The sequence below is a fragment of the Pituophis catenifer genome, unplaced genomic scaffold, assembly GCF_029215685.1.
Source record: "Pituophis catenifer annectens isolate HBS135680 unplaced genomic scaffold, rPitCat1.0.hap2 SCAF_7, whole genome shotgun sequence".
Classification (NCBI taxonomy): Eukaryota; Metazoa; Chordata; class Lepidosauria; order Squamata; family Colubridae; genus Pituophis; species Pituophis catenifer.
Window position 1 is genome coordinate 61,831,954 of NW_027256887.1, and position 65,985 is coordinate 61,897,938.

Sequence of the window (65,985 nt, forward strand, 5' to 3'; positions counted from 1 at the left end):
CTGTGCCATGCTTGTGGCCACTTTTGTTATTAGGAGAGTTTGATGGGGTGGGGGTTGAGAAAGAAGATTAGTTTTGCAAATAAAAGGAAAAAAAGAAAAAAGGAAAAGTTCTTTTTTTTAAAAAAAAGAGAAGATTTTTACAGACAGAAGAGGATAGAGATTTAAAAATATTAAATGCAGTAATTGCACATATGTAGTGATATTAGCTGGTCCTTAAAGAAAAGAGTATTTTTACAATTATGAGTGGTAGAGGATGGCATTCAGATAATTTAAATTGAAAAGGAAGAGCAAAGAATGTAAGAAGAGATGCAGCTTCCAAACTGAGGGAGCAAATCCTTATCTTAAAAAAAATTCTTCCTTCTGTTACCCTTAACTTGAAGGAGTAGGGAGAGTGCCTCCTTCCATAGTTATGAAGCCAGAATTTAGCCTTGTTCTGTTTGTCAGGCGGGACTATGTGGCATTTTATTATTAACTTGTTCATGCAAGTTATCAGTTGTACTTCATGATGATCTGCTGAATTGAATGGGACATGTTGCTGCTTTGTGGTTTTCAGTAAGATCTGGGATCTCTGACAAGCAAGACGTATGTGTGTTTGGTAGCTGTGAAGGAAACATACCCTTATAATCTGGCAAAACGTTCAGTGATAAAGTCAGTTCATTGATACTGAAGTTGGTATACCAGAAATTCTTTTTCTAATCAAATCCACGTTACATCTTTCGTACTTGTATAACCAATATTTTTACAAGTGGGTAATAGCTTTCCTACATTAAGAGATATGATCAGGGCCTTCTTGAAGAAAGCAAAAACTAAAGCAATTTTCCCCACATTGGCACAGTCCAAATGCGCTAGAATTGCAACTTCCAAAATTCCCCATCATTCAGTAGTTACAGTGTGTAAGAAAGTTGGAGAACCACAACATGGGAAAAACTGCACTAAACTAATTCTGATGGCTTGGCCCATGGTGATTATTTTCATCCTGAGACATAAGGAAAATGAGATGAAAAAAAGCAAGGATAGCCTTGCAAATCAAATATACTGTTAAAATATTTAAGGAAGATATATAATGAAAGGGCAATATGATGCATGTAATTCACAATTGTCCAAGGTGGTAATTGTGTATTTATTTTATCCATAAAAATCACCTATGAAGTGCTGATTGTATAAGCTGAGTGTGAACAAATGCTAAGAAAGAATTCACACAACCCAATGACAGTGTAACAGTAATGCCTATATTAGATTTCCTATTACAGTTCTTGTAATCTAAATGTGTGAATACCATGTTAGTCATATGGGCAAATACAGATCAGATCATTGATGTGGAAATTATAGGGCAGGCATTGGACAAGAATGGGGAAAGATAGCTATTCTAGTGTAGTGCTATAGTATTTGTTATAATTTTGATGTTTTTGCTTGCATGGAAATTTGCATTTTTGTTTTGACTCTTAATTTTTAATGTCTCATAACCTGCAACAAGGGTTAATGGAAAATTGAAATCTACTTAAGAAATATTAGATGTATTCCTAAGGAAACATACTACTGCTCCCTAATGTATCCAGATTTGTGCCTATATTTTACAGATAACTATTTTTCATCTATTCACTCTTAGAAAAGCTTTCTCAGCTATTTTTTATTAGTTGAACTATGATATCTTTGCTCACTGAGATTACTATTTCACTCCATACTAATCAAACTTTCTTATACCCTCTGGACTGATAAGACTACACTCTTAACACTGAGAAGGCTTGTAATTCAACCTATTTGGAGACCTTAAGAGTAGAGAAGGGAATGCTTCTAACAGCTATACAGCACATAGAACTTTCTGTGTCTCCTTAAAGTAGCTGTATTCTTTCTCAGTATTATGTGGCAGCTCCCAGGATCTTGGGAAAAGACACAACTACTGTAAGATGTTGCAGACAGATATTGTATTCATACTCCTGAGTGTTCCCAGATACCTTCCAGAGAGAAATCCAACCACAGCCTTAGGTTGTTGGTTGACTTGATACATAAAATGAACTGTGAAAGATTAAAGTATGGCAACAATAAGCCACTCTTCAGGTTCTGTGGACCCTTCTCAAGGGGATAATTTCTTTTATTGCTCAATAACTCAGTTCTGCCCATTTGAAGATTATCTCTCTGTATATATTATTGTGATTGGTTGTTTTTAATTGATTTTTAAAATAATGTTACCTGCCCAGAGCTGCTGCTTATGAGATGGGTGGCTATATAAATTATCTGAGATAAATTACAGAAGAATAATCCCTTTATTTTAATTTCTATTTAACAGGGATGGAGTACTGAGTTGAGTGTCAGTGTAACATTTGTGTTTCTTTTTCTGTTTAGAATAAATTTGATTTCTTTGCTGCATTTCCTGCTGTCCATCTTCTATAAAGCCTAGATTTGGGTAATTGATATGGAGGGAAAAACAAGATAGTGAAGAGAGTTCACAAATTGCCCCTGTTGGGGAATTAAGTTTATGAAGTAAATGGGAAAATGTTGGGATCCAACATTTGTAGGATTCCTGTTGGGTAATGAGTAAAGTAATGTAATAGATTTGGAATGTATTTCTAGTTGGTCAGGTTCCACTACCATTGTGTCTCTGTTCGCACTCCTTGCTTCTTGCCCCAAGGCCTTGCACTGTTTTGCCTGGTGCATTCATGTTCCAGTGTTGCTTGCTTTGCTGTTTTTGTGACTGTCTGCTGATAGTGCAAAGCTGGGATATTTTCAGTATAAGTATATGTACTATGTATATATAAATAAATAATCCTCCATTTAACCCACCACCATGCTTTGTGATAACAAAGACAGCTTGGGCCAGTAGTATGACCATAATTTTGAGAACTAGGAATACCTAGTTGTGGTCTAAAAGAATGCTGTGATTTATAAGCTGTTTAGTTTTATTTTCGAGATCTCCTTTTTCTCTAGCTGAAATTGGTTCTAAGAGGAAGAGGAGAAACTTGCTGTTCTCAGTGCTTATAAACACTTCTGAATATTTATACTCCCCTTTAATATTTCCCTAATTAAATATTAGCTTTCACTTAACTTACACATTGAGAATCCTAAAGAGATGAAGTTTGGGATTGGAAAATTCTCCTTCCCCACATGACTTTTTTTCAGCTTTATACAACCTCTAATCCAGTCGTGAAATCCGAACTTGTTTGCTACCGGTTCACTGGCCGTGCATGCGTGCTGCACGCAAAGCATGCACTACACGCGCGCATGTGCAGTTTGCATGCACAATATACACCAAAAGGAGGCTTGGGAAGGTAAGTAGAACAGCTGGGGGGGAATCAGCTGTGGTGCACGATCTTGGGAACCATTTTATTAACTTTTTAAAAGCATTTTTTACTACCTATTCGCCCGAACCGGTAGTAAAAAAATGCGTTTAAAAAGTAAAAAAAAAAAGATTCCAACAATCGCGCGGCTCCAGCTGTGATCTTGGGAACCTTTTTTTTTTTTACCTTTTAAAAACATTTTTTAACTACCGGTTCCGGTGAATAGGTAGTAAAAAAATGCTTTATAAAAGTTAAAAAAAAGGCTCGGATGATCACAGCTGTGCTGTGCGATCGTCCGAGCCTTTTTAAAAAAATTTTATAGCATTTTTTACTATATTTGCCCAAACCGGTATTAAAAAAATGCTTAAAAAGTAAAAAAATATATATATAAAAAGTTCTGACGATCAGTTGAGCAACGCGCGATCGTCAGGTTTTTTTTTTTTTTTTTTTTTTTTTTTTTTTTTTACTTTTTAAGCATTTTTAACTACCGGTCCTGGAGAACCAGTAGTAAAAAAATGCTTAAAAAGTAAAAAATGGTTTAAAAGTTTTTTAAAAAGTTCTGACGATGTGTGTCGCTCAGTTGATCGTCGGAACTTTTTTTTTTTTTTACATTTTTTTTACTACCGGTTCGGTGAACCGGCCTGAACCGGTAGCATTTCACCCCTGCTGTAATCTGACCTATGCATGATCTGTTTTTTATTGGCTTAAAGATTATTTATCAGTGTTACTTCTGAATGATTAAATGACGTGAAAAACATGAAACTGCCTTACACTGTATTGTTAGCTGTTTATTCAGTCTGGCTGAGTACTGATTATACTTATGGGCATGACCTCTGTGAGACAGAGAGATTTCAATAGGTGATTCCTGAGATTGAACTCAAGCTTCCATTCCAGCAAAATATGTTGCTATTAAGCTACATGCTTCCCAATATAATTTTTATATCCCCTTGCTTATACCAAGTCCTGAATATTTTTTTTACTACCCTGTTTCCCCCAAAGTAAAACATCCCCTGATAATAAGCCCAATTGGGCTTTTGAGCACATGGCAATAAGGCCAAGCACTTATTTCAGGATTCAAAAAAATATAAGACAGGGTCTTATTTTGGGGGAAACACAGTATATACTTTGAGGGAACTTCTAAAACTCAAGGGCAGATGAAGTTATCCTGCATCTATGTATCTAGACTTGACATTCACATAGAATCAGAACCTTCCCCAAGTTTGGAATTCTGCAATTGGTAAATTGTGCAATTGATACTCAATATCTAAAAAATTTGGATTATTTAAAATCCTTTTTAAATGATTGCTAACTAAGCAAAACTTGATGGAAAAAATGTCAAAATTACAGAATTAGCTAATTTTGCTCCTGCAAAATTTGCAGAATTAGCTAATTAGCAGAATTCTGAGTAATGATAGCATATTTTCAGTGTCATGTATTATTTTTAGAGAGGGTGCACAAGGTTTCAGATTCGAAATATTTTAAGTATGAAACAATTCTGACCATTCCAGAGGTATTTTGAAATCAGTGTGAGCTCTTTGATACTCAAGTTTTATTCCTTGAATTTGAAATAGTTTCTGGAATAGTTCAGGTAATCCATTTTAAACTTGAAACAACTGTTGTGAATTGAGTGTTTCAAGCTCCTGTTCATTATAAATATGTGCAATTGTTTTTAATTTGTATAACTTAGAATCCTGCAAACTCTAGATTACTTTTTTGTGAAATTTCATTTGCATACATACCTATAAGTGTTCTATGGATGCATATGTACACATGCACGCACATAAGATCATTGAAATGCATAAGACTTAGTTAAGGAAAAAATTGCTGAACAATACCAATGCAATCTCAGTTACTGTATATTATGAAAATGTAATAGTTATGGTATTAGGAAAACTAAATTCCTCTAGGGATTGACAGATGTAATTTACAGCATCTTCACTATCAGTCCTGCAGAGAGTTGTAGTCCAACAACATCTGAAAAGCCATTTTTTCCTACAGTTAGTAATAGCAATTGTTCATATGAGTACAAAAATTCTCCAGTGCTCAGATAAATCCTTTGGGGTTTACCTGGTTGCATTCTTTTTTATTCAGTAGAGTAGATAATTTTTTCCCTATATGTGAATTTTTCTAAATATCACAGTTAAAATGTTGACAAGGAAGAAGCATGCCCCAGAGATGTCTGGTTCCTGAATCTCATAATTTCCTAATGAGTGGCCCTTATCTGGCACTTGCCTCATAAGGGCTGCAGAGAACATCTGATCAGGCATCACATTCTTTGCTTGTGAAGATGGAAGACAGCTGCAGTGCAGTTTTACTTACAGTACTTACCAGAAAGAGTACTTTAGGAGAAAGAGACCACATCTAGTATTATATGAATAGGCAAGAAAGAGAAGTAGGAGAAAACCAAGGAGTATAGAGTTTTTAAAATGAATTTTATCTTTGCAGTGGACAGTAAATTATTGTTAGAGGTGAAGCTGCTTGGGAGATTATTGTAAATGTTTCCTTTGATTAAATTCATTCAGATCATTTAGAACCATGAAAAACCTGGTTCCTGGTTTATATAGCACTTAAAAATATTGTAAGCACATAATTTAAACTCTGCATTATCATATTGGCAAACTTTTTGTGCCATGTTAAAGGATCCCCCCTTTATCTAAAAATGCTTCCCACATCCCCAGATTGTGTCTGTCAAATAATGAATTATTCCTATTTATAGGAATGACTTGTAGCAGCGAATATTTATTATTCAGAAGACAACAGAGAGCCTGTTAAGATTCTTTAATTTTGCAGCATTTGGAGATAGTTATATATATTTACTTGTTTTGTTATAGTTTGAGGCACTTCAACAAATAGGAAATTTTCCATGTTTCATATTTGATTGTCAGGAAAGCACTCCCTGTTTCTGCTGCATTATTACTGTTCTATCAAGCCAGGTAAATATTACAATTATCTGTATCTGTCCTTGCCGGCTGCAGTTAGTAATGGGAGACAGTCCTGTGGTGTTTATAGGATCTTATCAGCAATAAGGTAGATACTCTATAATTTGAAAACAGAAGTTTTTGTAGCTGCATCACTAGTTCAATTCCAAAAAGGCACTTTGGAGCATATAAGAGCAGGAATGTAGCACTTGTCTGCATTTCTTTAAAGCAGCCATATCATCTCAGTGATGTACTAGTGCTTTAAAGATCTGTAGAGAGAGAGAAAGATTATGTTTTCACTCTCATGTTCTCCAAAATACTTTTTTGAAAATGAATCTGAATACTGCAAGCCCTAATAATTTTAAATCCAAGAATTTACAGGACCTGAAATGCAAAAAAGAATGCAGGAATAAAATGATGGGAAAATATGTAAATATTTTCCTGGGAACAACTAAGTACATCAGATTTGCTTCATGTTCTTAGTGCTATCACATAGAGATTAATATAGCTAACAGCTCTAGTGAAGTTCCTGATGTTTTATTCCTTCTAAATTTTCGAATGTTATATGCAAACCGCTTAAAATATATCTCACAATATGTCCTACTGGTTCTATTCAAGGAAAATCTCCTACTTTCACATGAATAATTACAGGGAGGCATAGAATCGGTGCTTATTCCTTTACTGCATACATTGTTAGGCTTCCCAAGACCAGGTCTCAATCTTGCCAAAACTGATGCTCGTGTAGGGTGAAGAGAATTATTGTATTTGTGGTCCTTAATAACACAAAAAGAGTTTTGTAACTTTTTTGGAATATTAATGTGGGCCTTACAAATGTTCAGATATTTGAGTGAATCTGCATAAGCTTGGGCATTTAGTTTTTACAAAATTGAGACCTTATGGTGAAGAGTAAGCTAAAGTTTAAATTTATTAAGTTCTTACCTCTTGGCATACAAATAGGCTTTAAAAACAAGAGCTATATATCTGGTGACTATTTTATATTATGAGAAAAATTCATTTAATGAAACAGTTGTACACGAATTAAATGTTATCTAATACTATGTTGTCTTAATTACTTTTTAAATATAGTGTTTGCATTTGCTTGGTTGCTTTTTAAAATCCAGTGTTCAACTGGCTAAACTGTCTAGAGTGGATGGCTGGGAAGCATTACACAGTGGGTGATTTAATCACCCATTGACATTTTTATTAGAGAAGGGGGTTGCTTCGAGTTTGCGGTGGGGGGAAGTTATGCTAATTATTCTTGTATCTTTGTACATTTGTTCTTTCTGTTGCTCTTGAATATTGTATCAATGCCAGAACTGGGGAATTATGTGAAACCCCAATAAATTGTTACATTCCAAACTATCTGTCTCAATTTTATGTTCAACCATCTTGTATTGCTACACTAAAGACAGAACTGATCTCTTGATTTCACTGATTATCTTCTAGCAAAATCAGTCTGTGCTACAGCCAATACCCTATAGGCACTGTACTTCAATAGACATATAATTATTTTGCCTACAGCCACTTCATTAAAATTAGTGGCAATTCTTTTTCCCTCCTCTTTCTCTGTCTTTTGAAACAGTAATTGATTTCCATTTGGCTTTGTTTGCAAATTTTATTATTTTCAGAACACTTTCAGAACTATCCACTACCTTTTTAATCACATTGATTTGGATGGATTATAAAATTCTAAATATAACAATACTGAAGAAGTAAGATATTTCAACCAAGGATTTCCTTCCTGTATTGATTATTATGTGTCATAAAAATACAGCTGTGTATAGAAAAAGGAAAATTCATCTCAAATTTTACTTGTTTCTCTTCAAAAGCTTATTCTCCTGAACACCCTATTTGATTGCAAATGGAAATCTATGTTCTGTTTTTGTTAAATGTATCTGAATTACAGACTATATCAAGCTAATTATTATTATGATACTTTATCCCATCTTTCCCAAATGACACATCAACTTCATTTTCAAAAATTAGTATTAATAATTTCTCTGACAATGGTTTTAGTGGGAACTTCTGTTTTACTTCACTTATGTTGCATTTGTGAGGGGAGGGTTGCATCAAACTAATTAGATTTTTTAAAAAAATACTATATTTCTTCGTTATATTCATTAGAAAATAATGTGTGGTTGAAATGTATTTTTTAAAAAGGCATAGAAACATCTCATGTACAAAGCAACTATAAAGGAAAACATAACTGAATTGCTGCTAAAAACCCTTTCCGTTCTCCCTTTGTCAGAAAATGATGAATTCAGTTACACATAGATGATATACAGCAATCCACTGTAGACAAAAGTAGTTAATATAAATTTTAGTTTTCATTAGTTTTTTGTAAAAGTGGATTACCATTTTAGAATGAAACTGTTTTTCCAAAGCCAATAGCAGCTATGGAACTTAAAAGCATCAGGATTAAAATAGGCCAGATAAGAAAAGGTTATGTTGATTTATGAAAACATGTTACAATTAATTTTTATAAATTCATAATGTTCTGAAGATCAAATTTACCTTAAAAATCTCACATTAACCTGTTATTTTAGAGTAAACTTGTGTTGTAAGCTTTTCCAGTGGTAAAATAGCCTGCAACCCAGTATTTCCCATACACTATATATGTTGCATTAAAATAGATGACAGAACAAATAATTCAGTATTTTCCAAGATATATGTAAAGTCAATAACTTTCAAATTGAACATTTAGGATTGAATTCTGAAAATCTTCGAACCAGTAATGAGCTAAAACAAAGGCTAACCAATAAAGCTGAACATGTGGCAAATTGTATCTCCCTTTCCCAAAAAGTAACTTAGTTTACACGATGAAAACCTTACCAAAGTTAATATCTTATAAATTAACTCATTTAAATTACACATTGATCTTACCCCTAATATGAGAAAAATACTTTGATCAGCAAGTCAAAGGTAGTACAGATTTACCAACTGAGTGGGCTTTCTTCAATTTTTTATTCCTAGATTGAGTAAAAAAAAAAATCAAAATTCAAACAACAGTATCTGAATTTTCTATACTTATCAAAATTCTTACAGAGACCTAGTGGTATCATGTCTTATTTGCTTCAATTTATAGACTGAGTAAGCAAGATACTTTTTGATAAAAAGCAAAAAAAAAAAAAAACCCAAACATTTCATATACTTTCATAAGGTCATTTTCCAACAGAGTACCCTGGATCCTGCTTGAGTCTACACCCTCCTAGAACCTAGGACACTCAGGCAGTATTAATTATGGAGATCTTGAAAGAAATTCCTTATTCTCTTGTTTGGTGCATGTTAAAATGATGCTGTTTTGCAGTGCATGTCACTAAAATATCTACTGTTGCAACTTCCTTATTGAAGTAACTAGGACAAAAATCTAAGTTGAGAAATGTTAAACAGAGTCTAGCATAGGTAATAAATAAGCCAAAATAACAATCTCAAGAATCTTTATCATTATGTGATAAAGATTCACATAATCTTTATCCAATAAGTTCCAACAAGTTTTTCCCTATCCCTTCCTGGCATTTTATCAAACTGATAATATGCCATTTTTTTGTCATGCTTTTAATCCAAATTTAAGGATTCAGGTGGCCATGCAGGGTATTTTAGCTGAGGTTTTTAAAAATTCTTGATAATTATTCTCTTGTACATGTCCAAGATGGGAATATTGGGGAGATACAAAGACTCTGAAATAAAGTACATATAACATTAAGGCTAAGTGTGTGGTATACCTACTGATGGCTAATGTTCCTGAATATCTGTTTCCCTGAGAGATGCCTTCCTTCCATTCCAAAGGATAGCTGAATGGAAAGTGATGGCACAGAATGTAAGTATCTGGTACACCTACATTAATAGGAAATGACACTAATTTCTCCTAAACTGATTGTCATGCCAATGACTTTGTACAGCTTGAGTAATTCAGGATGTGTTGAATATCAAGAGAGAATAGGTTAGCAGCAGCCAGTTCTCACTGAATTAAATATAGCCTGAAAACGTGTTTGAATAGGAATACCATCTGTCCCATATGAATCATAGTGCCTTTCTCTGTATCAAAAGTATCAAACTGACAAAAACTCAAGAACCCCAAACTTCCAGAATGCAACATTTGCTTTTATCATGGAAATTACTCAAAATGGATTTATTGCTCCATTACAAGAAAAGAGTCTGAAGACTGATAAACATTAAAAAACAATTACGATTTTGTGAATTAAAGAGTTTTATGAAGATATATTTATCTCCCTCCTCAATCCATGGAGAAATTAAGCAATGTATATTCTCCTTATTTCAGTTTTTCTGCTCAATTGGCTTTCAAACTATAAAATTAAAAGACAGCACAATCTATTACAGCAGGACAAAATCAATAGAATAAAACCCTGTCTGAGATTGAGTCGATTGAGAAGCTGAGCCAGCACTGGCATGTACATCCTGGTTCTTTTTGTGCTAAGGCAGCTGCATGAGGCTTTCCCTGCTGAAGGGGAAAAAATGGGCCTTAAGAAAATAGGTAAAGTTGCTAGGTGGAAACTTTTGGTCAAATAAGATGCTACAGCTACTTTTGTGGAACAAATAGAACAGGTAGTCCTTAACTTGCAACCATTTGTTTAGCAACTGTTTGAAGTTTCAGTGGTACTGAAAAAAGTAACTTATGACTAGTCCTAGCATTTATGACTGTTGCAGCTTCCCCATGGTCACATGATCACAACTTGGCACCTGGCATTTATATATGATGATTGTGGACTTCCAGAAGTCACATGATCACCATTTGTCACCTTCCCAGTTTCTGACAAGCAAATTTAATGGGGGAAGCTGGATTCACTTAATGACTGTGAGTGATTTAACAATTACACTGATTCATGGCAAAAAATGTAAAATTGGACATGAGTCACTTAACAACATAAATTCTAGTCCCATTTGAGGTTGTAACTCAAAGACCACCTGTAGCAGAATTGCAAAATGTTTTGCTTTAAGTATTTGCCTTGGGGATTTTTTTAAGGATTAAATTAAAATTAAAAATTTCCCTTCTCATGTTCTCTCACAAACTATAATCAAAAGAGAAGAGTAACTTCATAGATTTCACTATGGGTGAGTTCGGAGGCCAGGTACAGGTAGTTCCCAATCTATAGCCATTCATTTAGTGACTGTTCAGAGTTACAACTGAAAAAAGTGACTTATAAAATGGTCCTCATAGTTATAATCATCACAGTATCCCAATGGTCACCTGATCAAAATTTGGACTCTTGGCAACTGGCATGTATTTATGCTGGTCACAGCATTCTGGGATCATGTGATCACCATCTGAAACCTTCCTAGTAGGCTTTCAACAGGTAAGATCAATGGAGAAAGCTGTGTTGGCTTAACAACATGATTCATTCAACAACTACAGTGATTCACTTTAAAGCATGACACATACACAACCACCATGCTTAGCAATGGAAATTCTGGTCCCAACTATGGTCATAAGTTGAGAACTACCTCTACATCTATTTAATAAATAAATAAATATAGAATTCTCATAGACTAATTAAGAAGTTTTGATCTAGGAGATGTTTCTTGAGAAACTTGGAACTTGTCCTATAATGAAGCAATGGCATGCATTCTAGAGAGAGCTCAAAGTTAAACATGCCAAAAATGTTACTAACCTAGATCAATTGAATCAGAACTCTCATATTCTGAGGAACTTAAATATTCAAAGATCTGGTTAGTCTGAAATCAAAGTCATGCCCAGTGATTCCTTTTCTCTGAGTCAACCCACTTAAAATGGCAGATTTTAAGCTTGGGCAAATAGATTTTTCTGTTTTGCCTCTTTAATTCGTAGGATATTCATTTTTCACAATAAAGGGACTCAATAATAAGCTATATCACTGTAAAGAGTCTGATACTGCTTGCTGCCTTGATGATGTTTTTCCTTGCCTATGTCTCAAAACGGTTCTCTCTATCTCTGCTGATTATTACAAATTTCCCCTGTGTCCCATGAGTTCTCTTTCTTCAATTTCTGCATATTATTTTCCTGGAATCTTTCCTGTTCCTTCATCTACTGCTTCAGTATTTCATCCTTAACACTGCTGGCTGGTTTCTGAAAAATGAAGTGTTTTGGTTGTTAGTTATAAGTGGCAGTGTTTCACACAGACAAAGCCAGTTGGCTACTTCTTCATTTTCTAGACTTCTTTAGTCAAACCCAACTAGCTGTTCTCCAAGTCAGTTTCATCTCTTGGAGGAAAAAGAGAATCTCTTTCCCACACAAAAACTTTCACTGTTTTCCTCTTAGGAATACTTAAGGTAACTTATTTTTCTAATACCCTGTATTTTTTTGTTGTTGTTGTTGTTGTTTTTGTCACATGCTGATTTTTGCTACTACTGTTTTCCTCCATGTTGCTCCAAGTCATGAACTTTGACATCAGATTGGAGGCTTTCAGTTTCCCAAAATAAGAAATTAAAGAATTCATGTTATAGACTTAATGTTGCAGTCAGAAATGCACTTCCTGAGAAGCACATAATTGTGCTATTACTGATTAGTACCTTTTAGCAGCTAAAAATTTAGGCAATTTAAAGAGATCATTATTGGCTTAATAAAGGAATTCTCTGTATTCTATCTAAACCATTCATTTGCTTTGTTTGAACAGTATAGAATTAACAATATCATTTAAGGTATGTCTGTATATATAGTGAAAGATAATATATTTACATGATTTATGGGTTTTTTAAAAAACCATTCTTTCGAGGATAATGGTGGGCACACCAAAACAAAAACAAAAAGCAGGCTGCATTTCAACCCTTAGGATAATGTTTTCTGGTTTGTAAAACAGTACATGAAATGCACGATTTTATCTTTTTTAGGATCGAATTATCTAAATTTTTAGGATCGAATTATCTAAATTTTTAGGACTGAATTATCTAAATTTATGTAAGAAAGAATAGGAAAAAGAGAAAATACAAGACAACAGTGCAGATAAGAAACATAAGCTACAGCAAAAGCAAATCATGGAATAAAGATATAATTAAACCCCTTTACAAGGCAAGTGAACATATCATATGCAGAAATCACAACATTTCAGCATTCAGTACTCAGTGAATTCAATCCTATGTACTTTACAATTACCTCTTCCCAGGCTAGTTGGTTGTCTTTAAAATAAAGCATAATGAAATAAAATCTGCTCAGACCAATTAGTTTGTTCATCAATTCAGTCTTGAAACAATCTGTCATTAAAAGATTTGGAAAAGAAAAATTGGTTTACTACAATAAAGTGCTAATTATGGAATGGAATTTTGAAGTAAAACCTAATCAGGGTAAAGCATGTTCTTTGCACAAAACAAAAAAAATAAGATCTGCTAAAGAGAGGTCATAATTAGAACTGTTATCAGCATTATCATTAAATTGTATTGCATTCAAAAAAAATTGTCAAAATATTAACATCTCTTTTTACTGTAAAATAATTATACCTTTTAAAAAAGTTTTTAAGAGTACATTAAGAAATTATTTCATGTAATATAGTTAGATTTCATAAATATTGATTTAAGGTTCCTAAAAAAAAACTCATAATGTTTCATACTGGGTAGTTAATAGAAAATAGATTACTGAAACACACATTTAAGAAGGTAAGACTGTAAGAAGAAAGGATGGGAGAGTGGGGATCTGACTACGGTTGAATTACCATGTCGTTGGCAGTACAATTACATTTTTAGCAATTTCAGCCATAACTACTTGTGAAGACTGGTTTATTAGCAATGAAAATAGGCACTTAAATACACCAAAATGGGAATGCTAGCCTGAGAAATAACTGGCACATTAATGTAAAAGAACAAGGGGCAAAGAACTGAGACACTTTTTTACTCTTTATTTCATGCACAAACTGAAGGAATCCCTCCATCTGTATCACACTTGGACCAATTCTTTTCTTTTGTTTGTATACCTGAAGATTATTCTCAATAGAGGCAGCAAACATTTATTTTAAAGTGGTTACTTTTTTTAAAGACTACATTAGCAGAGTGATCTAAATTGGTATGCCTCCAAGAATGAGTTTTATTTTTGAATTTTTGGTCTGTTCCTTATCATAAATATTTAAAGTACTGTTGGGAAATGGCCTCTTTAGCTGAAAATGGAAGGTACATTATTGAATATAACACTTTTTTTAAAACGGGAAAGGGAAAACTGGGAAAATTATTCATCTGTTAACATAAATACTGCTCCATTAAAAAAAATTTTTGATGCTGTAACAAAATGGATGGCACCACTTTGGAACACTCAACAGTTTATTGCCTAACACTGTCCTATGGGTGCCAGTGAATTCAACTGGAAATAAATTGCAGACAGCAAGGGAAGTTTCACTCTGCTTCACCAAAGAAAAGATTTCCTTCCATCCTTCCTTCCTTCCTTCCTTCCTTCCTTCCTTCCTTCCTTCCTTCCTTCCTTCCTTCCTTCCTTCCTTCCTTCCTTCCTTCCTTCCTTCCTTCCTTCTCTCCCTCCCTCCCTCCCTCCCTCCCTCCTTCCCTTCCCTGCTCTTTTGAAAAGTGTGCATCTCACACATATGAAGAGAGCCGTATTAGCCTGTTGCAGCCAAAACTAAGACGGAGCCCGATAGTACCTTTTTAGTCTAACCCATTTGGTGTTGATGTTCCCAGACTCCTAACTTCTGCCTACCTCACCCAGGAAAGCAAGAGCCAAAGTTTCTCTCTCACCAGCCTGGAAAGGGTTACAGGGAAGGAGTTGGAAAGAGCCCAGAGGGGAAGAGTCGGTGACGTCTCAGTTCCTTTTCTCCAATCAGGATATAATCAACAGCCACGGTTCAAGAAGCAGAAGGAAGCAAGGAAGGGCTTCTTCAGCGGTCCTGCCACTCTGCTTGCTCGCTCGCTCGCTGTCACTTCGGGCGCTTTCTCTCTCTCTCTCCCCTCCCTCCCCTTTCTCCCTTCACTCCCCGCCTCTTGGGGCATTCATTTCTCTTGGCTTTTGCCCCCCTGGAAACTGCCACCCTGAAGTTTCTGGTGGTGCTGCTGGCCGCAGGGATGCTCGCTTTCCTTGGTGCAATCATTTGCATCATCGCGAGCGTCTACCCTGCGGCCAGCCATGCCGGAGCCCTCCAAGGTGCTGATAATGGCTCCAACGCCGCGGCCTCTGCCCTCTTGCCCGCCTCCGGTTCCGACAAGACGCTGGGAGCCCTCCACGGGGCTGGCGAAAGCAACTACGGGGGCTTCTCGACAGGCTCCCAGGACTCTGTGCTAGACCTCCTGGCCAGCGCCCGCCCGCAGCAGCATCAGCAACTCTTCAGCCGCTTCCTATGCACCCCGCTGACGGTCGAGTGCCCCGCGGAAGGGAGCCCGCAAGGGGACAGTCCGGCGGCGGCGGCGGCGGCGGCGAGCGAGGAGCTGTTCTTTCTCCAAAGCACAGCCGAGCAGCTAAGGCAGACGGCGCAGCAGCAGAAGGAGCAGATCCGCACTGATCAGGAGACTATCCGGGAGCTGACCACCAAGCTGAGCCAGTGCGAGAATGGGCTGGAACTCAGTTTCCAGGATAGTCCCTCCGTCTGGGGGGTCCCCAGGCAAGACGCCATGCCCATGGATGACCTGTCCTGGGATTCGCCGGCTATGATCCAGGAACTGGAGGAAGCTGTTAGGACGCTGAAAGACAGGATTGACAAAATCGAGGTAAAATAAGGGAAAACATCCTGCTGCTTCTCCCACTCCTTCTCCCTTTTCTTTTCTTTTCTTTTCTTCTGTTGTTGTTTGTTTAGGGGTTTTTTGGCAAGGGTCCCGCAAAAACTTCTCTTTGCTTCTCTTGATTGCTTCTCCTTTTTTTTTTTTTTTCTGTCCACCGTTTTCCCAAATTGCAGTTTAGACATTCAGATAATATGTGATTGAATTAAAGCTACCTTCTTCTGGCCTTCACTGGGCAAGAGGAAAGTGTCAAGGGCCATGTTGTGGAAATGAAGAATAGTTGTATGCATATGGAGGGAGGAGGGCCAATCGGTTGGTATACTGGACACTTTGTGTCATATTATATTGGGCACCTTCTGTCAACACTGCCATTAGCTACTTCAAAATAAATACGAATATTTTTGGAAGTCAAGTAATTAATTCCTCCTCCTCGGAATTTTGTCAGATTGTACACTGATTCATTGCAAGGCCTATTGGCAAGAGACCATTTTCAAATATTTAAAAAGAAGTTTCATACAGCAAGAGATAATTCCACATCTATTCAAGAAGTCGATCTAAAAACATGTTACTCTTTCTTTGACAATATTTTAAAAATTCTTCTCCAAATCTTTTCTTTGATTAAAATGAATAAGGGTACACCTCACTTAAGGCAACTGTGAGTGATATTCCTCTTGAAATTTATTTGTGTGTGAGAGAGAGAGGGAGGGGGGGAAAGAGTAAGTAATTTGCATTTTCCTTGTCAATGGTTTTTAGAAGATGAGAAATCCACTGAGATTGGAGTTTTAACTATTGAGTGCCATTTTCCATTTTCCATAATACAGTTTGCAACCAAATGTGTATTTGAAAGGTTGCAGAAGCCAATCCCACTTTTCCAGATAGTGCAGCCCACTATCAAACATATATGTAAACATTTAATTTGTGATCTCAGTATATAGATGCAGACATAAAATAACAATAGAGTGTCTATCGGCACTACTATATTTCTTAAATTGCTCTAATTTGATGTATGTCTAATCATTGTCATCAAGGTTTCTCTTTTGGCAGGAACTTGGTGCCAGTTTCAAGACAGGTAATTGCTTGATATCTCTGCAAACATTGTACCCCATCGCTTGTGATTGTTTCAAAAATCATTTCAGAAGATTTAGTACTATGTGGACCACATACTCCCATAATATATCATTACAAGTTTAAGGATTAAATAATAAAAATGAAGCATAAATTCTTTTGAGGATTTGTGAAGTCTTGAACTTGTTATAATTATTCTGATGTAGTTGTAATGATACTGCTTTTATATACTCTTTGAAATCTCTTGGTTTGGGAAGATGACCACTGAGAAATCTATTCAGACTTACCAGGTGCAAACTTTGCTTTCTAGAGTTAGATAAAGACTGTTGCATTTTCCCAAGATGTTGATTTAATTCCTTTTCCCCCACTTTTTTAATTTTTGAAAAGTTGTTTTCTCCATTTTATGTATTAATTTTAGCTTAATTTCTACAAACTAACCTGTTATTTTTATTTTTCTATATTAATTTCAGTTTAATTTCTACAAGCTGCCCTGTAATTTTTTTCCCACATGAAAAGGTATGCTATATAAATACGTGAGATAAGTAAAGTCATTTCTTTCTAGCTGTTTTAGCAGGATTTGGCTGAATCCAGACTTATAGAGACTCCGTTCCTTCCAAAAATGGAAACGGACTAGACAGCCTCTAATAGCAAACATTAAATAGCACGGTTCTTTCTTGGATCTAGCATCTTGCCAGGCTGCAAATTATGTTATCTAAATGGATTGTTAAAAATTCAATATAGTAATATTGCTACAACTGTCAATTATTACTCATCATCTTGCCTATATTAGACATGTATAAACCTTTCTTATTAATTTTACAACGGTGCTTTAAGAACTTCAAGGCCAAAAAATAATTATTAGTTGAACTGCACTGATTAGAAATACATGTTGCCAAAAAGAAGGACTAAAGGTTCATCCCTTTCATCAAGTTCTGTCACGTAAGAGCCTTCATGGAGGAAATAACACTAATGCTCATTCTGTCAATTTCCATGGTATCTTGCACGTACGTGCGTGCGCACACACACATTCTATAAAATATCTTTGACTAGCTTGAATGAGCAAGAAGCCTTTGATGTGTTGCACCCATTCCCACGCTTGAGATACTAAGTAGGTGTAGGTAGTCCTTGACTTGCCACAGTTCATTTAGTGACCATTCAAAGTAACAACAGCACTAAAAAAAGTGACTTATGACCATTTTTTACACTTATGAATGTTGTGGGATCCCCATGGTCACGTGGTCAAAATCCAGACCCTTGGCAACTGTCTCATATTTATGGTGGTCAAAGTGTTCCGGGGTCATGTAATCAAATTTTGCCACCTTTTGATAAGCAAAATCAATGAGGAAGCCAGATTCACTTAATAACTAGGTTACTAACTTATCAACTGCAGTGATTCACTTAACAACTGTGGGAAGAAAGGTCATAAAATGAGGCAAAACTCACTTAACAAATGTCTCACTTGTCAACAGAAATTTGGGATTAAATTGTGGTTGTACCTGTAACTACCTCTGGATAGGTAGGTATAATTTCTTGGCATCTTCCAGTTTTATATAAATTATTTTCTATACCCACTGAAGTTTAAAAAGAATGATTTTTAGTGTTGCAGTCTGAATTTTCTTTCAGTGATTTTTTTTCAAGGAGTTTTGAGTTCTGTATTAATCATAATGATCAAGATTACTATTAACACATTTGAATATTCTTTGAGTCAGGCTAGTCTTGTGGATAAACTGAGGTTTTATACAAGAAAACCATAGTATCAACATTTCAAATACATACTAATTATTTCAGATACCAAGGAATCTTTGAATTTAAGTATGGGATACATCTCATAAGTTCTAAAGTTATTCACAGTAAATCAACTTGATGTAGACAGATGTCTTTATCATAGCCAGTAAAAAGAAATTTGCTAAAATCCAAATTAATGTGAGGGGATTTCTTATGCTCTAGCTACCAATGGTTTTTCTTTTGCTTACAGAAATATATCTGAATATCTGACAATGGGCTAAATTCATCAAAAATCCAAAAGTTGCATCATATATTGTAAAATGATGGAGTGTTTCTCCATCCACTTTCCTCTCACTTTTTTCACTTCAGATATTGACATCTTGCATGACTAATATTGTTTGGCATGTTACAAACTTTTGGAGGGCTCAGAAATCAAGAAGCACACTCTGCACCCCCACTCTTGCTTCAACAGATGGGAAGTTATGAGCTCACCCAACAGCTTTTAAATATGCATTCTGAACATTTTTTTTCTTCCTTCCAAAAATTCTTTGAAAAATACCACCCACTGCATCATGAGTTCAGGAAGTTAATTGGGTACAAGAGACAGAAAAGTTTCAGGTTATAAGTTCTGGAAAGTTTACAATTCTCTGGCAATTTACAGAGCCATCCAAGCCAAGTATGAAATATCAGACATGCACATTCTTCGGCAAGATTATTTGCCCAAATAATTCAGCCACTAAGCACAACTCATTCCCTGGACTATATTTGCAAAACAGTTCAATTAGCTCCCATTTGTCCCATCCTTTCATTTGTCCCATTCAGTCTTCTGTTCCCAATTATCTTCCTGAACTCATGATGCAGTGGGTGGTATTTATCAAAGAATATGCCTGCCTACTAGAAATACAATGGAAGCTAGTTACATTGGTATCTTCCAATCTCTTTTTTGTTACTTATAAGGAGACCATGGGCTTCCAGGTAGCTTCGCTAAAAGATGAAGCCAGTTTTTTGTAGAAGAAAATGATGTGATGTGTAACAATGTCTTTTGACTGATATTTCTCATTTTCTGTTAGAGTTGTGTGTTTTCCACATTCACTGTAGCTACTTTTTAGGGAAATAAATGAAATAAGACCTCATTCCATTCATGAGAATGTTATTGAAATGCTCTTCTTTGAAATACATTTCAAAATATTTTTTTCTTTCATTGAATGACATAATTACAAGATCATTTACAAGATAAAATTACAAGATCATTTTTTCTGCACAGCTTTCTGTTATATAGCTGGAATCTTATTGTTTTGCATTGGTTCAGCTAAAAGTATAAATATTGGTACATTTCTTCTAACTTTAAAACTCTGGGTCTTTGAGAGACAATATAACATGGGAAATAAGGGAAGCTTTTGCTTGTGTTATTCTAGAAATAATGGGCATAACTTGTAGCTACTTAGGTTTTATTTAGGGGGGAAATAATAATGGTTAAGATCTGCACAACAGTGAAAAGTCTGCCTGTGGAGATTGTGGCTTCTCCATCTCTGAAGATTTTCAAGAAGAGACTGGGCCTCTCAAAGATGGTCTAATGGGTTTTTCTGCAGGAAGTTGGATTAGATTATCCTTGTCGCCCTGAGTCTTCAGAGAGGGACGGCATATAAATTGAATTAATTAAATTGAATTAATTAAATTAAATTGTGATCCCTTCCAAGTTCACACTCTATGATTCTATGTAATCAATTGGAATAAACAGGTGCTCCCCTGTAAGAAGAAGTATTAAACAAATCTGTGATTAGTAAAATTCATATTATCTAGATCAAAATGGTGCCTTAATAAGAAGCATAATTTCTTCCTACCCAAATTTTGTGTATGTTTTGGATATCAAGCATTCACCACCACCACAATATCACCCTTCTAGCCTTTCCTAGCATTCTTTTATTTTTATCGGCTTCAGGGTGCAGCAAAGAAATATATTCAGGATTTTAGGTAATTAATTGATTGGTTCCAGGCTGAGCTTCTACACTCTTTAATCTAGATCAGGGGTGTCAAGCTCACATTGTCACAGCAGCATCACATGATGTATTGGAACTTTTTTTCCCTTTTGCTAAATCAGGCATGGGCGTGGCCAATGCATCACGCGGCCCGTAGGCCAGGAGTTTGACAGCCCTGATCTAGATAGTACTAATGCAGTCAGATGTACTAGTTGGGCTACAGGAGTTTCTTATCCTACTCCTCTCCAGAGGTCCAGTCATTTTGGTAGGAGATGAAACTGTAATTTAATAAATGTTGAGGTTACTACATTGGGAAAAGGCTGGGTATGGGATGTAGTAGAATTGTATCTTCCTTTCTAGGCTTGCTCTGTGTGTATGTGTACATGTGATCTGTATGTATTATGCCATCCCATCTCTACCTGTGGATGGTTCCAATACAAAATAAAAGGCAGACTAGACAGACTCAAAATGTCTAATTGAAATAGCAATACATGCAATGAAATATCTGAAATGGCAATAAATGCAATTACATATCTAATTGAAATGGCAATAAATGCAATTAAATATCTAACTGAAATGGCAATAAATGCCATTAAACAGAGATGCATATATTTTGAGTAAATTATAATAAATAGATGTTCATTTATTATGGAGACAGAGAGAGCTGGCTGTAATGAGAGGAAAAAAGAAAACTTAATAATAATAATTTAATAACCTAAGAATAAAGATAAGTTATATTAAATTATTGATAAAGTGAAGTAAAATCTGATGGCATAACAGAAGCACTTGTAATATGTTGACAAAAATCTCGGTCATTCCTTAGCAATATTGGTGGCAAGTTGATAATTCTCTAACATAAATTCTGAGAGAGAGCAGGAGGAAAGAAGGGAGACAGAAAGGCAGTTTTAATGGGTTACATTTCAGCTATTCAAAAGAAAAGGAAAAAATAAACACCATCGATGATGGAAAGAGACAGGGTAATAAAAACTTCATTATTCACTATAGGAGAAACTGTCTTCAGGCTAACCATGGAGCTAAACTCAAAAGCTAAACCTAGAAGTCTTTGATATTAACAAATAGAGTGCTATGTGAAGATACAAATGTGACATTTAAATTGAGAACTAGATCTAAGAGGGGTCACAAACAATATCATTATGCCTTTGCCAAAACCAGGATGATTCAGAACTCTACCTAGCTGTTTGGCAACATAAAGGGGAAAAAAGAATGAAAGAAACAGTGGAGCGCCAAACGCCATTATGAAATACAGACAATGCTTTTTATCAGAAACGTTGTCCCTTCCTTATCAGCAGTTCATTCTTCTTATTCCCTCTTTTAATTCCCGCTGCCTGTATTCTGTAACATTTTGGCTTTTTGAGCAGCCCACATGTTCTGCTGCACATAACCTGAAGGACATATGCATGGGCCTAATTGGGAGGAAGGTAAAGGAAAAGCAAATGGAGGATGTAGTTGAAGACCTGGGAGCAGACCCCTAATGGCTATTAATTTATTTAATACAATCTGGAACAGCCTCTCAAGGGCTCAGCTGGAACCTTTGTGTTAAGAAAATGAAAATGGAATCCAGCCTGGTGACATTAACCAATATTAACCATCCTAAATGCAATCCTGGTGAGAGGAGGTAGATGATTTTATATGCTGCCTCCCCTTCGTACCATCTTTTAATCAATGATCATGACAAAACTGAAGCTGCTTCAGTTTTTTTCCCCCTTCTCTTTGTCCGCTGCAGAGAAAATACAATTGTCTTCCTCTCATCCAGCATTTTCCTATCAATTATCTTTTCTTGTAAAGGGCACCCTCCAAGCACAATGTGCTCCGTGCCTTGGTTTGCCCACAGAGGCAATGATTCTGTTCCCTTGGTAGGAATAGTACTTGAATCATTTGTGAGGGGAAACCTATTATTACTAACATAATGGCAAATGTTCGTTGAACTGGGGGCAAAGATAACCCTGATACTATTATTGTTCTGGCGCAACACTGTTCTCATGACAGCAAAATGAAATGGGGAGAAGGACAAATTTTGTAAGAACAGACTGTTATTATTCATAAAATGTAAATGTCATAAAATGTCAGCACCGGGACAAAAGCCCATCTCTGGGAAAACTGACTTTTTCCAAAGCTCTTACTTTATTGAAATGGAAGGAGAGCGGATTGTTTTAATACTATCAACACCAATATCTGTTCCCAAGAATCTATCTACATAGCCATTTAGGAGCTCAAGTCTGAAAAAGGGGCTCCGGTTTCCTCAGAATCCTCAGAACCATGAAGTCCCATCACATGTGCTTTAGAATGCTCTTCTTCAACCCAGATGTAGCACACCGTCTGAGGTTGTATAGTGCTGTATAGTAAGCATCAGATCTGCTCCTCATCAGTGTCTGAATACAATTTTCTGGGAATTTCATGTAAGTTTTCCTGAATAGAAGTATAGTGAATAAATACGCTTCCCACATGCTGGCCTAGAAACCAGGAGACTGTGAATTCTAGTCCCACCTTAGCCATGAAAGCCAGATGGGTGATCTTGAGCCAGTCACTCTTTCTCTCAATGGGTTCTCTGATGTGCCAACTATAAATGGATTTCTCTTGAAACCAAAACAATTCCCTTATGTTGTACAGTTTTGATTATGAAGTCTTCCCCAACCTAGTGTGTTGGGGGTTGAATCCCTAGAATTTCTAGTCATTTAAAGGGTTTATGATTGGGGAAAACCAGGATAGATATTCTGGCCTGAGACTAAGAGGACACTATGAGGATGCTGGTGAAAGAATATTGTAGGCTTATGAATCGCCTTCTTTGAAAATTCAGTTTATGGCTATGAGGGATGAAGGCCTTTCTGTGATTCTACCACACTGGTGGAGCTCATTCCTTTCTGAGCTATTATGACTTGATTTGAGAAATTTTTTCTAAATAACACGAAGTTATTTGGGCTACAAAAAGTGCTTGGAGATATGTGAAAAAGATTTTGCTGAACTAGAATAGTTTTGCTTTTTCTATTCTTATTTTATAGTTGGTTGCACAGTCATTTAAGAGTTTAGACTGGATCTGGCATTTTTATCTACCACTGAATCTTTCCGAAGAACACAGGAGAGCCAGATGTTATTGTTTAATAACAGTAAAGGTGTCATCAAAGGATGTAAATTGCTCCGAGTAAAACTTTTGCAATTGATGGGTGGTGAATCTTTCAATGCCAATGGAGTTCAAGGGGTGTTCTAGTTGTTTCGGCATTGCGCCAAAAGTGTCTTTTACTATTGGTACTATATTTGCTTTCTTTTGTCACATTCATTCTATTTCTGTTTGAAATAGTAGTATTTTGTGATTCTTTTTCCCCAGTTCTTTCTCTTCTCTTCTCCTATCTCCAGGTACCACAACATCCACTATCCCAGTGTTTCTCAACCTTGGTAGCTTGAAGATGGGTGGACTTCAACTCCCAGGATCCCCCAGCCAGCAGCGCTGGCTGGGGGATTCTGGGAGTTGAAGTTCACCCATCTTCAAGCTTCCAAGGTTGAGAAACACTGCACTATCCAGATATTTTTGTCTTTCTTACTGACAATTGTTAAATGTGAGGTGTTATGTGACAGGTGCTTGTCTATTTGAATTCTAAAGTCGCAGAGCACATTAACATCTTAATTTTCTATTATTTTCTCTTTCCAACAGTTCTTGCTTGCAGGCAAATGGTATTTCTTGCAGATATTCCAGTGCACAATGGTGGCTACTTTGTTGTGCCATTTGTTTGTTATTATTATGGTTGGTTGCACAGTTTGCCAGAAATTTAGATTGGATTTGGCATTATTATCCAGCTATCGTGTCCTTCCCAAAGACCTGGGATAGGCAGATGTTGTTGTTTGATAGTGTTAAAGGCATTGTCTCAAGATGTAAGCTATGCCAAGTAAAGCTGCCTTTTGCAATTGTCTGATAGCAATTTTGTCAATGCTGATAGTGTTCAAGTGATGCTACAGCTGTTTTGGGTTTGTGCCAGTGGTGGGTTGCCCCGGTTCGCACTGGTTCTATAGAACCAGCAGTAAAACCGGTGGGAGGCTCCGCCCACCAACTCTGACATCATCAGAATGCTTCTGCGCATGCGCAGAAGCTTCTGGGTATGCGCAGAAGAGCGTGCACACATGCGAGTGAAGCAAGCATGCGTGCACGGCCCCATTGCGAACTGGTAGTAAAAGTAAGTAGAACCCATCCCTGGATTGTACCCAAGGTATCTATCACAATTGGTTTATTTATTATTGTTGTTATTGTGGTAGTTATTGTTGTTGGTTGCATAGTCTGCCACATGTTTAGATTGGATTATTATTATATACACAACAATGTAGAATCATAGTTGTCAATTCTTTAGCTGGTGTTGACCTTCATATGCATCAAGTTATTCCCAAGGAGTGAGAACCTGTGAAATATACCAGTATAGTATATGTGTCCGGACCCAAGCAGTAATTGACAGATGGAAATTTTGTTATTAATTTATTTACTTAATGCAAAGATGGTTAACTAAAATCATGTCCATAGATATCACCATGCAAAATGTGCCATGGATGCTCAACAGGATGCCTGCCCTACTTAAATTTTAAAAAGTAATCTCTTAATATAAAGACCAAATGGGAAGTCGATATCCAGCAAAACCAAGTAGCAGACATCAGCAGTGCATTTATGGTGCTTTGAGACCCACAAAGTTTCCTCTGACACAATAGAGACAGCCATCTGGGTTGCTTTTTCCCCTTCGAGTAAGTGCATGCTTGGGACTGCTGATGTCCATCAATACAGCAGTTCTTTAAATAGGCAAGTCTCCTGTGGCACATCTAAAATTCAAAATGTGCCACCACCTCAGTAATAAAGTCTACCCCCCACTCTAATGGTTGAATTGTTTCTACTAAATTTGTAACTTGTCTTAACCCTTGACAAGAAGAAAGACAACAAATAAAAAAGAATCAATAATGGTAAGCTCTTAACTATAAATGGTCTAGGAATGGTTATAGAAAGTTTAGCTTGGAATCTAGGCTGGCATAAAAATAATTTGGTAATGTAGGTGACAAGCAGTGCATAAGTGACAAGCATTGCATAAGTGATAGTTTATTTATGTAAAGCAAACCCATCAGGTGACTGAAGTAATTATGTCACAAGCACCAGGTTAAAGAAGAAAAGGTAGGGAAAAGAAAGTTTACACGGGCATTCTGCAGAGGGAGAGATAGAGCCAAGTGACCAAAGGGACAAGCTTCCATTATGATATTATGATGTGCATGGGAAATGAATTAAACTATGAGTACTTCATTGTAATGACTTTGCTTTAAGCCAGGGTTTCCCAAACTGCAAGGCAAACTTCCCTCGAAAGGGTGCAGATGTAGTCGAAGGGAGGTGTGAAATCTAGCTTTTCCAAATTTTCATTTTATTGTTTCTATTGTTCACTTGTGTTTATTTTGGTATTTTGGTTTTTTAGGGTAGGCGTGTGCATTAAGATTAAACTGAAGGGAGAAGTGATGAGAAAAAAATGAGGAACTCCTGCTTTAAGCTATCATGGAGCACATCCATGTGTCTCTCACACACACTGTTTTGCCTTTAGAATGTTTCTCACACTATTTGAGATTAAGGTTCTTAAAAAAGGAACATTAGAAATCCAGAATAAAATATGTTTTTCTTTTGAGTTCTTGGATTAACATTGGTTTTTTTAAAAAAATGCTGAAGTGCAACATTCTTTTTTGCTCCAAGTCTCTGTTCCTTTCTTGAGAAATAGAAGCAGTGGTGGGATTCAGCCAGTTCGCACCACTTCGGGAGAACCAGTTGTTAACTTTCTGAGCAGTTTGGTGAACTGTTGTTGGAAGAAATCATTAGGACAGAGAACTGGTTGTTAAATTATTTGAATCCCACCACTGAATAGAAGGTCTAAAAAAGGAAGAACCGCAGCCTCCTTCTCTATTCTTCCAAATTCCATCAGGTCTTTTGGGTGTATTTTGCCCGTCTTCAGAATCCCGCATGGGGACCTTTGCACGTTCTGCTGATCTTATTTGTGGGAGGCTAATTCAGAGACTGGTAGAATTGGACAACCACTCTGTGTCAGAATCAGAGCCACGACTGATATTTGGGATCAGTTCTGCTGGAGAGAATATTCATTTACCCAGATAAATTAGCTAAGGAAGGAAATGTTTCTTTCAGATTTAAATTGCAGATGTATTGAAAAGAGGAAAGGTAGAATAAGATATGAATATGCTGAAAAGATTTTCTATCTTGTTTAGAAAAAGAGATAGAAAATAGGTAGAAAAAAATTGCTATCCAAATGAGTATATTAAAATATTCCAGTTGTATTAAATTTATTTCATATACTACTGTACTGCTTCTGATGTTCTTCTGCTAAAGTAATATGATATAATGAAAAAAATCACATTTGTTCATTAACTTTATTGTAAGCCAATCTGTGATAGGTAAAGAAATGCTGTAAAAAATAGATCAGATCAGATCATTTTAAATTTACAAATATTTTTCAAGAGATACATATATAAATAATGGAATAAATATATTAAAAATACTAAAAATAAATAACAAGTGGAAACATCAATTCTCAGCAACCAAAGATATTTCAATAATGGCGTACACACGCACGCACGCACGCACACACACAAAAAGAAATTTGATATAAACTTCCTGAACAAGGAATTTCATTATTTGGAAACATTTTCATATTGGCAACTTATTGCATGTTCCAGCCATTGCTATGGTGATAAATAATTTTTATTGACAAACTTTAAATTGTCACACTGATGGCTGGGTCATGTGACAAATTGTTAATGTGGCTGTCCTCTGAGAATAATCATCAAAAAAGGCCGACTTCCTTCTCCCACGGGTGTAATTGGAATCCAGAGGAGGGCTTCTACACCTGTTGGCTTATAGAGAAGATAAAGTTTATGATATTAATAACCTGTTCTTTTAAGACGTCCATTCATCATTTATATCCTGCCATTGCTCTTAAATTGTCAGCTATTATACATCCAAGGAATGGAAAGAACAGAAAGCAAAACCAGTAAACCTTTTCCCCTTGCTTTCACAACCTGATTTTTCTACAAAGCACAGCTTTAGTAATAAACAAAAGACTCTTTTTGGATAGATGTGCTTGATTAATATACATACATGGACCAATAATTTCCCTTGGCAAAAAAAAATAATAATAACCCACAACCTTATCTTCTACCAAGAAGAGAGAATGTGCTGATTAATTATGAGAAGAAAAGCTACAACTTTAATTAGGAACACCTAGGAGTAGTTCATCAAAACACAGAAAGGGGTTTAAATAATAGATGCATTTCTCTAGATCAGCTTTTGCAATAATGAATGAGCGCGGCAGGAAGCTGTGGACAGCAGGGAGTTCTTCATTTGTATTAACATCTGATGTAAGTGGCTAATAGTGGATAGACGGAGAAATAACACTAGTAGAAGAGGGTGAAAAATTACTTTAATCTTTCAAAAAAAAATTTGTTCTTGCCTATCTTTGCCTTTCATTCCACCTTTGACTTTCTTATTTTTCCTTTAATTTAACCCATGCTAATGAAGGATAGGCAGTGATCCAGGCATGATGGTCTCCAGATCTGTTTGGAGGCTTATCATATTTGAAGAACATCAAGTTGGGGAATACTAATGTAGTCTATCTCAGAGTCATGTTATTTTCTCATATTTACATTTATAAATCCATTCTCTTCCATTTCTTCATCCTAGTATAAAATAGAATATTTGTTTAAATGTATAGGTCCATTTAAAAATACTTTTTTTAACATATGGTTCTAAAATAGATATTTTTAAAGAGCCACAGAGAGGCTCAAAGTTTTGGAACGGGTCATTTAGGTTATTAAATCTAATCCCTGTTCAATGCGGGAATCCATAGTAAAGCATCCACAACAAACTAGTATTGAAGCTCTGTTTGACTAAAACTGGTGAAGATAAATCAACCACTACTTGAAATTCACTTTCTTTTAAGAGTTTCTTTGTAACATTTAATCTAATCATTCTTATTGCATTACTGAACAGTTTGTCTGAATCTTTCTTAAAGTTTACTTAGTCCTTGAGCTGAGGTCTGACCAAGAAAAAAATCAAACAGAATTATTGCTTCCTGTGATTTGGACAATTTACATCTGTTGAAACAAAGTTGCATTTCTTTTTCTTTTTGGTCCACATCATCTAGGTAACATATATATATATATATATATATATATATATATATATATATATATATATATATATATATATACAGTTTGTAATCAGCTAATATTTCAATGTCGTTTTCAAAATTACTATTGCCACGCTACATGTTCAACAACTGTGGATTTGATTTCTGTGTTTATAAGTAATGAGCTTTGCATTTGTTTCTATTACATTTCTTGATGGAATTTTCATCCTATTTCTCTAGGTGATAACGTTTGTTTCAGATGTTATATTAATTATCCTATCCAATTTTGTCACTTGCCATTTTGATAAACATTTTATTTCCCTCCTCACCCAAGTCATTAATAAAAAAAACCTGAAGAATATAGGACCTTGGACTGCTGAATCTTGTAGCACTCCACTGGTAAGCTCTTCCTGAGTACAATTTTCAAGCCAGCTACATATTTATACAACTGTTAAACCATCTAACCCACTCTTAACTAGCTACGTTAATTAGAATGCCTTGGGGCACTTAGTCAAATGCTTTGCTGAAATCAAGAAATATTCTATCTATAACATTCCCACAATCTATCTTATCAGATCACAAAATGTGATAAGGTTAATATGGCAGGACTGATTCTTGACAGGTTTATGTAACTTCTGGTAACGTACTGCTTTCAAACCTTAAAGACTGATTGCTTTATGAACTGGACTTTTTTCCAGGAATCGATGTCAGAAAGATTGGTCTATAATTCCCTATTCTGCAATTGAAAATAAGAACACCCTTAAGGCACTTGACATTTTACCCATTCTTCAGATTTTTCTAAAGATTTGGCTGTACAAGGCAGCAAATTCCTACAGTACCCTAAGGTACTGTAGGAATTTGCTACTTTGTGTGGCCAAATCTTTAGGAAAATCTGAAGAGTAGGTGACTGACTTCTTCCTAAACATTCAAACACTAAATTTTTATTTAATTGGGGTTTAATAAACCCCATCATAGCAATATCCTACTTTCTTTTATAGAGCAGATCTTTAATTTCGTTATAGATAGATTTCCTCTCAAAACTTTCTAAAAGTATTTGGCCCTAAAATATTTATTTAAATCTGAAAAATAATTGCATTTCAGTCTTGGAAATATGCAAAATGTTGGTTTAATTTGGCATCCAATCTAAACAAAATTCTCCAGATTTGTCTCCTTCACACCTCCTTTAGTGTTTTCTTTTCCGTTTCTCTTCTAGAACAATTTGCTTTTACTGATGTTCTTTCACAAAAATTAAGAATCACGACCAGGAAAAAATAAAAGCAGACAAGATTGCTGAACGGCATGTTCTATCATTGTTAACCCCAACATGATTTATTATAAAACAGATTCTAAAATCAAAACCACAGATGCTGCTCATTACAAATGTCTTATCCAGCCTCTTGAATGTTCAGTGCAAGCTATTATTTCCTTCCATAATTAATTCTACTGTCAAATTGTTCTTCTCCATAAGGAATGTTTTCTAACATTCAAGCAGAATGTGTTTTCCTGGACTGAAGCTCATTATTCCATGTCTTGAGTCACAGTTTTCTTCTGGAAGACATTCCTGTATGTACTTGAAGAGTGTTGCTATATTGTCCTGCAATTGACTTCCTTAATCTTTCTTCAAGGAATTTAATAGTTAAGCCTCTGAGGATTGTATACCATCTGCTTCAATGGTACTTTACCTCCCAGAGGTACCAAAAGCACTCAGGGAGCAAACTGTTTAAAGGTGAGAGACCACTCTGCCTTCGTAACTTCCTTTACTTCAACAAAATGGTTTCTACACACACACAGAAGTTTATTTGAGAAATGTATTGAAACTTAGGGCTGCTTTGTTCCAGAAGTTGGAAGCCTGGTGCTATGGCCCTTCCCTTAGGCAATTCAAAGCTTACATCTTTATCAAAACAAAATGTCCCTTAAAAGAGTATTTGTTTTGAGTTTCCTGTCATCCTCATTGTTCTTCAAACTCTTTCCAGTTATTTTTTTTTTTTAATTTGATTTATATGCCGCCCTTCTCTGGAGACTCAGGGCGGCTTACAATGCGTTAAGCAATAGCCTTCATACTTTTGTATATTTATACAAAGTCAGCTTATTGCTCCCACAAACTGGGTCCTCAATTTACCCACCGTAGAAAGGATGGAAGGCTGAGTCGACCTTGAGCCTGGTGAGAATTGAACTCGCAGTAATTGCAGGCAGCTGGATGTTAAATGCTGCCTTAGTGGGAGGCATTAGCCTCCTACGCCACTCAGGCTCACTGCACACAATTTGAATCCTCAACCTGAATCCAGGCTGGAACTGGATGCAATATTTGTGGTAGGTACATAACAGAGTAGATGTGCTGCTTCCTTTAATTTTAACTGCATTTGTACTAAGGTAGCATAACATCAGGGGCGTTTTAGCACAACTAAGTGAAATAGGGTTCTGTGGCTGAAAATATGTGTCTGATCTCTTCTGTAATCAGAGTAGAGGAAGGAAAAATAGGTTTCTCTATATGGGAACATTTTTCCCAGCAGGATTATCCGTTCTGGCAAACAGTAATAAGGACATGCTCTAGTTATGGATCTTCTCTATCTTAATACCAGCTGTGACCTCTGAAGTTACAGAACATTTTACAGAACTGTAAAATTAAAATTATTATATGGTGTCAACGATACTGGCTGGTCAAAGGGGCAAGAAAAAGTCCATTTACTCTTCATTCTTCATCCTTGGCAATTTAGGATCTTTCAGCCATTCTTTTCCAGACTTTTGGGTGTGGAAAAGCAGAAACAAGCACATTAATTGAAAATGCTTAAAAATATAGATACTATGCTTGTTTGAAATATTGGCAGCCATTTTCCAATTTAAAGTAAAATTTCTCAACCACTAATGTACAGGTATAAAAGCACAAAATATAAAACAATTAGCCAAAGACCTATATCTGGTCCAAAAGCCCGAAAAGATCTGAAGGGACCGATGTATTATTGTGTGTGGGAGGATATTCCGCCTCTTGTTCCTTTCTTGCTTGCCACTAATGTTAAAATCTCATGTCCAAAAAGTTTTTACCCACTGCGGATATGATCAACTGGTACAACATCCTTATTGTGGTAAAGATGCATTATATTTGAACTGATATTTGGACTTATTAAGAAATGCATAGGACAGAAAAGTTTCACTTCTATCAAAAATACATCTTGAAGAAATACAGATAAATAGGAAGCTTACTTTGTCACTTCATCACACACAATACACAACACAGATATAGGACAGAGTTTAAACACATTTTCTTTGCCCATCTCTCATCTTTTCTAATTGGTCAAAGCAGCTCATCAGTGCAAAGAGATGGGCAACATTTTGCAACACTTCCTTCAATTCCTTGGCCACCGAGAGTAATTTTGGGTCATATTAAACATGACTTAGCTGTCCCTTTCATATCAAGTGGTCACCTTTAAGCATAATTTGATTTATACACTCAATCCAAAATATTTCAGAGAAAGAGCCTTGATAGTACAGTGGTTTAATGCACCCTGTTATTAACACAGCTGCCTGCAATTTCTGCTGGTTCGAATCTCTCCAAGGCTCAAGGTTGACTCAGCCTTCCATCCTTTCTAAGGTAGGTGAAATGAGGACCCAGTTTGTGGGGGCAATAAGCTGACTGTATAAAATATACAAAAGAATGAAGGCTATTGCTTAACGCATTGTAAGCCGCAGAGAGAGAGAGAGAGAGAGAGAGAGAGAGACCAGCCTTTTCCCTCTGATTGATGGGAACTCTCCCCTGTGTTTCAAACAGGAAAGTTTTCTTTCTTATTGTACCTGGGCTGTACAAATCCAGATGGCCAATAGATGGCAGTAAATGGATACAGAAAATGCCACCCTCTGCTGTAGCTTTGTCCAGATTTTTGCAGCTCAGTTGTAACTTTAATCTAGTGTTTTTCCTGTGCGCTGCTCCCACTATCCATGCATGGGTTAATCCTTCAGTGCTTGGCAAACAACTGAGTGAAAACAAAAGGCTTTTGTTCCCCTTTCCGGCTCCCTAGCCACGCCTCTGGTCCCATGATCCCCCAGTCTTCACTCAGTTGCTGGCAAACACTGTAGTGATTTTGGGAGCTCCACAGTTTTGAGGTATTGTACATCTGTGGGGACTTTCTCCCTTTCTCTTTTTCTTTTTTTCTTAAAGTTTATCAGGCTTTCCCTTTCCTTAGAACGTTTAGACTTTTTAGTTAATTTTGATTAGTTATTTTTTTCCGCGGTTCCTTTACCATTTGCATTGCCTGCAAAGTTACCAGAGGAAGGGGGGGGAGCGGAGCTCAGCCACCCACGCCGATCGCTCCAGAGGGGAGGATTTTCAAACGGCTGCCCTCTCCTCGCCGTTACTGCTGCCGCCAGGAGCAGGCTCTTCCAGCTGACCTGCAGGCTTGCCTTTCGGAGCCCCCCCCCACCCCTCTTCAAAGGCGCGCCGCTTTTCTGCCGAAACCAAGCGGTTTGCGCGCTCATCAGCTGGGAGTCGGGTCGGGAGGCTCTAGCCACGTGGCGCCGACCCGGAAGGCTCACTCCTGAGCCGCGCCTCATCGGAGCGTCCTACGAGGGCGCGAAGAGGAGAGAGAGAGAGCCGAAAGCCTCAGCAGCCCCCCCCTGCACTACAGAATCCCCGTTGCAGGGGAAAAGCGCGGCGTTTGGACGGACCCTCGGGCCGCCATTGTGAGTCCGCTGCTGGAGCCTGGCACAGTGGATCAGCGCACCACGTGCCAGCGCCATTTTATCGGACCTTCGGGCCGCTATATTTGGCAAAGGATTTAAGCCTGTGTCTCCCTCCCACCAACAGGGAGCCGGCTATAGACCCCCCCTCCATCTCCCCCCCACTCTTGGAAGGGCAATCAACGGGGGAGAGGTAAGAGCAGCCCAGGTGCATTTGGAAGGATTACCGCTCGACCTGATCGGTACAGAGCAAGGGGCCTACCTGAACAGCTCACAGCCTACAGCCATGTCTCGCTCCCCCCCGTCTTCAGATATGGAGCTGGAGTTAACCCCCCCTCGCAAAAGCACAAAAGGGGGGAAAAAGAAATCCAAAAAGAGGCACGAGAGCTCAACCAGCAGGGCTGCATCAGAAGGCTGCCTACCCATCCGTGATAGGGACGCCTTAAGGAGGCACAATGCGCTGGAGCGACAGTGGGAGAGGGCCCACAAGGCGGCTGCCGGAACCTCTCCCAGAGAGCGTGGGTCCTTGGAACCAGCGCAGGTCACCCCAAGGGAGGCAGAACTGGGATGTACATCTCTGGCCGACATTGCAATAACCCCAAGAACCCCAGATGCGCCCAGGCTGGACCGTCTTACCCCCCATCTCGGGATAGGCCCAGGGGCTGCTCCGGAGCCTTCAATGACTACATCTCCAGCACAGCCCGTGCGCGCTAGGGATGCAAGTTCTACGCCCCCAGGGGTAGACCTCCAAACCCAGAGGGGGCCAGGGCTGGCGGCTCCAACGGACTTCCAGGCTATGTTTTCGGCTGCCCTCTCGTCCTTCTTCACTGCAACCTTACAGGCATCCCAGGCACCCGTGCAACCCGCACAGGTCCAGGCACGCCAACATCATCCACAACCCAGCCTTGGAGTACCAGGCCACCCTCCCCCAGAACGAGGGCAAGATTCTTCGTCTGAAGATTCAGACCAAGCAGAGGAGGGACCGGAGGAGATGGAGCTGTCAGAAGACGAAGGCCTGGCACCGGACACCCCCGCATTCACAGGCCTCTTTCGCCCGGCCCTATTCAAGTCCCTGCTCCACAAGGCGCGGCTCACAACCAACCTTGGAATACCAGGGGACGTCGCAACCGCCACCCCCGCAGCCCCCGGGTCCTCATGATGCGCTCTTCAAATCAGCAAAGCCGCAAAAGGACTATATTCCTTGCCCTCAGCTGTTTACGGATGTGATCCAGAACCCTTGGGCACAACCGGCCTCCCTGGCAACTCCCAGCAGCCTGGATAAGAAGCTCTACTGCTCAGCCCCAGAGCTGGAGGACCTCCTGGCACTCCCCTCAGTAGACCAGCCGGTGGCAGCGTTATCTTCCAGCTCCCTGGTCTCTACCGACCCGCTAGACACTCTTAAAGCTGAGGAGAAAAGGATGGAGGGGGCCTTTCGCAAGGCGCACCAGGCCACAGGCTGGGCAATCAGATCTGCGACAGCTTCCTCCTTCTTCAATAGAGCCTCGCTCATTTGGCTGCGCCACCTGCAGGACAGACTCCCGGCTGAGGACACTAGACTGCACCAAGACCTAAATAAGATAATAGCTGCCACCGAATACACTGCCGACAGCTCCCTGAACTCAGCCAAGTTCGCCTCAAGGGCGCTGGCCTCAACTCTCACCGCTAGGAGGCTATTCTGGCTTCGACCATGGAAAGCCGACTTCAAAGCCAAGTGGAAGTTGGCGACTGCCCCATATAAAGCACCAGAGCTGTTTGGTGCCTCGCTGGAACCCCTACTGATCGAGGGGAAGGACAAGAGGAAGATCCTCCCCTCAACTTACCGGCGCCAGGAACGCAGGTACACGCCTTACCCGCTCCAACAGCCCTTTCGTGCGGGCGCCGGACCCAGGGGGTCCTCCTCGCACCGCTCCCATTACCAGGGAGGAGACAGATTCCACGACAGACAACAGTTCCGAGACCGAGGACGACACCAGCAGCCTAAACGCAACTTCCGTGGAGCCGGTCCTAAACCCGCCAGAAGGGGGAAATGACTCCAGGCCCATGGGGCCCATAGGGGGAAGGCTCATCCTCTTCCATCAACAATGGGCCAGATCGACTTCGGATGCCTGGGTAAGGCGTACGACCTCTTCCGGTCTATCCATCGAATTCTCCGGCCAGCCGCCCCACCGATTTGTCCGTTGTCCAACCCCTCGATCCTCGGAACTTCAGGACCTAATGTCGCAGGAGATTGCCCACCTTCTGGAGGTCGAGGCCATAGAGCCTGTCCCGCACAGCCAGAGGGGCTCAGGATTCTACTCGACCCTCTTCTTGGTCCCCAAGAACTCTGGGGGCTGGAGGGGCATACTGAATCTAAAGCGCCTGAACCTTTCGGTACAATACCGCAGGTTCAAGATGCACTCCCTCAAGTCCATCTTAGCGGGAGTGAGACAGGGCGACCTCCTTCAATCAGTCGATCTCCGGGAGGCCTATCTGCACGTGCCAATTCACCCACATCACCGTCAGTACCTGAGGTTCGAATACGCGGGCCGACACTACCAATATCGTGCGATGCCATTCGGACTCTCGTCGGCCTCCCGCACCTTTACCAAGCTGGTAGCGGTGGTGGCGGCCAAGCTCCGAGCCGTCCCGATCCGGGTGCTCTGTTACCTAGACGACATTCTGGTCCTGTCGTCCACACCCAACCAGGCTCACAGAGACATGAAGATGGTGATCAGGGCCTTCCAGGATCACGGCTTCACCATAAACTTCGCAAAGAGTCACCTGCTGCCCACCACCAGGCTACTCCACCTGGGGGCACTGATAGATTCGGCCAGCGGCCAGGTATTCTTATCCCCGGACAGAGTCCAAAGCATACGGACCTTAACTCTGCAGACCCTGACGAGGAGGAGAGTTGCCCTGATCCACCTCTCAACCCTCCTCGGGAAGATGGTATCCTGCTTCGGCATCGTTCCGTGGGCACGCAGACATTCGAGGCCCCTGCAGTGGTTCCTCCTTCCCTTCCAGCGAACGGGAAGGGCCAACTCCAAGAAGGAAGTGCGCCTCACCCCTCAGGTTCGCAGGTCCCTCAGGTGGTGGGCATCACCGTCGCTCCTAAAGGGGTCCAGCTTTCTAGAACCAGACCGTCTGATACTCACCACAGACGCCAGCCTTCGGGGGTGGGGAGCCCATCTCCACAACCTAGTCACACAAGGACAGTGGTCGCAACAGGAACAGCAATGCAGCATCAACCTCCTAGAGCTTCGGGCGATCAAGCTGGCACTGCGCAATTTCCAGCCGACGGTGCAGGGGCAGCACATCCTAATCCTGACCGACAACATCTCGGCCAAGGCGCACGTCAACAGGGAGGGGGGCACGAGGTCCCGTACCCTGATGAAGGAGGCTGCGGAGCTGTTCAGCTGGGCAGAGAGACACCTGCTCTCGATCAGAGCAGACCACATTGCTGGGGCAACCAATGTGAGGGCGGACTGGCTCAGCCGCGAAACAATAGACCAAGCGGAATGGCAGCTCCACCCTCAGCTGTTCCAAGAACTCACTTCACGCCTCGGAAACCCGGTCATAGATCTCTTCGCAACCCCAGCCAACGCTCAGCTCCCCCGCTTCGTATCGCGCTACCCGACACCACAAGCGGAGGACCACGATGCGCTGCGTTGCAGGTGGCCCGAGGGTCTCCTGTACGCATTCCCACCAGTCCCGCTGCTCCCGCGCCTTATTCGGAAGCTACTGGCAGAAAAAGCCGACCTACTCCTGGTAGCCCCGAACTGGCCCCGGAGACCATGGTTCGCCGACCTAGTAGCACTCTCCGTAGAACAGCCATGGGTGATCCCACCGCAGCAGCTCGTTCTGTGCCAAGGAGCAGTCACGCATCCAGAGCCCCAGTGGCTGCAATTAGCCGTCTGGCATTTGAACGGGTCATCCTGAAGAAGGACAACCTACCAGACGAGGTTGTTGCCACTATCCAGGCGGCCAGGCGCCCGGCTACGACCCGAATCTACGAGTCATCATGGCAGGCATTCTGTCGCTGGAGCGCCCACCAGCACATCGACCCCACGTCAGCCACTATTCGGGACATCCTGCGGTTCCTACAAGCTGGCCTAGACAGGGGCCTGGCCCCCGCAACCCTAAGGAGACAGACAGCGGCACTGTCAACGGTCATTGCATGCTCTCCGTACCAATCCCTGGCGCACCACCCGCGCATCAAGGGGTTTCTGCATGGGGCCACCAACCTGCGACCCCCCACAGTTCACCGTTACCCCTCATGGGATTTACCCCTGGTGTTGCGGGCACTGACCGGGCCCCCATTCGAGCCCCTAAAATCGACCTCCCTTAAGTACCTATCGTTTAAGGTGACCTTCCTGCTGGCAATCACCTCAGCGAGGAGGGTCTCAGAGCTAGCGGCTCTGTCAGTACGCAAAGACTTGTGTATATTCCACGACTCCACGGTGACCCTACGCCTGGATCCGGCCTTTATCCCGAAGGTCAACTCGTGGTTCCACCGAGCCCAGGAGCTCATCCTGCCGGACTTCTGCCCCTCACCTTGTGACCCCAGAGAGGAGAGGTGGCACACCCTAGATGTACGACGCGCCATCCGCACTTACATCCAACGGACCGCTCCTTTCCGCCGTTCGGAGGGACTCCTGGTCTCCTTCAACCCGAAGTCCATGGGTCAGAAAATATCAGCAGCCACAGTCAGCAGATGGATCAAGGCCTGCATCGCCCTGGCATATGACCTGAACTCCAAACCGAACCCCGGCAAGATCCTTCCGCACTCGACTCGCAGCGCGGCTACCACGGCGGCCTGGGCCACCCAAGCCTCGGTTGTGGACATCTGCAGAGCTGCGACGTGGTCATCTCTCACACCGTTCATCCGCCACTACAAGATCGATGCGTACAACTCGGCTGAGGCATCCTTTGGCCGCAGAGTTCTGCAAAAAGTACTGACGGAGGAGGACTCTGGAGGCAGTCAGCCCCCCACCCAGGGAGTCTAAGCTTGGGTATATCCCATGCATGGATAGTGGGAGCAGCGCACAGGAAAATGGACGTTGTCTTACCTGAACGTCCCTTTTCTGGGCGCTGCGTACACTATCCATATCCCGCCCGTTAGGGCTGCCTGCCACTGTTTATGGCCGAAACTAGTTTATTTTCCTTACGTTAATTTGAGTTAATAAAGTTGAGTTTATAAGTTACTCATAGTGTGGATTCGTGTCTGCTGCGCCTTCGTTCAGACTGGGGGATCATGGGACCAGAGGCGTGGCTAGGGAGCCGGAAAGGGGAACAAAAGCCTTTTGTTTTCACTCAGTTGTTTGCCAAGCACTGAAGGATTAACCCATGCATGGATAGTGTACGCAGCGCCCAGAAAAGGGACGTTCAGGTAAGACAACGTCCATTCTCAACCTTGGCAACTTTAAGATGCATGGGCTTCAATTTCCCGAATTTCCTGGTTAGCCTGCTGGCTGGAGAATTCTGGAAGTTGAAGTCCACACATCTTAAACTTGCCAAGATTTAAAAAAAACACTACTCTAACCATTCCCCTCATCTGCTATATAAATCTTTCCAATGGAATTGGCAAGGAACAGTCTTTTTCACATCAGACCTGGGTTTTATTGCTAATCTCCAATCCCTCTCCTATCTCTTTTGTGGCTCTGGGGCCCAGGGCAGAAAACATTGGTAGGTACACAAAGATTCTCTAAATTGTTTTAGGTCAGTTCAACAGTTTTAACATATTCATAATATCATGGCTCTCAGATTTTTATGCTGAGTCTATATTAACTATCTGGGTGGAATAACTTTGGACTCATGTAACTTTAGATCCTAAACTTGTCGGAAAGAGGAACTTTAGATATTGCTCCATTTTATCAGGCCCATTTTATTTCCCCAAAAGGCATATTTTTAATTAAAACTAACAAAAATGATCATATGTCATTGTATATGTTCAACCATCCATTGGATGATACAAGTATATGTATGTGCATATGTGTGTGTATTTTTTAACGCTATGGTATCAATCCTAGTAGGGTTACTGCTCGCCTGCACTGATCCTTTAGAAAACACTTGGGACCCTAATGGCTGCAGGATCATGATATTTTCTCCCAAAGACCAATACTAGCCATATTGGGGTACTGTAGAAATATAAATACATCAATAAAGGCATCTTTGAATTCTTTGTGTGTGAAATTATTTTCCTGTTATTTTTAATCTGTTCTTATCTCCCCTTTTATCTCTTCTCTGAGTGCAGCAGGATATTCCCACTCGAACGAATGCTTCTTCTACTTCTGCCCCTGTGCCAGCCCAAGAGACCATCCACACCAAGATGGAGGAACTGGAAGGACAAATCCTCTCTAAGCTTTTGGCCCTGGAGAAAGAACGCACCTCCATTACCAGCAGCCACAACCAACAGCAACAAAATGTCGAAAAGGAGCTGGATGCTCTCCATAATCGGGTCATTGACCTGGAGCATGGTTAGTGTGACCATGAGGAGCCCAGAATATGGGGTTAAATCCAGAACTTTCATACATTCATTTTTAATACATATTTATATAACTCTGGGTATGGGTCATATTCTCTGTGGAGGCACCTACTATCTGGAACGAGCTCCCCCCCGAGATACGGAGGATTCCGGATCTGCGTACCTTCCGTCGCACGCTTAAGACGTTCCTATTCCAGCAAGCCGGCCTAACCTAAACTTTTCCTCTTTTAAATAGGAATTTTAAATTTGGTTTCAAATTATTGGGGTTTTAAAATGGTTCAGCCAAATTTATTTAATTTGTTTTATCTCTATTTTAAATTTTGTATTTATATGTTTTATTTTATGGCTGTTCACTGCCCTGAGTCCTTCGGAAGTAGGGCGGTATACAAATTTAATAAAATGAAATGAAATGAAATGAAATATTTATTTCTTTAAAAAAGGTTTAAAAATTAGAAAAGAATGCATCAAAATGCTGTGCTATTGAAATGTTTATCTTGAAGTACTTTCTGATCTGGTGCTACTCATTAGTTACACAGTGAGTCTCTTCTGCTCTTGTTCCTCAGCAAATATTATCTGATAGTGTATGCCCCAGTGAAAAGCTCCATACAGCCAGTGTAAAATAACTAGCAACCATTGATTGACACAACTAGCTTTTGTAACTTGGATGACTCCTCTCTTACAGCCAGCTATGCTAATGACCATCCCCTCCCTATTTGTGGCTGTGGATCCCACAAATTAGTTATGTGCTAGGTGGTATTTCTTGAATCTATGATTAATTAACCTTGTCAAATGATCTCAAATTCTGATAGAATGTGACTAATGTATTGATTATTTATAAAATCCGACACCCATTTTAGCATAACGATGGTCTGATCATATGTCAGGATTATTTCTCTATTTCTGCTAGCATTTCATAACTCTTTTGACTCTTATTTATCTCCTGTGCACATAGAAACAACTGTCTTCAACCCTCCAGAAGCCTTTAAAGTCTCCATCCCTGTACGAAACAACTACATGTACGCTCGGATGAAGAAAAGCTTGCCTGAACTATATGCCTTCACTGTCAGCATGTGGCTAAAAGCTAAGAATTCAGCAGAAGTGGGCACCCCTTTCTCCTACTCTGCTCCTGGACAAGCCAATGAGCTTGTACTGATAGTATGGGGAAACAATCCTATGGAACTTATAATTAATGACAAGGTAAGGTAAAGGGAGCTTCCAGCATAGAATGAATTGAATGGCACAGGCACTGCCCTGCTCTAAAAGTGGCATTAGTTGTAGTAACAATGCGCGATTTCCCTAGGCTGGAGTACCACGGTAGCATGGAAAGGCTGCACTGCAAAAGTCATCTTGACGTTTATGACCTCCCCGTGCAGACATATGTGACACAAATTTACTATTTATGAATTGCTAAAACATGAACTGCAACTACCAATAAGATGGTACCTCCCAATGTCAGTGGAAACAGTTGATTTTCAGCGGTGTCATTGTTTTACTTATTTTTCTATAAACAATATGAAAAACAAATAGGTTTAATGTACCTGTTTTACCTACTTACATCACCTCCAAAAGAAAGGGAGGGGAAAAAATTGATTCCCCACCCCTCCAGTGATGTCTGCATGCCAGCAATACTCCTCTGATGCCCTTAGAGGGCTGTCAAATGTTATTTAACAATCCCATCCACAAAAAGCCAGCTCAGCCCCCTGATTCAAGGAGTATGAAAGTGACTGTGCTCTGGTCCCAGAAAATCAAGGGCCACAGGGATGAAGTAGCAGGAATGGCTTTGGCCTGGTTTGGTTGCTTTTCCTTTAGATGCCTATAATGCTGTCTGCATGGAACAGCCCTTGAAAAATGTTCAGAAACTACAGATAGAATCAAAAACAACAGATTTTTGTTGTGGTCCATTTTTGTAGACCTCTCTTGGATATATTTTCCTGACTTCCAATCTACTACTATAGACAATTCAGACTGGTGATTTTAATCTACAAAATAAAATTGTTTGCGTTCAGGCTATTCGAATGGGAGCTACCTTTTCCTGTGAGTCTATCCAAATTTTACAATTCTAACTGAGAGGTCTGTTATATGACCCACCATGTAGAGATACCATGCTGCCAAGTATTCTTGATGGGCTTCTTAGGGTAGTGACAATCTAGCTGTGGAACTCCTTTGCAATCTTCTTTGGAAAAAAGACCACAAAGATTATTCTATTCCAGGGGTGTCAAACTCAAGGGCCGGGGGCTGGATCCGGCCTGCCGAGTACTTAGATCTGGCTAACGGGCCCATCCTGGAAACAGTGAAGGACTGGCCCACACTGCCTCTGCCAGTGAAAACAGAGCTCAAGAACCCTCCCAGGCTCCATTTTCAACTGTGACGGCCTCCTGCAGCCCTCTGCCAATGAAAACAGACCTCGGGAGGGCCGCACGCAGAGGGCTGAAAATGGAGCCTCAATGAGCAACATCAAGCTGGTCACGCCCACTCTGACCACACACACCCAGCCCCCCGAGATCAAACACAACCCTGATGAGGTCCTCAATGAAATTGAGTTTGACACCCCTGTTCTATTCCATTCAGTTTTATCTGTTTGATATGTTGCCATACTGGCTGCACTCAGACAAGTCAGTCTAGACTATAAAATGATTGGGAAACCAACTGTGACAGTGAAGGGTATGGGAATTTTAGGAAAGGACAAAAAGGCATCTACAAAAACATCTATTTGTACTAGGCTGTTAAGGCACTCTCTGTTCTATTCTGTTGGAAAGGTGGCTCATCTGCCCATGACTTTAAAGGATGGGACATGGCACCATATTTGCATTACATGGATCACTCGGGATGGCATATGGTCCGTGTATCAAGATGGAGTAGAGCGTGGCGCCAGTGACAACCTAGCATCTTGGCATTCAATCAAACCACATGGGGTGATGATCTTGGGCCAGGAACAGGTACGTCTCATTTCTCCACATGATCTTGAAAATTAATGACCAAAACAAGATTCAAGCAATTTCACTAGCAGTTGAACTAAAGGAGCTTAATTTGAGCCTAAGAGATCCCCTATTAGTCTTCTCTTGACTGTGCCAAACCCATCAGTCTTAAAATCTAGAAAATTGAAAGATTTTTGGTCCCTGAAACCCAAGGACCACGAGCATGAAATGGCTGTTCCTATCCTATATGGTTTCCCTATTCGTTATCATTCATTAACTGTCCTATTCCTACTAAATATGAAATGCAGCCTTTGAAACTGAAGAATTGGCAACCTCTATACTAACAGTAATAGTTATCTTCGGTACCAATATTTTTCCATCCCACTATTTTCCAGTTTTTCTTCAACTTTTTAATCTACTCTGATTAACCCATTGTTGTTTCATTCCTTCCCATTTACTTTGTTTGTTTTCCCAATTCTCCATTTTGATGCCACAGGATACACTGGGAGGGAGATTTGATGCAACTCAGGCCTTCGTTGGGGAAATTTCTCAGTTCAACATGTGGGATCATGTCCTGATGCCAGCAGAGATCGTAGGTCTGGCCAACTGCACCAGCCACCTGCAAGGCAACGTAGCCCAGTGGGATGAGAAGTCGGTTGAAGTCCATGGAGGGGCAGCCAAATTAAGTTTTGAGGTCTGCAAGGCAAAAATGAAGGCATGAAGGTCTTTCGTTCCTGCCACAAGAAAGGAGCATGCAAGCCACATTTCCTTCTTTCAATCAGTTTTGGGAAAGAAAGAACAACAGTTCCTTTCTCCCATCCAGCAACTTCTTACATTCGGCCTGGAGAGGAGGAAGTTGTGTGTGTGTGTGTGTGTCTGTGTGTGTGTGTGTGTGTGTGTTTGAGAAAGAGAGCACATGTACGCAAGGAAGCCTTCTAAACTTAAAAATGAAATTATGACACTATTTTTCATTGTTTCAGTAAAATATTTTTAAATTCATTCTGTGAGTGACTAGACATTCCACTAAGGAAGCTAAAGTGGTTGGAAAGTAGCCAATCTCTGAAGAGCAGTATGAGAAAGGATAAAAACTGTATCAGTGAGTAGGAAATTGTTGGTAGAACTAGCATCTCCAACACTTCCAGTCTGTCCCATGGCTGATAGTTTCAGTGATGAAACTTGAACTCTGTTGATTGGGGATTGTGAAAGCATTAAAGCACTGTGTTGACATTTGCCCACTATAAGCCACTGACCGTCTAGAATACATAACCCAATATTCTTCTAGTATCTGCATGTCCTCACCAGGATGTTCAGCTGTTTTATTTTTCTTCTAGCTTTAGCTCGTAGTCTTCCTTGTAAGGTAAAGCATTGTCATTAAGCAAAAAGTGCCAGCGGTTTCCTTAACTTCACAAAGGCCTATGTTTGATGCTCAATTTTTTTATTTTACACCAGAGGTATCATTTCCCTAATTGGTTACTTGAATTCCTGTGTTGCCCTGCCAATCTTTTTTTGTTTCTCTAGATTATATATTTTCAAACTCTTTTTTAAACCTTTCTTATAAGCCATAATGACAGATTTTAAGAAGGGCAAGTTCTAAGTGGTAGGCAAGGAATATGAGCAGTCTTGGTCAAGCCTTTTTCTACCCCAGTTTTCCCTTTCATTGCTGCCTTTCCCTCCTAAGGGCTGACTCTCACAAGCTTGGCTCATTTTGTTGATCATCATCACAGTGACTTGGAGCTGATTGTGTGTGAATTGTGTTCATTAAAAAGCATTGTGTCTGAAGTGATGTGATATGTGATGTGGTATGATATGAAAACTTTTGTTATGCTCTATGATAGCTTTTTTATCCATGCAATTCTCCTCCTCCTCTATGAATATTAACTCAAAGATTTATCTGTAAAAGTCATGCTTACTGTAAGATTCTGACAGTTGAAATCTATGTACCTGAATGATGCCCATTAATTGAAGGAAGTTGGTCAAACTATTTAACTGGATGAATAGTTGATTCATGACAGATAGAAACTTGTCAGGAAATAACATTTGGGACCATACACAAGCCAATATAGTGATTAGGATCTAGCAATCTGATCCTGCCATCCAAAAATGTCACCACAAAAAGTTTTACATCACTGCACATCTTTCAATAAATATATCACATCCTGCACAACTCTGTAAACTGCAGAGGAACACAATAGGGAAGGCAGTGCAATTGGGAAAGGGAGTTTGTTGGTCAATGAGATGAATTCATTTACTATAATTTACATATCAACCCAAGAGAGATTCTCTACATTTTATTGAGAGGTTCTGCTGCAGTGGTACCATTGTTATTTGTCTTATCCCTGATGCATACTGGATCTTAACAGTATGCATCCTCTTCCGCTGCATTATTAGCTCACATATTTATGGCTAAACTTATAAGTGTGTCACTGAAAATATGGTTTGTGTCTTACTTGACAGACAGCCCTTAGTTAAAGGAGCTTTTGAAAATCAAATAGGGGTGGGTTATATTTTGGCAGCCAAGGAATGCAGCTATCATGTGGTTGGGATGCAAAGGCTATAGAGGGGAGAACTATTGTTTCATACTAAGGGATTAAGATTTTCTGATTTTTCTTTGACTGACAAGTGAGACTTTAGGGTTTTGTTTTAATCCTTCCTTTTAAAGATGTATGAAAGCTATGATAGGGCTTCGACTACAGTGTTTGGATTCTCCTGCCTTATTTGTTTATTTATTTATGTGTTTATTTATTTGTTTGTTTGTTTGTTTATCTATTCCATCATTATTATTTTATATAAATAATTCAAGGGGGCGGATATACCTAATACTCCTTCCTCCTTCTATTTTCTCCACAACAACCCTGTGAGATGAGTCGGGCTGAGAGAGAGAGTGACTGGCCCAAAGTCACCTAGTTGCCATGCATGTCTCAGGCAGCATTAGAACTCACAGCCTTCCGGTTTCTAGACTGGTGCCTTAACCACTAGACCATACTGGCTATTTATTCATGGCCATCACAGTCAGATGTGTGCAAGGATGTGCAGAACAGATTCTTAGACCGCTTGTGAACACCAGGCAGAGTGTCCTGGCCTAAGTGAAATATAAAACGAGTGGCTAGAATTTAGACATCAGATCTTTGGATTGCTTGTATGTTTGTTTACTAGGTAGGCTGATTGAATGAGATAAAAGCATTTGATTCTCTGCAAATTCTTCATTTTCCTTGCAGTCAGTAAAGAAAATGCATTGGACAGTTTCTTTATTATTGTCACACATTTGCAGACGTAGACATATTTCCCAAGTCATTTGTCCTGAACAAGAAAGGTTCCCTTTCTCTCTTGATAAGTACTGATTTAATTTCTTTGCTCAGTAAAGCATCTCTTGCTACTAGTATGACAAATGAATCCATCTCAGTGCAACACTTACATATTAGAACTCAATGTTCTTTTGGGTCTTAATCTTAATCAAGAGTGAAGACCCTTATGGGCTTTTGTGATTTCAAAAACAATGATAAATTTCAGTCTTCTCCAATCTGATGCTCCCCAAACTCCCAGCTAGCCCAATGTCTGGAAAGGCTGTAGAACACTAGTCTAGTATATTAGTAATATAAATAATGTTGTTAGTAATGTTTTCTTGGATGTAAAGAAAGCCCTCCATTACCACTACAAGACACAACTATCCCCACACTGATTTTCTCACATGAAAAGCCAAGATTTTTTTTAATTAGATCACATGAATCTATTCAAAATGTATTTTCACAAATGTGTCATGTGATCTTGGCTAGGTTACTAAGAAATAATATTAAATTCTAGATAAAGCCAAATGAGTAAGACAGTCCAGGATGCTGCACTAAAATCTGCAAAGTCACCTAAAAATATTCAGCTCTCCACACTTTCCAGCAGAGAACTACGGTAGCTGTGTTCCTATTCTTATTCCAGTCTGGTTTTACTTCGTATTGTGCCTCTCCTGGGACAAAAATAAGAAGACACCTTAAAATGTCTTCAGCATTCCAGGTTTTTTTAAAAATGGAACCAGAAAAGTGGAAGGAGGCACTGGAGAACTATAGAATCTCCTCATATGGTGGAACACAGTCAGCAGTGCTTACTTGTATACCTTTGAGTGCCAGATGACACAATTGTTCTAGAAATTCTGAATCTAGTGCATTGGCCCTTTTTTGTATTATGCTCCCTCCCCTACCATAAACCTTTCTACCGACAATACAAAATATGTATATTTGTCCTTTCCCTTTTGGTTTCTCTCTGATCAGATGGAGTGAGTGAAGGCAAGGTAGAAAAGCTTTGTTCAGATTATATGGGCAACCATTAAGGAGACAGTTATAAGTGAGGATTCTCTTTTAATGGATGAAAAACTAATATAGCCTTCTCCAATTAGGTGTCCTCCTGATATGTTGGATAATGTGATGCACATGTGGGAATTATGACACACATTCCTTAACTGTGCAAGTAGCCTTGCACATTTAAGGAACACCATACTGGGAAGATTGACTTATACATTATTACATAGGAAATGGAGATAAGCATTGTTTTTACCATGTGTACACTGCAGAAGCATATTATATGCAGACAGGTTGTCTCTAGTTCTCCACAGCATATGTGTAATGATACAAAAGTGTAAACCATCTCTATGAATTATAAGAATCATCACTCCAACAGGCCAATCTTTAATGTGTGCCACTAAAAAGGTTAACCTCAAATTGTCTCATTGCCTATGAGGACCAAACTATTCAGAGGAAGGAGTGAGCATAGGAATAGAAGTAATCCTGTTCAGATTGTAAACACTGTGATCATAATATCCCAAGCCTGTGGGAAAGAATAAGTTCTCTAACCATCACCTTCTTCTCTTTCTCCCTTCCTCCTGTATAGCTGTGTAAAAGGATGTGATATATGTGCGCACATGTATGTATCATATGTTTGGAGTTTTTTGGTTTTTTTTGGTATATTTGACAGTTGACAATAAATTTGATGTTTATATTTGATTCTCTTATGGATGAGTACATTAAATAGGAAGCTGATACACTACATGACATAGCCATTTTTAGAGTCTGCTGGAAAATATTTTTATCACTCTGTTAACAAAGAAAGAATATACATAAAAGGTAATTGATCAAAGGAGTAGAACATGTAGCAACCTTTTTAATTTTAGTGTAACAATATCATTGTCTAACAGAGGAAGCATAATTATAATTCACCTATAGTGTCAATTCATTCACTATTTCCTTACTATGTGCCAAAACATCTTGATTCTGGTAGTACAATAAATTATTCTGAGAGTGATTGACTGAGTTCCATTCAGTGAAAGTTTGATCAAAAGTAGGCTTAAATTGGGATTGACTGATTTTTTTTTGAAAGGAGTTTTTTTTATTTTTTAAACACACAAACAAACATACAATGCATCTTTTCTGAACAGAATATTGGCCCGGTTTTAGATTTATACAGATTTTTGTTCATCTTTAACACAATTTTATATATATATTTTCTCATATCATTTATTCTCTCTAATTCTAAGAAACCAATATTACCCTTCATCTTAACTTCTCATCCTAAATTTAAATTTAGGGGTTCAAATTTTAGGGAGGGAAAAGAAAAAATGAACTATATTAGGATTGACTGATTTATAGGCAGCCCCAATCTATCACAATTTTATGCGATTTACAAAATAAGATAATAATAAGCATAAATAGGCATAACCTGAAAAAGAAAATTCAGGAGAAAAAACAGTTCCCAAATTGATGGATGACCTTAATCATTGGTCTCATATAGTTGTTAATCAGGGGGATAAGATGATAATCCTTGAAACATCCCCCATCAGTGAGAACTTTGCTTGAACTTTCTCTTGAGCATTCTCCAGCCGAAAGAACCATTGATCTAATGTAGAGATGAGTGGGTTTATCAACTCAAGCTTCTAGTCCACTTCCTCAGTACTTGCAAGTTCAAACTCACCTCACCTATCCAGACAACCCATCTTTCCATCATCTCAACATGACTTACCCCATCAGAGTCCAACTCCAAATAATGAGCAATTTTATTTACTGAAGAACCAAGAAGCCCCTTGGAATTGTGAGAGGCCAGACCAAGTGTCAACTCAACACATGGCTAAAACTGTTTTTATTAAATGTGGCTATAATAACAGAATCTTGCAAGGTTGATTTTGCCGTGCCTTCTCCCCCTTTTATACCCATGTGAATTAGAGAGATATTTGTCTGAGCTGCTTACAAATACTTTCTGCTTGGTTTGGACTTAAGCTACATTTTTCTCCTCATTGCTTTAGTAAGGGATTTGGCCTTTCTCTGTCAAGATTATCTTCCATACTTTCTACACTACATCAAAACAATCTCATCCAAGGTCTTATTTCATTTATATGGTCACCCAATTCAAAAAGGTTTCTTGGTAGTGTACAAATGTCAATTACAACTACAAAAACAATATTTTAAAAATGAATACCATAGAATGGCAACATACTAAGATGTGCTTCTACACAACAATTGAGACTCCATTCATCTGGACCCAATTTTAAGGAAAGATCCCAGCCTTAACAAATAACTCTTATCTTTCTGCCAGGGAGTGGAAGGTTGGGCAGAGAATATAATACTGGTTGAGCTGAAAAATAATCAAAGAGAGATCTAATTATGATATGGGATTTGAGGAAGATGGGCTGTTCAAAAATGTGGGGGGAAATTAAAATTAATAGCAATACAAGCTTCTTCCACCACCATCACTACCACTGCTGAAACCACCTTTGAATGCAGGACAGAGAATTGCCAAATGGTCCATATTTGAAGAGCAACACATACTAGGCTTAAGCTTCAAATACACCCCCTGCACACCATTTATACACTAAGTCAAATGAACTAACCTCAATTTCAAACACTCTAGCATTCTAACTACATTCAACCAACTCCTAGCAGCTCTGGATATTTCAGAAGAACCTTCATTCCAGGATTCCAAGTATTATAATGCAGCACTTTAAATTTTTCACCTTAACTGCAAAGCCCCTTGTGGGTAAGCATGTATTCAATTTGCTCCCGTTGTCTCTTCTCTCACTTTTTCAAAAACAACATCTGCAGCAGTGTGCCAAAGTAAGCAGAAACACGAGGGTTCATGCTAATTAAATCTGAGATAAAAGATAAGAAGTGGCGATCTTTGATTCATATCCTACAGATTACAGCAGTAGGCTGGAGAAGAATTGCACAGGCTTGTCCTAATTGAATAGGTCAGAAAACAAGTCCCGTTTATAACATTAGAGAGTTGTTGTCAAACAAAAAATATTGGGATAGTTCTACAAATTAGATTATAAAACAGCTTCCACAATTCCATAATAGAGACTTCCTTCATTAAGCCCTCTCAAGATGTTCATATCACAGCTTCCATAATTCCCAATCAACACAGCCGATCCCATGATGATTATGAAATATTCAAAAATATATTTAAGAGTTCAGTTCAAAGTATTCCAGTCCTCCTTTATCATATTGATCAGTTCTATCCTTAGACACCAATTCCTTGATTTATGAATCTTGATAGACCAGAAAAGTTTCCTCCATAATAAAATTCATAGTCACTGCAGAAATTCTCTTTGGGCAGAAGTCGCATGAGATTGCTTCCAGCAGTATTTTTCCATATACTATTAAGTATTAGGAAACAATCCATCAATCAAATATCCACAGAGCATTAGAAAGCTAGTGGGCACCTACAGAGTTATTTATAACATAAGGAGTAATAACAAACCAGGATCTGAATATTGAATTTCCATTTGAATAAAGCTCAGCTTTCCTTTGGTATTTCCTGCTTTCACTTTTTTATGGCAGATTTGTAGTATTTCAAATCCTCAGGCATGACACCTTGATACAAAATTGATATGCAAGCATAGGTATAGTGAATGAAGCACATGGATTTCCTTCGCATGTCTTACTCAAGGACTCCACACTGCAAAATATTATTATCTTTAATCGTATTAATTCTGCCAATTCACTCTACAAAAGTGCTGAATCTCAGACATCCACAGAGAGGCAAGCTGGTAAACTTAAATCATAATATCATAATGTTAAAAGAATAACTTATCACTTGAGGCAAATATGTACAAATTACATTTGTATCATGATGGCAACATGATGCTGTTTTGGTATAATCTAGATGGGCTGCAAGTCCCTGTACGATGAATTTACAAATAAAATTATTAGACCTGCAATCTGTTCTCCTGCGTGCCAGTGTTAAGCAAGAAATAGCTCCTGGCAAAGTAGGCTTTCCTCATGGCTTAAAGTGGCTTTATCCACCAGTCTATAGCTGGCAGGAAACAACTTTATGGAGGAACTAGTTTTTAAACAAAGCATTAAATCTTACTCACATGAAAGACTTATCAGTCTTTCCATTATGAAAGCTAGTTCATAAGCAGAAACTGAATACAGGAAGGACGCAGTCTTTTAAAAGTGTAATCTGCTTGGTATGCTCCAGACGTCTTAATATATTAGCACCTCCTTTTTGGTTTCAGTTTTGAAAAAAGCATCATTTCCTTAAACTGTATTATTCTTTCCAAAATCATATTAATAAATTGATGGATATTAAATCAAAAGGGAGTGCTAGTGGAGCAGGTCCATCTCATAAATTTAGATGTCTTTTCCATCATTTTACACCTTCAGCATAATGAAACTGGTAGACAACCCTATTTAAACAATCTTTGAAGTATGTAATATACAATTATTTTTTTCCTTAGAACTTTTGATTTAGGATTATGAAGTCAAATACAAACATTTAAAAATGGCTGATTTCTTGAATCAGAGTCATTATATTATTTGCTCTGAATACCCTTAATAATAGAAAAATTGCTTTGGGGTTGCTGTTTCACACTAGAGACCAATTATTTACTAGGCCTTTCCATTTGCTCCCAAGAGCTTAGCTTTATATTCTATATCAATTTTGTAGGAGGAATTAAATTCCTTTTTTGTGTGGCAGTACAAGGAAACAACAGCCAGCGACTTAATAGCCAGTCATCAACACCCCAATCAACATTTAAAAAGCCACCCACAACAGGCACCATATAAATGCCACACACATAATAGCTCAAAGTACACATTCTTTTAGAGAGAAGTTCCCTGAGGATGGGCTTAAGCATGAGTCTGAAAGCTCGGAAGACTAAATCTCTGGTCCTGGGACTGACCCAGATTGGATCCTGCAACATTATCCTGGGCCACATATATTTGCCTTCATTCGTAATTAAATTCCAGTTTAGAAAATAGAAATGCTTTATGTAATTCCAGTGTAGATTGTAGAATTATTTTTTTTTACTATGTACTCAAAATTGCCTTAACTTTATTTATAATTTTCATTTATGCCTGGAGACTGTAATCGACTTTTAAAACTACTGTTCTAATTAAGAGCTCTCATACATGAAAAGTTCTACAACCTTCTACATTTGAGTTCATTTTAAATCTTTTACAATAAAAATACACGTTGTTGTTAACTGACAATAGTAAAAAGTATGGAATAATATAAATATACCAAATACATAAGCAATACATCTACCATTTTTCTGATCTAAAGAATAAAGTTTGTGCCTCATTTCTATAAAGTTCTGCTTCATCTCATCCATCATGGCTTCTAATCTACATGAATTCAATCTTTCTAACTGAGTGTAAGACATGAAAAAGAAATAAGAAGTGACATGTAACTTTGTGAAAATTAATTTCTGACTTGTTTTCTTTGCTGCTTTATCATGTGGTTCAAGAATGAATTCAGCTCTTGCTGTTCTAAAAATTTCTAAAAGTTTCTAAAAATTGATTAAGGAGATTATTCAATACATATTCCCACAGAGCAATAATTTAAATGAAGAAGAGCAAAGGGAGTTTTCCATTTACCAATGAAACAGTCAAAAGGTGATGGGATAGCCCCTTAAACTGGCAGAGAAGCAAAATCATAGATTCAATTCATTTCTCTACAAAACCACAACTCTCATGTATCTTTTTAATGGTAAATGAAGAAAGCAAGGCAGACAAGTTTTGATGGATGGCTAGAGTGGGGGCGGAGCTCCTAGCTGCTGACCCCAGAGCTGGAGGAGGCACACACTTTTTTCTTCTGCTCCTCCTCCCAACCTAAATCAGCTGCCAAAGCTGGAAGGGTGTCAGAAGAAGACTAGAACAATTCCTTTACCTGCCAGGTCTCCAGTCCCAAGGGTCAACTCCTTGGGATCAAAGATCTGGTAGATCAAGAGGGTTCTCTTTCCATTTCTGCTAGCTGTGCCAGCTGATCTCTACACTGACAAGGCTAGGAGGGGTAACAGAAATGGATATGTCCATTCTTTGCCCCAGGTGCTTTTTCAGCCAACCTGAGAAAAACTGACAGAGGCCAGGTGGGATACCGAATGGTAAAGTCATTACCCCAATGACTTTACCATTCGTTTGAAAGATGGCTCATATCGTGATTGGGCTGTTTTTAAACACAAGTTTAGACTTTTACAGAAGAATACTAGAGCCCACATTTAAAAATAGTCTGATAAGCAAGAGGGGGGAGGCTTCTTTACAGCTTACCTTGCAACCAATTCCACCTGCTCATCTGTCAGCAGTTAAATCAATCTATGTTTAAAATAGTGGCTGGGTATTTCTGGAGGAATGGTAAATCTGTGTTCAAAATCAACTCAACAACACTTACCAGGCATAGTGGGTGCATCCATGCAGTGACAGGAAGATAGCCTTTGTGCTCTCTCTCATTTTACCTCATTTCCCACCCACCCCCTTTGGTAGCTGTTGGAGATGATCCAGGTTTCTGAGCCAGGGATCAGCTCATAGGACTGGTTGGTCCAAGGGGGAGCCTGGGTTGAAAGAACTGGACTATCTGACTGACCTCAAAAAATGTCTAAAATGTCTGACCTTGAAAAATGACTATGCCCAGGCACTGAAGGATGTGTCGCCTAAAAGTTCTGGGTTGATTCCACACCTTCTCAAGATTCACCTAACAAGTTCTTAGACCATATTGCAGAGAGGCATGTCAGTCCACACCAAAAGCAAGATTATTCTGACTTGTTGCTTGATTAAGAGGGGAAAGACTTCTGTAACACTAGAACAGCAAGGAGAACTTCAAGGAGCCACTGAGGATGAGATGACGGCATTGTCACAAACAAGAAAAAATGTTGCTGTGGCACCCTCATGCTGTGGTTAGGGTGCAAGCAAAGAAAAGTCCACTAACCTTTACAGTATAGTGATACAGTCTACCACAATATTCAGGAAATTCATAATGCCTCAAAACCATCAGTTGAGGTATGCATTCAAATCAGACATGGTGGCCTTCATACACAGAGTAATGTTTAATTTACACCAGACTAGAACTACAAACGAAACAAGGAAGGTTGATTGCAATCAAAGAAACATTTTCTCAAGAAAAAAACAAAGGATTCCATATAAAGAATTTAATTAAAATTATACAGTTGAAAAGAAAATTATAAATATCTATCAAGGTGAGAAGTTTCACACAAAACAACAGATTGCCTAACAACAAGGGGGGTAATGGCATTTCTACAAAGATTGTAGAGTGGAGGGAGAGGATGAGATGGAGCAGATTAATGGTTAAAAAAAGAAAATTAAAGTGTTTAAACTCCACATGGAACCTTCTAAAGGATGCTAAAGGAAAGTTAACGTGATCTTGATTTTAAAAAGAAACTATAAAGAGAGCTGAAAAACATGATACACATCAAAACTCTTCTCCTCTTAAAAATAATTAACTTAGCAAATGGAAAATTTTCAGATGCATATCAAAACATTCAGTTAATATAAATATTTATATTGAAGAGATTACTGGAAATTAAAAAGCTACTTTTTGTTCAGGAATATCAAATAGAAACTCAGGGAGAAACTTCGAACCTCAGACTTCTCTCAATGGCCATTGCACATTATCAAAGAAGAAGAAATTTTAAAAAATAGATTTGCGTAAAATGAACAGTTTTGCATAAATTGAACAATTTGCATAAAATAATCATATGCAAACATAGACAATATATACATCTTTTGTGCAAAAAGGAATTTACTTTTGTATTCTACCCCAGTTAAGCCGTTCTCGCTAACCATAAAAGAGAGATTGCAGTGCCATAATTATGTATTTATTTATCTAATTTACAGTATATAGCTACCTATCTCACAGAATAAGCAACAGTTGGTGGCTTACAACAAGTTAAAACGATGAATTCATACTTAAAATCATATTTATTAACAATTAAAAATAAAAACTACCAAAAAGCTGAGCTACATCAAAAGTAGACAAAGTAACTCGTTTATTTATTTATCTAATTTTTCTTCTGTTTTGAGATTTCAGGTCTCGTAAAAGGTATAATTATCAGTTACTGCATCACTTAGTCTGTCTTTTCAGTTTGTACATTCAGAAATCTCTCAGGAGAGCTACTTATACTCCGTTCAGGAATTCAAAAACTATTATTGAACACGTAGAAATTGTGTCATATGCAGAGATATTTTAAACCATGGGATGATTGCCAGTTGAATTGTTCAATTGAAATCTCAGGAGGCTGCCTTTAGAAAGGGAGGGAGGAACCCTAGCTCCATTACGTAGATTATGTTCCATTAACTGTGGCGGTACAAATGGCAGACGTTCTTCGAATCATTACTGTAAAACATTATAAATTGACTAATATGTAATTCTAAGCAACCATAATAGAGAAAGAATCAGAAAAACACTGACGGTAATCTTGATGGAATAAAAATAACCAGAAACACTAGCAGGAAATGAAAGCCATAAAGCTCATGAAAAATTTAGAAGGCAATCCCACACTACAGTATAAAGCACATTTTGTGAAATACAAACAAATAGTTCCAATATATTCATATATATTAATTGGCATTACAGATAGAAGAAAACATTCACGATTACAAAACTATCATTAATTAATCTACTTCTTTACCGGTTTGTGAGGTCTGCTGAAATCCTGTTTTCCCAGATGTTAAAATTAATAACCCGGAACACTCTTTTTGCAAAATTGTAAAATCTTTCCCAAAAATGTTATTTACGTACCTTATGTATGCAGTAATTCTCCTGTAGTAATTTGAAATTCCATGATTTCCTACAGATAATAGATAAGAATTTGAACAAAATATTAGCAAGATAGAATAGAATAGAATAGAATAGAATAGAATAGAATAGAATAGAATAGAATAGAATAGAATAGAACAGAACAGAACAGAACAGAACAGAACAGAACAGAACAGAACAGAACAGAACAGAACAGAATAGAATAGAATAGAATTTTTTATTGGCCAAGTGTGATTGGACACACAAAGGAATTTGTCTTTGGGGCATATGCTCTCAGAAGTGAGATATTTGTTAAGTGAGTTTTCCCCCATTTTATGACTTTTCCTGCCACAGTTGTTAAGTGAATCTGGCTTTCCCATTGACTTTGCTTGTCAGAAGGTCCCAAAAGGGGATCACATAATCTGGGGACACTGCCACCATCATAAATATGAACCCGTTGCCAAGCATCCAAATCACGTGACCAAGAGGATGCTGCAATGGTCATAAAGTGTGAAAAATAGTCATAGGTCACTTTTTTCAGTTACATTGTAACTTCGAAAGGTCACTAAATGAACTATTGTAAATTGAGGACTACCTGTATATGATTGCTCTGTGTACTCTGGCTGCATACTCCAGCCCCAATTTTGCCATACTCCAAAAAAGATTTCATTTAGATCAGTGTTTCTCAACCTTGGCCGCTGGACGATGTGTGGACTTCAACTCCCAGAATTCCCCAGCCAGCAGAGCCCCAGCTCTGCTGGCTGGGGAATTCTGGGAGTTGAAGTCCACACATCGTCCAGCGGCCAAAGGTTGAGAAACACTGATTTAGATGCTGTCAAATAATTTACTGAAATCCATGTACATTTATGTCTACTGCGTTCCCATGGCCAGTTAAACTAGTCACTCTATGTAAAATAAAATCAGGCTGGTTTGGCACAATTTCTTGTTGGTAAATCCATCCTGACTCCCCAAACAATGCTTTCCCCCACTAAATACTTATAATTTGAGTGCTTAATAGTATGTTATAGAGTTTTGCCCAGTGTTGATGTCAACCTGATTGGTGTGTATTTATTGGTTCCTCTTTTTCTCCTTTTTTGAAGACAGGAACAATTGTCCTACTCCAATCAAAATGGCAGGTTTGCAATTTGTTTGACTATCCATTCAATTTAAAGAGAGCCTTCTAAGATGTTTGATTTTTACTAATCTGCAAATACCAATGTAGACAGTACGGTGCTTACCCCAAAGTAAAAGTAAATTTCAAAACTCATAAACAACCTATTACACCAGGCAAGAAGCCCAGAATTTTCCCCTTCTTGAACCATTTCATCATTGACCCATGCATTTAAGAATGCAGAAAATCACTATAGCTGTTTCCACAAAAGATGAATACTTGTTACATCAAATTGCCATCATTTCAGTCCTGTATCTTGATTTCAGTGGGAGAAAAACATTTTTTGTCATTGCTATTATAAAATCATTGGTAGCCAAAACCCTTTTCCAATCTCCTAGAAATCACCCAAAATCTATTAACAGTGTTAACATCTTGCAATTACCAGGAGGAGCCTGTAAGGAATAGAAATTCATTGACATCTTCCCTTAGGGCTACCTTTGTGATAAGAAGTGATTGCTAGTATATCGACCTATTTTCTATTGCTTAAATAAATCTCTCAGTAACAGAAGGATTCAGCAGTCTCCTGTTCTCTACTATTACATTTTCCCACACCACCCCCAGCCCTAACTAGTCCAGCACAAACAAAAGACATGGTGGGAAGATTTAGTCTGCTGTGACTGAAGTTCTTTGTGTTTAATACCAGCACTCAGACAATCTGGAAGAAACCTGAGTCTGGGAAGGTAAAATATCCTACCAACAAAACGAAAATAGTGGCTGGGTGGAAGCTTCTGTGATCTGCTCTGTGGCTCTGTGGTTTCTTGGTGCTTGGTCTTATTTTTTCCTCACCTACTATACTTGTTCGGGCTTTGGGGGAGTTGATATCTTTCCTTTATGGGTGATTATTCTCAGTTCTGGCTGTCTCATTTAAGAAATGGCCCAGATAATCCCCTTCTGTTGCCCTTGTTAGAGATGTCTCCCAATTAAAATAAGATGAATCAAGAGAAATATAGTGGTTGATCAAGGTTTTCTTTCTGAAGTCATTCATGAAGTGAAGAATCTTCCTTTCAATGAAATCTATCTCCTTATATTTGGAAGAGTTTTTGGCATACTCTTTCAGAATCCAAACTCATCCATCCAGATTTTTCTCACACTTTTTGTTGTATTTTTGGATCAGTTAACAAGAGCAGGCTGCTTTTCAGTAATTTTGGGCCATTTCTTATTTATATACCAGTTATTTTTGTGTTTAGTGTGTGCAAATTTATGTGAGTGGTTTAATATTGCTCAAAAGACACTTGACTCTTATTGTGCTATTGGAATAATGCAGGAGGGATTGAATTTACATCATAGGTAATGTGAAAAAAGTTAAATCCAACTTGTTGCTACTCCTTGCTGTCAATCCCATTTCCTGAGAGTGGATTTGGGGAGGGAGGCAGCTAATTTCGCTCTGCTTGTATGACAGCTGCCTGGTTGTGAGAAATGTCTGTGACAGCTTGAAAATTTTGACCTAGCGAATGGTTGCTAAGGTAATTGCCCTTCCACCTCCTCATTACACCTACAGAGCATTGATATAGTTTGTGAAGCGTATGGCACACAAATAGAACTATTTTGCGTAGCATGTGGGATGGGGTGGGAGTGTCACAATGCCAATATGTTGCTGAGAAACTGGAGGAGGAAGAAGCTGTAGCTAAACAACCAGTTTCTCAAACTTTAAGTACAATTGTATGTCTATTCTGTAGAGTCTAATAACGTTATCACAATTGATATTTGATCAAGAGATCCGTTTTAAAAATCAAGATGGCAGTTGCAACTGCACATTTGCTGTGCCAGCTTGGTTTGTTTATTTGTTGCGGATACTCCCATGTTTAATGAATAGAATGGTCCTAACACTATTTTCTATATCGCTTATTGAATTTGGAGTATGAAGGGTGTGTATGTGTGTATATCTAAATGTTTAAGAAAATTACTCAGAATTATATGCACGTGCATTAGCAGTGAGGAAGTATATAAACAGATTTCAGTTTAGGTCCCAAAAGAGCCGGGTACATGGTTCAGTTCAGAATTATGCATCTCAATTATTGGCAGATTCCTTGATAGGAACTTGCTTCCATTTTTTCATTCAAGATATCAGACATTGTCATACAATCCTAAATCACTTGGACATCTTGTTCAATTGGAACTTTTGGTCAAGAATTAAGTGACTTAATTCTTCAAATACAGTAAGCAACTGATCCTGGAATAGAGCTGGGTTTATTATGTTTATGTCCTGCTCATTTTTCAACATCTCAAATGGGTTCTTTATTTTCTTGATTTAGATAGAACCATATGCCATCCCCAAGTCCTTCTAAAACCTGTGACCAAATGGTAAACTCAATTTAACAAAAGGAGAACGTTATTAAACACATATCTAATAAGTAATAGTGCTAACTAGAGAACATTGAATACAACTGAATTTAAATCAAATTTCATTTTTATTATAATTCCATCCATTATTTTGGGGAGCTCAACTCCCCAACTCAAAGGATAAATATGGCCCTTGCCCCAAGTAAAATATATATATCCACAGATTTAAAACATATTCAACATTAGGTGTAACATGGTTGCCTTTTGTTTTAAAATGTAATACTTAAATAATTGGGATATAGTTGCAACATATTTTCTTATGATCTGCTATGACATACAATATATGTGTGTGTGTGGTTTTTTTTCTGTCGAGACACCTGGTACAAGCTGATGATGGGAGGAGAACTTGTGACTCAAAGTTTAATACAACTGCCTAATATGCAGGCAGCCCAAGTTCGAATCCAAGTAAGGGTATGGCTAGCTGATGAAAGCTAAATAGCTTGAAATAGATCTATACTAGTCTCCCTTTCTTTCTTTATCAGTGAAATATAAATTTATATATAGATATAGATATAGATAGATAGATGATAGATAGATAGATAGATAGATAGATAGATAGATAGATAGATAGATATTGTTAATATGGAAATGTATTGTGAAAAAAATAATGAAATAAAGTAGTGAAAAACAAATCTCATTTAAAGCTAACAGAATATTATATAAAATTCCTGTAAATAGTCTGATTGTTAACATCCACTCTCAATTTAGTAAAAGATGGATGTTTGGGTGATTCTCTCTAAGAAGCAAGTTCTGTTGTTATAGAAAAGGTCATTGTAATTGTGCTGCAAACAACTTAGTTTGCTGGTAGCAATAAAGGAATAAAGGAATCAAACAGCTTTTTCTTCTGAACAGGTGACTTAATAGCTCTCTGAAAAGAGAGATGCTTTAAAGGGGATAACAACACTGTATTTGAAAACTCAAAAGACCTAAAGAGTATTTTGGATGTAATGCTCAATGTCCCATCCCCAAGATAATATGTTGTTCAAATCATCCTTTATAGGACCGATTTGTTCACAGCTCCCCATGGAAATATCCCATTTCAATCATTTATCCCATTCAGAGGAATCCAATCAATATTTCACATATCATTCTTTGTTTCCCAATGCTACCAGGCCTGCTTATCCCATTAATAGATTACGTATTGAGATGAGAAAGAGGGAGGAAAAATGATTTATAAGGTAAGGCCTTGGAAATCCTTGCTTTCTGAACATTGAATCTACTTTTGACTACATAAACTGTTTTTACAGTTTCTTTAGGAAGTTTACAAAAATAAATTAAAAATTAATACCTTTTGCACATAGATAAAAACACATGTTCTTTTGTACATTGGTCATAGTGACCCATCTAGTAGTCAGGCTGACCCAGAGAAATTCTAATGCCTAAATAGGTGCTTATCTAAGCAACCTATTTCTTGGCTGCTCTGCCTGTCTCTTATCTGTAACCAGTCATCATGTGAGGTGTAGCAATGACCTGTACCAAGCAAGCAAGAACAGCCTGAATTAGCTGGTCTCCATTTTCTTCTATCAAAACTCACTCATAAGAGTACTATCTGTAGCTGCTGATGTTGATATCCTAATTACCTTGGCAATTATCACAGTTTGTTACTTTCTGGCATGCTTAATCCTATTAAATCTTCATCTGATATAATTGGTATTTTTCTAATCTTGTCAAAATACTGGCATCTTTACTGCAGGGATGAAATCCAGAGGTTCTGACAGGTTCTGGAGAACCGGTAGCGGAAATGTTGAGTAGTTTGGAGAACCGGCAAATACCACCTCTGGCTGGTCCCAGAGTGGGAAGGGAATGGGGATTTTGCAGTATCCTTCCCCTGCCATGCCCACCAAGCCATGCCCACCAAGCCACACCCACAAAACCAGTAGTAAAAAAAATTGAATTTCACCACTGCTTTACCGTATAGCCTCAATAAACATTTTGGCAACAACTGCTTCTTCTTAACTCTGGAAGGCTGTGTTAAATTTTATTCTGCTGCAATGCTTTCTCTTCCCCAAGTTTGTCATTTTGATCAACTGGAAGACAAAATCATACTTGGTCAATAAAGAATTCTATTCTATTCTATTCTATTCTATTCTATTCTATTCTATTCTATTCTATTCTACTCTACCTACTCTACTCTACTCTATTCTACTCACCCTATCCAGAGAGAGAGTGAGAGAGAGAGAGTGCACAAATCAAATGTCTGCTGAAGGCTAGGTCACAAGACTTTAGATGCCATTGAAGGAAAACCACTGTTCAGCCATGTTTCCACAGCCAGGAGAATATTTGAATGCTTTGTTTGGTGCTGAGGCTAGAATGTTTTATATATATATATATATATATATATATATATATATATATATATATATATATATATATATATATTAATGGGAAAAGTTCTCTACAGGACCATCAAAAAGCTTTCTTGAGTGAAAAAGCCATTATACACACACACACACACACACACACACACACACACACCCTATAGTAGCAATGGGAAAAGTTCTCTACAGGACCATCAAAAAGCTTTCTTGAGTGAAAAAGCCATTCTTGTGGTTTGACCACTGAGATTATGAAAAAAGAGGGAGCTATCCCACTACTTTTCTAGGTTGACATTCTAAAAATGTGCTGGTATGCTGAGGTTAATAGTTTCTTGAAGTCTCAGCAAGCATAATCAAAATCTGGGTTGGGAATTCTGGAAGTTGTATCCCAACATGTTTGGAGGGTTGTGCCAGCTTGGAGAAGGCTACAAATCCCTGTCTTCAGGTTACAGTTTTAATAAAACAATGCTAATGTGCATAAACTCTATCATTCAAGCTATCTTAAATTCTTTTATTCTGCATCATCCAGGAGTGTGAAGAAAAGAAACACTGCTTTTTGGTACATGTTCACCTAGAAATAATTCCCTGGATTCTTAAACATATTGTAAAGTGCACAATGCATGACATTTAACCTGGAGTTGCATGAGATGATGACATTTTGAACATGATTGTGCAAGAAAGCCACAAGCAAGTCCTAATTGGTTCATGAGTGCATTTGCTTTGGCACATATCCCATCCATGCTGAATATTTGGCCATCCTAAGAGATTGCTACAGCCCGCCTCAGTTCTCAGCAATTAACTGAGCCTGATGCAGTGGCTGTATGTGAGATGAATGGCTTGCTTTCCTTGGGGTCTATGTTGAAACAAATTTCAGCCCAAAATCTGCTTTCAGTACTACATATAAGTTCTGAACTATGTAAAGTAAGGTGTGCATTTGAAATAATGCGAGCAGAACATTCTTCCATTCACAAATCAAATGCATCCCTTATGGATATAGGATTTATAAGGTAAAAAGAACAGATTGCCTTGACTGTAATTCCTTCTATTGATTTAGAATGTAATGTTTATTTCTCGCGCTAATCTATAATATGATTTGGTTGATTTTGGTTTAGGGTGCTACAGTCAGGTCCAGAAATATTGGGACATCGACACAATTCTAACATCTTTGGCTCTATACACCATCACAATGGAGTTGGAATGAAACAAACACAATGTGCGTTAACTGCAGACTGTCAGCTTTAATTTGAGGGTATGTACATCCAACTCAGGTGAATGGTGTAGGACTTACAGCAGTTTGCATATGTGCCTCCCACTTGTTAAGGGACCAAAAGTAATGGGACAGAATAATAATCATAAATCAAACTTTCCCTTCTTAATACTTGGTTGCAAATCCTTTGCAGTCAATCACAGCCTGAAGTCTGGAACGCATAGACATCACCAGACGCTGGGTTTCATCCCTGGTGATGCTCTGCCAGGCCTCTACTGCAACTGTCTTCAGTTCCTGCTTGTTCTTGGGGCATTTTCCCTTCAGTTTTGTCTTCAGCAAGTGAAATGCATGCTCAATGGGATTCAGGTCAGGTGATTGACTTGGCCATTGCATAACATCCCACTTCTGTCCCTTCAAAAACTCTTTGGTTGCTTTTGCAGTATGCTTTGGGTCATTGTCCATCTGCACTGTGAAGTGCCGTCCAATGAGTTCTGCAGCATTTGGCTGAATGTGAGCAGATAATATTGCCCGAAACACTTCAGAATTCATCCTGCTGCTTTTGTCAGCAGTCACATCATCAATAAATACAAGAGAACCAGTTCCATTGGCAGCCATACATGCCCACACCATGACACTACCACCACCATGCTTCACTGATGAGGTGGTATGCTTAGGATCATGAGCAATTCCTTTCCTTCTCCATACTCTTCTCTTCCCATCACTCTGGTACAAGTTGATCTTGGTCTCATCTGTCCATAGGATCTTGTTCCAGAACTGTGAAGGCTTTGTTAGATGTTGTTTGGCAAACTCTAATCTGGCCTTCCTGTTTTTGAGGCTCACCAATGGTTTACATCTTGTGGTGAACCCTCTGTATTCACTCTGGTGAAGTCTTCTCTTGATTGTTGACTTTGACACACATACACCTACCTCCTGGAGAGTGTTCTTGATCTGGCCAATTGTTGTGAAGGGTGTTTTCTTCACCAGGGAAAGAATTCTTCGGTCATCCACCACACTTGTTTTCCGTGGTTTCCCAGGTCTTTTGGTGTTGCTGAGCTCACCGGTGCATTCCTTCTTTTTGAGAATGTTTCAAACAGTTGTTTTGGCCACGCCTAATGTTCTTGCTATCTCTCTGATGGGTTTGTTTTGTTTCTTCAGCCTAATGATGGCTTGCTTCACTGATAGTGACAGCTCTTTGGATCTCATCTTGAGAGTTGACAGCAACAGATTCCAAATGCAAATAGCACACTTGAAATGAACTCTGGGCCTTTTATCTGCACATTGTAATTGGGGTAATGAGGGAATATCACACACCTGGCCATGGAACAGCTGAGAAGCCAATTGTCCCATTACTTTTGGTCCCTTAACAAGTGGGAGGTACATATACAAACTGCTGTAAATCCTACACCGTTCACCTGAGTTGGATGTACATACCCTCAAATTAAAGCTAACAGTCTGCAGTTAATGCACATTGTGTTTGTTTCATTCCAACTCGATTGTGGTGGTGTATAGAGCCAAAGATGTTAGAATTGTGTTGATGTCCCAATATTTCTGGACCTGACTGTATGTAAACCAACCATTCTGGCTTAAAAAGAATTAATAAAAAAAACATACAGAAAAGGCCTACCTCTGCAAATCTGGAGAAAACCAGATAATCCTGTCCTCACATGTGTGAGATGGTTCTTCCCTCTTTACATCATTGCTCTTCCCATCACTGCTCTTCACATTTAAAAAAAAAAAAAAGGCAGCCTACAGCCATAACAATATTCTCCATAGCTAACTTAGTGTAAAATATGATCCCAACTAATGTGTAAAGTTCCCTTGAGCCTCATGGGACTCTCAGGTTTGACACAATTTAGATGAACGGCCATTAAATGTTCCACACCAAGGCCTTGCCTCATGTTTATCAGTTACCAATTCCCCTTTTTCTGAGCAGAAAGTTCTATTCCCGACAGGTTTTGTGTACGAATGCAGAAAAAAAGGTCTAGTTTCTTCAGAAAAGCTTCAGGGAGAAAAAAGAACTTACTTGGCTTACTGTGGCCTTGATATGAAATATAGTGTTGTCAGAATCTGGGGCAACTGAAAATGTTAGCTGGAGACAGTTACTAAGCAACAGCCGCACCACGGGACATGAGTGAGCAGACAACTCATCATTCTCTCAGCAGCTTGGGGTCTTTGTGTGTGGCAAAGGAAGCAGATGTGACATTATGAATGCTCACCTGTATGACGTAAGTGGCCTACATTTGAGAAAGTGGCTGAGTATTACTAGATAAAATGATATTTCTTGCATGTTGGATGTTCATCTCCTGTAGAGTAAGTAAGTAAGAACGCCTGACACAAAGCATAAAACGTTCTTACTTTGTCACTTAATTTGAAAGCTCAGTTGCTAGCAGGAAGCTCACAAATTGCCATATGTTATAATGTTACGTGGGTGTTTGTCACTTAGTGTATTATATGATAGATGATCAAAAGTCCTGAAACAAATGGAGAAGGACCACTTGAGCCAAGAGGAGATTCTTCTATTCCTTCCCATGGTATACATTCTTTCCTATGTGACTCCTTTCTTGGTTACCCTTGTGCTGCTTCTCAGGCTAATAAGCAAAATAGTTATCCTATAGATAACTATAGGGAAATTCTTTGAGAAGCTCATTCTGAGGTGACCTGAGTGTTGCCACCACAGCTATCTAACAAGGCATCACACTGAAGACCTTTTAAAGCAAGACCTGTGTAGTGACCAGCAGAGAGACAAGCTGTTTGGTTTGAAAGAGGGGTAAAATAATTCACCTATGTTAGAATTGAACTGCCCTCCCTCAACAGAAGGGGAAGACTAAGACACCACTTATCTCCAGTTTACAACACAACCTTTGCAGCAGTTCCAAGGTGATTCCACAAACAATTGCACCTTGTTTCAGATGACCCTGAGGGCACAGATAAACCCACAAGTGGCATCAACAGCTCTCAGAGAATGCTAGCGACCAGATGACTGCAAAGAAATACAGTCCTTCCATTCCCCCCCGCCATCCTATCAGAACCTATCCTTCCATCTCCCCACCATCCAGTCTCAACACTCAGTACTATCCTTCCATCCCCTCCCCCGCCATCAGAACTGATGAAGCTTCTTGGATGAGAAGCAAAACATTTTCTTCTTCTTCCTCAAGGGGA

At 38.8% G+C, this 65,985-nt stretch overlaps 1 protein-coding gene across 1 annotated transcript; it reads left to right on the top strand.

The window, feature by feature from the left end:
• The first annotated feature begins 15,148 nt into the window (after positions 1-15,148).
• Positions 15,149-43,512, top strand: NPTXR (neuronal pentraxin receptor). Its single transcript, XM_070947058.1, has 5 exons — positions 15,149-15,814; positions 39,646-39,868; positions 40,829-41,073; positions 42,633-42,812; positions 43,288-43,512. Exons 1-5 carry the CDS (start codon positions 15,176-15,178, stop codon positions 43,510-43,512), a joined length of 1,512 nt encoding a protein of 503 aa, XP_070803159.1. The 5' UTR covers positions 15,149-15,175.
• The last annotated feature ends 22,473 nt before the right edge of the window (positions 43,513-65,985 follow it).

Excerpts from the sequence above, each read along its gene's own strand:
- NPTXR (XM_070947058.1), top strand. The coding sequence starts at position 15,176 with ATGCTCGCTTTCCTTGGTGCAATCATTTGCATCATCGCGAGCGTCTAC. Across the intron at positions 39,869-40,828 it reads GGTCATTGACCTGGAGCATG|AAACAACTGTCTTCAACCCT; the intron begins GTTAGTGTGACC and ends CTGTGCACATAG. Across the intron at positions 41,074-42,632 it reads AACTTATAATTAATGACAAG|GTGGCTCATCTGCCCATGAC; the intron begins GTAAGGTAAAGG and ends TCTGTTGGAAAG.